The sequence below is a fragment of the Clinocottus analis genome, unplaced genomic scaffold (genome assembly GCF_023055335.1).
Source record: "Clinocottus analis isolate CAN_PGR_092001 unplaced genomic scaffold, fCliAna1.0.p SCAF_4, whole genome shotgun sequence".
Classification (NCBI taxonomy): Eukaryota; Metazoa; Chordata; class Actinopteri; order Perciformes; family Cottidae; genus Clinocottus; species Clinocottus analis.
In genome coordinates this window covers 6,434,440-6,504,222 of record NW_027176153.1, presented here as the reverse complement: position 1 = coordinate 6,504,222, position 69,783 = coordinate 6,434,440, and the positions used below count along the sequence as shown (strand labels likewise).

At 40.4% G+C, this 69,783-nt stretch overlaps 5 protein-coding genes and 1 long non-coding RNA gene across 9 annotated transcripts; 1 reads left to right on the top strand and 5 right to left on the bottom strand.

Moving 5' to 3' along the window:
- Positions 1-9,937: 9,937 nt before the first annotated feature.
- On the bottom strand, positions 9,938-15,731 carry igf3 (insulin-like growth factor 3). The gene is made up of 4 exons (XM_068598420.1): positions 15,658-15,731; positions 14,605-14,737; positions 12,622-12,809; positions 9,938-11,866 (listed from the first exon to the last, which is right to left on the bottom strand). Exons 1-4 carry the CDS (start codon positions 15,691-15,693, stop codon positions 11,645-11,647), a joined length of 579 nt encoding a protein of 192 aa, XP_068454521.1. The 5' UTR covers positions 15,694-15,731; the 3' UTR covers positions 9,938-11,644.
- An 858-nt stretch (positions 15,732-16,589) lies between these two features.
- On the bottom strand, positions 16,590-22,598 carry si:dkeyp-110g5.4 (uncharacterized protein LOC561637 homolog). The gene is made up of 4 exons (XM_068598419.1): positions 22,479-22,598; positions 20,835-21,401; positions 20,260-20,391; positions 16,590-19,491 (listed from the first exon to the last, which is right to left on the bottom strand). Exons 2-4 carry the CDS (start codon positions 21,396-21,398, stop codon positions 19,018-19,020), a joined length of 1,170 nt encoding a protein of 389 aa, XP_068454520.1. The 5' UTR covers positions 21,399-21,401; positions 22,479-22,598; the 3' UTR covers positions 16,590-19,017.
- A 520-nt stretch (positions 22,599-23,118) lies between these two features.
- Positions 23,119-29,322, bottom strand: lrif1 (ligand dependent nuclear receptor interacting factor 1). Of its 4 annotated transcripts, XR_011079686.1 has the most exons (4): positions 28,972-29,322; positions 25,819-28,048; positions 25,340-25,526; positions 24,666-24,746 (listed from the first exon to the last, which is right to left on the bottom strand). XR_011079686.1 is itself a non-coding variant. In XM_068598533.1 (3 exons), exons 1-3 carry the CDS (start codon positions 29,007-29,009, stop codon positions 23,781-23,783), a joined length of 3,234 nt encoding a protein of 1,077 aa, XP_068454634.1. In that variant the 5' UTR covers positions 29,010-29,321; the 3' UTR covers positions 23,119-23,780. The 4 variants fall into 4 exon arrangements, 3 of the variants coding, with proteins under 3 accessions (XP_068454634.1, XP_068454635.1, XP_068454636.1); XM_068598533.1 differs by lacking the exon at positions 25,340-25,526 and having other exon boundaries at positions 23,119-24,746; positions 28,972-29,321; XM_068598534.1 differs by lacking the exons at positions 25,340-25,526; positions 28,972-29,322 and having other exon boundaries at positions 23,119-24,746; positions 25,819-25,918; positions 27,781-27,916.
- A 1,192-nt stretch (positions 29,323-30,514) lies between these two features.
- renbp (renin binding protein) lies at positions 30,515-38,118 on the bottom strand. The gene is given in 12 exon segments (XM_068597935.1): positions 30,515-31,111; positions 32,005-32,092; positions 32,351-32,482; positions 32,643-32,818; positions 32,974-33,055; positions 33,374-33,601; positions 34,366-34,547; positions 35,668-35,743; positions 35,820-35,895; positions 36,022-36,128; positions 37,969-38,001; positions 38,003-38,118. Coding segments are annotated over 12 exon segments (1,305 nt in total). The 5' UTR covers positions 38,054-38,118; the 3' UTR covers positions 30,515-31,037.
- Positions 38,119-43,690: 5,572 nt separating this feature from the next.
- pex10 (peroxisomal biogenesis factor 10) lies at positions 43,691-48,678 on the bottom strand. The gene is made up of 6 exons (XM_068597769.1): positions 48,174-48,678; positions 47,584-47,664; positions 47,079-47,494; positions 46,369-46,535; positions 45,385-45,520; positions 43,691-43,957 (listed from the first exon to the last, which is right to left on the bottom strand). Exons 1-6 carry the CDS (start codon positions 48,283-48,285, stop codon positions 43,889-43,891), a joined length of 981 nt encoding a protein of 326 aa, XP_068453870.1. The 5' UTR covers positions 48,286-48,678; the 3' UTR covers positions 43,691-43,888.
- Positions 48,062-49,992, top strand: LOC137800534 (uncharacterized). Its single transcript, XR_011079610.1, has 4 exons — positions 48,062-48,452; positions 48,546-48,636; positions 49,581-49,666; positions 49,815-49,992. It is a non-coding gene; the product is annotated as an uncharacterized lncRNA (long non-coding RNA).
- Positions 49,993-69,783: the final 19,791 nt, after the last annotated feature.

The window sequence follows — 69,783 nt, the reverse complement described above, 5'->3', positions numbered from 1 at the left end:
CTCTGTACAGCAGCGCCCTCTGGTGGGGCCATGCCCCAGGGGCCCCTGATGCAAAAGCTGAGGCAGGTAAGAGGAAAAATACGCAGGTTTTTTTTTCGGGGTGAACTATCCCTCTTATTCAACCTTCCCTTGCCCTTAACTCCACCTGCTCATGAAGAAAGGGCTTGCAAAAAAACCAACATTGCGACAAACAATCTTCATAATCTTCAGTCTATGGATTAAACACAGGGGCCAGCATCTGAAGCTGGAAATAATAATTAAAGATTTAAAAAAATAGATATTGATCAAAGTCATAAAGACACAATTGTAAATTCACAGTTTAATCTAGTAAATATGTGTTTAGTGATTTTAAGACTAAGGCTTTAAGGCTTGATCTCCAATCTACATCAGCATTCAATGGCTTTGTTTTTCAGCTACTAAATTCAAGCAGTCATTGAAAACAGGTTGATCATATCCACTCATTTCACTATGTTAGCGACACACTGTGGGGGCACGCTGTGACAAGCAAGGCTTCACATAGAGCTCAGTCCAAAGGCTACAACATTTTCCAGTTACATTACAACCTGTTCACACATTGTCAATTCAAAGGTAAAACTGTCGGGTATACAGTACAGTAGTAGGATACCTAGAAATACCTTACGCTTGTAATATTTTTGTTCTGTCTTCTCAGTAAAACTTTGAATGCAGGACTTCTTACCTCACTGCTGTAGTAGAACTAGCTTATTAGTACTGAAGCAATGTCTCCTAACAGGATAGGACTCAACAAAGCCCTTCTTTCTGTAGTTTCCATGTCTCCGGGTTCCCTGGCTTCCACCCATGGACCGAACACATGCTGTTTTACTCCTAGTGGTAGTTTTGGGTGGCTAACCAATCTGAGCTAACTGAACACTGATACTGATGAGGAAGACGAACCAACAAAAGAACTGTCAAAATGTGCCTGAGTCAGGTGAGTGTCCGGCTAACGGGACAACGGTGAAACCAATCAAGAAGGCGGAAACTGAAACAACAGGAGAAGTTAGTGTTTCAAAATAAAACTGTAAGCGCTACAGACAGAGAAACAAGATGGTCATGACTCTGTGTACCTGTACTACTATCACAATAAGTGTTAGCGTGTCACTGATACACGGTCCACACTGGTTTGTATTACTGAAGTAGAACACAAAGTACACATATCCTATTGTGTGTTGTTTCCTGCCTTAATATTGTAAGTCCTGGCCCTGTGTTGTAGATTTTACACCTTTAGTATTTAAATTGAGGAACAATTATCCTTGTTCGTCATCTTAAATGAATGTTTCAAAGATCACTCTGAATGATACAGGCAAACCTGGTACTTTTATTTTGAGTTTAAACAGAAAAGAAAAAAAGAGATCCACATTGATGTACTTCTCAACAATAAATATAAACCTAACAGATTCACAGGCCACACTGTTCACATCTTTGAAACAAACACATCATATACTCTCAGATAGGCCTCACAAACCGAAGTAGGTCACACCAGCCATATAATCTTTAACGGTCAATGTGTTATATGATGGCCAGTCTGATTGATATCGCTGTTTGATACTATTTATTTGTCCTAACCGAGGATACGGATAACCTTCATTATCATAGTAGAGCTGCCAGTGGATTCCAGTCAAGTTATTCCAATTGATTAACAACTTTCTGGTGTTAAATGTTAAAGTGAATGGTCGTGTAAAAAGTGCAGGACAGGTCTTAGTAGTGGTGATATGCTTAAAACACAAAGCACTCACATTATTTACTGGGGAGGTGCAGCCATTCTCTACAAGTTACATATTTACATATACATACAAGTTACATATTGTATGTGACATAATATACTGCCTTGTCTGTGCAATCAAAGCATTATTAATAATATTATAGCCCCTCCTTCCGTACCAGAGCATTGTTTGTAGCACAACTGCACAGTAAAAGATTAAAACTACCATTCATGTTCTGTGCATCAATGTATTCTAATGTTCCTCGGAACTGAAGATGAGGCTTCAGCAGTCTCATCGGCCTCTTTGATTGAAAGGAGTCTCCTTAAAATGTCTTTTTGTTTAACACCAGACATGTGTGGCTCTACCTCCTACATGGAGTTAATACAAACCTCATATAATTCAGTTCAGATGTCGTTCACTTACAGGCCACAACAAAGTGAAGTGCCTCCACATCTGGTTTAAAATTACATAACAAGGTAATTTGGCACATTCCAAATTTTATGATCAATAAAAATAAATATTAGTTTCCTTTTCAGGGAGCCCAGCGGACATCGTTCATGTTACCCTTTCAATAATGAGCTGAAATGTACCCCTTTATATAAATTTAGATCTGTCAATCCACTGAAACAAAGCTAGCATCCTCACTAGAACTCCCCTCTGTATTTACCAATCTGTGATTGCCGTAGACACCGCCTGTAACATCTATGTCTGTATCACATCTCCTCAGACCGGTGTGTTCCTGCCTGTCACTCATGCTGTGTTGTCAACTGTGATAGTGGACAGACAGACTGGATAAGGACGTCACTCAGAGCCACACAGTCTGGACACGTTAGACAGACAAGGACTAATCACAAAATCCTTGTCCTACATGTGGACGGTGCATGTCGATCTGTTACATAATGCTCGTCCAAATTCAAACATCCGATGGCAAAGCTACACTTAAAGACAGCTTCCTGCTCTTTTTTTGCTCTGTGATCATTTTATATTACTGGAGATTATTTTTGTATGTTCTATATGCCGCATCATCTCGACAATCTTGATACCTGTTTGCGGTCCCCCTAATGAAACATTACTGCACTAACTTAAATAGAACTCACTTACTTATAGCGGTTTGTAGTTTTACACATTCAACATCATCGTAATAGTCTATGGGCCAAGTGGGAACAAGTGGCCAGCTGGACAAACACCAACGCACATGTGCAGGACACAGATTTAGACCCAGAAGTTAGAAAACGTTTTGGCCCCCATGTTTGAGTCCAGTTTCTAGTTTATAAAGTAGTCAGATTCAGAATCTGTTTATTTACCAGGAATCTTTACACAAACGAGGAAGGTGACTGACTTCCTCCTTTGCTCTCATCATTACCATGTCCACGAGAGGTTTTTGTGAACAATTATTATATCTTGGGGCTTTTGATTAAATGTTAGATGTGGCTGTCCTTCTTGTGAGGACTCTCTTAGTGAATACTTGGAAACAACAACAGTGGTTGGTACCCAATGGACTTTGACAGGCAGTGAGCGTTTACTAGAGTCTTGAGTTGTTAGTATCAGTGAATAACCTCCAACTATCTGATGAACACACTCATACTTCTTTGGTGCCTTCTGATTGTTTTTAAGGGGTCTCTAGAGGGTCCAAAAGGACCAGCCGTCCGTGTGTGTGGCGAGTAGGATGTGAGATCGTGTTGCACAAGTGATTTAAGAGAACTTGCGTTCAACAGTTTTCTTCTGAGGCAACAACAAAATTCACAACTGAAGAGAAACAAATGCACCAGATCGTTGCTGTTGAAGTGAGAGTGCCCTCTATAGGCAGTAATAGTTCTGACAGCAAATAAAAGAGGAAGTAAGCGGAGGTTTTTATCGACAAAATCCTCACTGGGAGGAAGTCAGGGTGAATGGATAGGTCCACAAAAATTGTTACATTTATGTAAGAGGCGACTGGATGCACGTGGCCATTATAATTTTAATCATTTTCTAACAATTTGTAAAGGCACAGACAGATGAAGTGGTACTACTGATAGTGCAGATCACAAAACACTTTGTTCTAAAGGGCAGTTGTACACAACGTAGATTAGATTACTTTCTGTGCATCACAGTCCATAAAAACATCCTCCTGACAGTGGAATGTATTCTCTCATGTCTTTCTGTGATTGTCATGTCAGGACTGCTTTGCTTTCATGGCATCTCACTTCATTTATCGTTCTCTCTTTATTATATACATGCTCTGTGATGAGGGCTCAAGCTTTCTAGGTGACATTTGTTGTGAATGAAACTCACAAAATTCATGAAAAATTGGCTTTTATTAGGTTTAATGAAGCGGTTTATAACAAGTTGAAAGAGACTGCTGAATCTGGTCCTGACAAGCCTCACGGGAAGAATGCTGTCATCTTCATTCTTTCTTTTGTTACAGGCAGAAGTTATGCAAGCAGCAGATACAGAAAGGTCAAAAGACTTGAGTGAAAAACTGCTGAATAACAACAAAGGTTTCTGTAGATGATACAATCTCTCCTGGTCACTCAGCAATCATCTGTGTATTTACATCCTTACTAATCTTAACAGTGTACCCAAACACACTTACAATCTACTTGTCTCTCATTGTCACATTTACTCTAACACTGCGTAGCACACAAAAGGAGATCGGGAGACAATGAACAGATTGATAAGCATAGTGAGGAACTCGTACATGCTGCAAGTCAAAGAAATGTCCCGACGCCTGTCTCCTGCAGCTACAGGCCAGAGGATTCCCTGAAGTCAAACATTTAGTTAACCACATTTATATCCGGTGGGTTACTGAATACAAAGTATGTGGCCATTCTTTGTAAGTAACCTGATTGGATAAAACAAACTACATATTCGCATTTCACTTCAAAGATCCCAAATATATTTCCAATACAAATAAGGTATATTTTAAATATTTGGAATGTTCAGGTAATCAAATTAACTGACCTTACAAAAACCATGCCAATGAAAAGTGTCGCAGGGATGGCATATTTTTATCGGCCAACCAGGAAGCCAGCATAGCACTGGTTCCCTTTGACAAAAAAAGCTACTTTGGATATTGAATTATTGCAGAAAATAAGGTTTTGTTCAGCAAGATGGCATTAACTGAGCACACCCACCCACACTGGATAATATACAAACTTGAGAAGATTGCAGTGTGTCAATAGCTCAATGAAATGCTTCTATGATATGAAAGCAACAACACTAAATAACACAAGCTTACCATTAACAACCAATATAAATACAACTAAACATAGAACAAATGTTTTATTGATACAGAATGTGGATATGAATGCAGACAGATACATAGGGGAGTACATAAATGAGTTCAGGCTATTGACCCGGCCCTCCACAGTATTTACTCTTCCTCATGTGGCCCCTTCGGAAAAATAATTGCCCACCCCTGCTTTAGAACATAGCTACCTCCAATTGTGATAGACAAGTTGCTATCACAACAACCTGTCAATCAGGATGGAGGTACAACCTCTTGACTCTCCCGTCCAAATAAAACAATGCCTGCAATGGAACAGTGCTGGCATTAAAACATCCTTGACAATGTCTGAACCTTGAGCAGTGACGCCTCCTGAACTAGGGAGCACTGTCCACACACACACTGGTCTGTGTTTACGCTGGTGCAGGTTTAATTAGAAGACAACACAGCTCAGCAGGTGGTTGCTGGTTGGAACATGGCAGATAAGGAATCCCAGTCTAACACTACCGACCCGACACATTGAGTACACTGTAATCACACTGTGAGGAACAAAATGTGAAACAAGATCAGACACCCTTTTTTTGTTTTGTTTGACTGTTCACTGCAGCATTGTCACAAACTGGCTCAGGGAATGGGACAAGTAGGGAGTCTCTGCAAGAGATTTACTAAAGGTGATTTATTAAAACGAAGATGAGCATAAAGAAATACTTCAAATGTATTCTCCACCAGGTGTGTCTGAAACGACCACTGCTGTATTGTGTAATTGAGTGAATTGAGCACATCGGCTGAGCGCTTGTCTAAACACCAAAGAGCTGCAAGGCATCATAACACACTCCTCATTCAAACTCAGAAACAATTTATGTAAGCAATAGTCTGTTGAGACACGCCGTACAATCTTTACCAAAAAATAGAACTCACCAAGCTGCAGCACCCTAAAGGGCACTCAACCCTATTTTCTCTTTCCTCTTTAGCTGAACATGTTATTTTCTTTGGCTACAATTAGTTTACTTGTACTGTAATTATGTTCTGTGATCGTAAACATCTTTCATGGATCATGATGTCATTGTGTTTATGATGGTATGGACATCCATGCAATCCCACCTACAGCACGCCTGTAATATATTCTCACCAGGAAATGCATAGCTCGTGAAACAATCAAATTAGATTAGAAACCTTATTATTACCATGCCACAGTGTTGGTGGGGATGTTTTGGTACAGCATGGTAGCTCTGTACAAAAGAAAGAGTGAAAGAGAAACATTGAAAACCATCACATGAATGTGAACATATGTACAGACTAAATATACGATATGTACAGTTCAGTTCCCCAGAATACCAACAGGAAAAAGGTACAATGATGGATGTACCAGTACAAACAAGTCCACTTTGTGATCAGTCCAGTGCCTGCAGAGCAATACGGGAGCTTGTAGCAACGGGGGTTAAGTGTTGTGACTGCTGTAGGAACAAAACATTGCATGATAAAGTTTATACTCTGCAGGACCAGTTTGATGCTGCTGTCAGCTGTTGATGCTTTCAGATGAATGATGTATCATTGATCCAAGTTAAGGGCTAGCTGTTAGCCGGGCCGCTCGTCTTTGAGCATGCAGCTGCTCTGCTACAGATACAAACCTGTTGATAGGGCGGCAAGAAAAAGATAGTATCCAGATCCTCCAGCAGCCTTGGCACGCCGCCTCGGTAAACTCCTCACAGGTCACAGGTGGACCTGTTGACAGTCTATTCACCCAACAGGCCTTGTACACAAAACAATCTTTTGTGTCTATTTTTTTTGCACACAGAGCAGAAACTTCTCTGAGAGTGTCAAGTCAAGCACTCATCAGTATTTCTGTAGCTAGTTCCCCTATCATATATTTGTTTTTTTTAGAGATCTCAGATTTCACTGAAGAAAATTACAAAAATGTCTTAACTGTAAGAAATATAAGACAACACCTTAACTCAGTGTTGGTAGATTAAAATAAATACATATCAGAAGCATGCATCATGTATATTCAGCCCCCCCCCCCCCCCCCCCCCGCCCCCCTTCTCTCCCTTGTATAACTTCCCCGTTTGTGAACCAGTACCTTAACCATACATAACCATAAAGGTAGAGCTTTTTTTATATTATAAGTCATTTGTAACAGTTTTGGACCTTAACACATCACATATATGGCGTGTGGTGTCATGTACAGGGCTTATTATCCCAAAGGTCACAGGTGTGCAGGACATTTTTTTATGACAAGCCTTGAATTGATGTGAATATACTAACATCCTTGCCCAGTGGTCACGATACATGACAGATGGGATGTTACAGCAGTGGTCCGAGTTAATTTAGCTGTCCTCGCGTCACCATGTCTGCATTAAAGGTATATTTATACATTTTTATGAGACCTGTCTGAAGAAAATTGAAACAGAAAACCCAAAAGGGCAACAGTATCCCTTCATCACAGAGCTGTTGGGATTGTTAAAATATATAATCTGGAGAAAAAAAATGTTACCAGTCAAACATTTACCCTTTTGGGCTGACAACAGCCTCCTCGTGGCCATGAGAATCAAATGTGAGTGGGGGCTTTATTAGAAAGCTCCTCATGGGAAGAGATGGGAGGAAATATCTCTATCTGGCTGTGACGCAGGAGGCCACAAGGAGAACGCTCTCCCGTCTGGCCTTATCAAGCCCACGGTGAACAGCTGTTACTATGTTGTGGAGACAAAAGGCCAGAAGCACCTTCTTGCCTGAGAAGTCTTTTCAAAGAGCCTGTCAAGTTCAAACCAGGTTACACCCAGAGGTGTCAGTGAGTCAACGAGGGACAATGCAATCCTGCAATCCCGTCTGCCGTCTAACACATTATTAACCATTTGCTCAAGCTTCCCAGAAAAGTCTGAAATGTTGCTTTCTTTTCTGAATTATCAACGCACTTCCTCTTCTGAATGTCACATTACTTGGTAACGTGTTACAATAATGTCATTAGGAGTAAGGGAAGACTCCCAGCAACAACTTTCTAAAAAAACACACACTATTGTGGACACAAATGATTACCCAGACTACCTGATTGGGTACAATAATACTTGTATTTTCTATAACTACGCAACCAATCTACTGCCTATTTACACCATCATCTGTGTGCCCAGTGTATGTGAATGTGATATTTGTTTTTAAGCGTGTTATTATGGACAGAAATCTAATTTTTAAAACAATGCTGAAACGCTCGTGTGCAATGCTGAAACGTTGAAATGTAAATGTGGTAGTGTGGTTAAAGGTCCTTCAAAAGTGTGCTTCCAAAATGACGTATAGTGACAGGCGGTGTGCTTTTTCTTCTTTATAAATATTACTTTTATATTTATTAAAAACATCACCTGCTCTGCATTCTGTTTTGTGAAAAGGTATTACTCCCCCATCTGTGGCCTTTTATGGTCAGCCTGAAGAACAAGCTGTGCCGTCACTACCCAACAGTCCAAAAATCCAACCAATATCCTGTCCTAAGTCACTGCTCTGGGGAGGCTTTAGCCAGCTGATTGGCAGTGCTGTCACACTTGCTTGGAATATGAGTGAGCTGCTCACAGCAGACAGCGGTGCCTCTGAACTCAGGTAAACTCTCAAAGCACTCGTTTCTTGACCCGAATGAAGAACAAAACGAGTGCAGGTCCAGAGTATCTCCTTGGATCTATTTGGATACAAAGATGCTCACTGTACGGGTCTCGAAGACGCAGCAGTAGATTGTTAGCGTCAGCATGTTGAGCGCCGTTGAGAGTTAATAGAGGTTTTGGATAAAGCGCCTTTAAAGTGGGACTTGGATTCATACTCAGAGAAATTAAGTTACAATAAGTATTTTCTAAATAAGTTTTACCTTTCATATGTTTTAGTTACTGGACAGTGTTGTATCAGTGAAGATGTGCAGATAATGCACCTGCTCACAGATAAAAGCCACTACTTCCTCTTGTGCTTATACTCCTTTACCCTCAATGATAACAATAATTATAGTATTTAAAATGTGTGAAATTTGTTTCTATCACATTTTAAATGGTTTAACCCCTCTTCCATTGCGTGCGTGACTTTGTGTACAGTTGCTCGGTCAGTTCAATCAGATCCATCAGAATATCCTCCATACGAGACGACACCGTTCCACTGCAGTTGGTCAATCATCCTTTTCTGGAAGCCACAAATCACTGCAACACTCTGACGTGTTGAAGAGCTGCAGCTCTGTCAGAACTTTAAAAATAGTTTAAACAATTAATTAAAAGCTGCTCGGCGTTGTACTCATTAAGCTAAATTATTCTGTTTTTTATTATACTTTTAATGTGCTGCTCTGTAGCTTTGTATGTGTATCTTGTATGTTCTCCTCACCACGTATGATATCGTATTCTGTCTTTCATCCTGTAGTGTTTGCTGTTGTGTTATGTTTGATAGGACCTGTCAAGGGACTGGAGATGCAAATTAGCTGTAGCTATAATCTTTGAATTTAATTTAAACTGAGAAATTGTTTGAAGTTACTGACTCATCGCATAATTATGCTTAATAAAGGGAGAGTTCAAACCAAAATCCAAAACACATTTTTCCACTTACAGTGCTTTTAACCAATCTCAACGGTTTTGGTGTGAGTTCCGAGTATTGGCTATATCGGCCGTAGTGATGTCTGTCAGTAGGATGGGACTAGATGATACTGAACTTGTGGCTTTTAAAGGTCTTGGTAAGAGATAATAACGTCAGTATGGCAAAGTTAAATGAGTCAGCTGTTAATGATCGTAAAGACGCTCAATGTCAAAACAAAAAGGTTGATTTGTTGCGTAGTCATGAAATCGTATGGAATCCCAAACGTGTGTGTGAGCAACATCCAAAGCTCCTCTGGTCGCTTTGGATGTTAATCACACACATGTGAAAATGTGACTTAAAATAAGTTTTATCATTCAGATAAAGTGATAACAGGAACATCACAAATAAGTCTACAGTTTTAATATTTATTATAATCACATAGTGAAATAAATAAAAGACAAACTAACAAGTTCTATTAGACGACTCAGTGGTCAGCAAGATCGTCTTTCAATCAGAGGATTGGTGGTTTGATCCCCGGCGCCGCTAGCCCATGTCGATGTGTCCTTGAGCAAGACACTGAACCTTAAAATTGCTCCCATACCTGTGCCCACAGTGTATGACTGTGTATGAATGGTTGACATTACTGATGTGGCCCCTTGCATGGTGGCTCCTCCCACCGGGGTGTGAATGGGTGAATGATGTCATGTAGTGTTAAAGCGATTTAAGTGGTCGGAAGACGAGAAAAGCGCTATAGAAGTACAGGTCCATTTACCATTCAATAAGAACTCACAGTTCTTTGGTATTTTCTGACGTTTGGCCCCAAAACACGCAGTACTGTAATGTAGTCAAAAGTGCTCTAATAAGTAATACAATGCATGTGAACAGATGCTACACACCAAAAAACACACGCCATATACTTTGCAGATGTCAAATATATGCCATACATTATAAATACATGATAGTGTACTAAAAATAACAGTATTGTTAGCTAACAGTGTCATGTTCAGCTGTTAGAAATACAACTGACATTAAGCACATCTAAGTAGACGCATTATCAACAGATCTTTTCCACAGCAGGAAGCAGATGGAGAAAGCAGTGAAGAGATGAGCTGATGAACATAGTGGACGAGTTATGAGTTACGTTTGTGAAGAAGACACAAAACACCACTCCAAATTAATTCTAATGTTGCTTTATAACTTAACTGAACTTCATAACTAAATGTGTTCGTCACTGTTTGCTGACACGTTTATCACAACAAGCCTCAGAAACCATTCATTAGAATAATAATGACTGGTCTGAATACAGTGGAAACACAAGGAAGAACCTCATACCAAAAAGTACAGTCCAATATGTCTGTAATATATGTATATGTGTGTGTGTGTGTGTGTGTGTGTGTGTGTGTGTGTGTGTGCAGCGTTGTCATTTGTTCAACATTTAGCAGCCTTTTACAAACACCATTTCCAACAAGTTCACTTCCATGATGAGTTAAACATCCGCAGGTTGATGACCAGCCGAGTAAGGAGCTTTCAAAATGGACTCGTTAAGGCTCGCAGTCCAGACGTGGCTGTTACAGTGGTACACACACTAAGAGCTAAAAATACCGGCTTTAGAAAACAGTATGTAGTACATTTAATTAGTAAACGTGTACTATACATGTATCAGTGGTAGAGCAGGGTCGTCCTTCAATCAGAGGATTGGCGGTTCGATCCCTGTCGCTGTGTCCTTGGACAAGACATTTTATCCCAAATTGTTCACGTAGCTGTGTCAACTGCGTTTGATCGTTAGTTAGTGGACCTGATGGGCAGGGAGCACCTTGCACGGTAGCTCCTCCCATCAGTGTGTGAATGGGTGAACGATGACATGTAGTGTTAAAGTGCTTTGAGTGGTTAGAAGAATAGAACAGCATTGTACAATTCATTAACTATGTAATGACACTTTGATCCAGAAAGACAGAAGTAAGAGCGGCTCAGTGGGACATTCCATTGAGTTCCGAAGGCTAGCGTAAGTGGCTAGCCCAGAGATGGAGTAGGACTTCAGTTAGCTTTTTTTCCCTGGATGATAAACTTTGTTTCTCTCCAACCTGGTTTGTGATCCCTACCTGGTAGAGAATGTATATCACAATAGTCAGAACCAGGCTTTCAAACAAGTTTGGTCCAATCCAGTAACTATAAATATTGACCTTTTTTACAAGGTCAAAGGTCACGATCCAACGGTCACCGTTCTTTGAAGGGGACTCCCAGAGGTTGAAGGAGGCCCGCTGGTTGTGGTCTTTGTTTTAATTCTCCTGCGAGATGATGGACCTTTGCTTTTCCGTCGAGGGGAAGGCTGTGTTTTCTTTCTGTAAGCTCCCCTCTTTGGACTGTCGGGAGCACCCAGGTGCTCAGAGAGTCTCTTCTGAAACACTGCTTGGAACTGCTGAGTCTGCAAGACAAAAGATAAGAATAAGGAGTTGATTCAAGGACATGGTGCTGGGCTGGAGCAGGTAAACTTGGCCCTGTGTGGGGGCCAAGTTAGGATTCACAGACACCAACTTTATTATGCTCCACTTTTGGGTTTTGCTTTAGCCATTGAAGTCACCAGTGTCATTATATATATATATATATATATATATATATATATATATATATATATATATATATACATACACACACACACACACACACACACACACACACACACACACACACACACACACACACACACACACACACATACACACACATAACTATATTAAACCAATGTATACATCATTTTCACTTTTCAGAACCAGAGGTTGCCGTCTGACATCAGACTATCCTCGACAGAAACAGGGATCCCACTCTACCCAAACCCAAGTACATGTCATCCGAATCAGAATCAGCTTTAATGGACATTTAAGTTTACACATACATGACATTTGACTCTGGTGTCACTTAGCTCTTCGTACTTATATCCATACAATAAACAAGATAAATATGAAAAAGACATTAAGGACAGTAGTCAAAGTAGTCAGTGCAGATAGTGAAGAGGTGGAGGTGTTTTATTATTGTTCATCAGAGTGACAGCTATCACGTAATGACACCTGAGCCAACTCCCTGGGAAAAGCTAACTAATGAACACTGAGTTAAGACTACGTTATCCAGCAACCCTTCCAAAGTTCAAGACTGGATCATCATACTCCATTGTAGAGCTCATACCGTGTCCAGCTGTGTAGTGGTTTGAGGTGCCGTGACTGTGGTTGGGTACGCGGTCGTCTGCTGCTGGCCCTTTGGTTTGGCACAGTACATCTCCAGGAGCTGAAGTTCACAGCCAGTTGGCCGACAGCACTGGTCCACTATCCCCTTTCCCCTGGGCCGAGAGCCGTAACCGGACCATGTACCTTTTCCTGCAGAAAGAGAGAAATGTCAAACTCTTTTTTTTTTAAAAAACCTTTTGGACTTTAAAAAAAGAAAAACAGGCTTAAATGTATTTGGAAGTCTTTTAAGCCAAAACATGCACGGTAGAAACAGATAAATAAACCTTTTTAACTTGTGCACGCTAGTCTATCGGCCTTAAACCCGTCAACGTGTACGTATTGAACGAATACAAAGCCTGTCTTGAAGGTGGCGCTAGAGGAGAGACATTTGGACCAAAAAGGCTGATCCGATGTCTCTCTCAAGGGAACATGCTCAGCCAGTTTAACGACTATCCACGCATTTCAAGATTCTAGTATTTAAAGTATAATGTATTCCTGCGGCTGCAGTAAAGGATGGTTCATGTCAATCTGGATGTATCAGCCACAATCAAACAGTGCTAAACATTTAAATATACAACAAAAATTCATAATGTAATTGGTCGAGTGTAGCTGATTATCGATCGTCGAATGCATTTCTTTGGCTTACTGAGTCTGTGAAAGCTTTATGGACCTCTTGTTAAATAGTACAAACAACAAAATAAGTCACTTTCATTTTTTTTAAAAATAGTATTATTTATAGCATGATATTTACACCAAGATGAGGCTAAATATCATGATTTATTAGAATAAACTGAACACTGATCAACATGAGCATGGTAGCATACGCACATGAGCATTCAAATCACTAAACTATCATATGTGAAATATTTAGTTATAGCGAGGGGACCGTCTCCTGCCGCTCGTCCCTGTCCGCACCTTTTCCTTCGTTATTACTGTGAAAGCTGCGCTGCTCTCAGATAACACAAAGATGTTTGAACAACAAAGCTATCGCACAACAAGGCACAGTGTTCTGGCGAGTACGCTGCCATTTTGGTGGATTGCCACCGGTCTGATAGCGTGAGGGGTAACGTGGCCTTGGTCAGAACAGAGCAAAGGTAACCAAGTAAAAGGTCATGTGAGTAAATCTGTGTGTCCAGGACCAGCGATTACACAACAACAATAATAACCTTCATATTAAATTAAATACGGCAACCTGCCTCCAACGTGAAGTGACCAATCCGGTCAGCTCATCTACATGCCACACATGTGGATCTAATGACACACCACTGTTGGATAAAACAGTGGAATCAAATGTGGCCCAGATAGAAAGAGCAAATCACGAGATATTAAATTGCGTAAAAAAGTCGCTCAAGTTGGCTGCAGCTTAGATGAGTATTGTTGTGGCTGGTCTTTATGTCAATACATGACGGCTGTTGTTATGGAACTGATAACTTGCTCAGAGTTACCGCATTTGGGCATGATGGCCATGGCCATATCCGTCATACACCTCTGCTCGTGTAAGTGCTACCACACAGGGTAGAATAACCTTGATAGCACATGCTGTTAGCACGTATTATCTTTTTCTATCGTCATTAATAATAGACAATAGAATTGATGTGCATTTCTGTCATAACAAGACAGAATCTACCATTACTTTTAGTCGCAGGTAATGTTTTTGACTAATTGTACCCCTCCATATGTTTTATCTGTAAAGCACACATACCATAACAGCTACATAGCTTATTGCACCATAATGCAGAAGAGCTTGTGGTGTGCGAGCAATGGGAGATAACATAAAGGTGGTATGGCGTGTGTATGACCAAATATGAGAAAATATATTGACAAAATCCAAAGTTTCAATACTGCACAGTGTCCAACACATTGTCTGTTCATATATGAAGGCTTGCAGAGTATTCTACATCCCAAAGACAGGTGGAACAAGTGGATGCCGCGGATGAGGACCTACCTAAATAGATTCCACGGTCCCCGCACACGAATATAAGGTCGCTGAGGAGGTCCGTGCCACAGCGGAGTCTGGCCGCCTCCGAGGAAAGCGGCCAGCCGGCCAGACACATGGTGGAGTAGAACACACACACCACCTGGGGAGGAAAGGGGGAAGCTTTGAATATGCAGAGCCCATCACACGCAGATGGGGGGGTTTCCTGTCCAAATTCATAATCAATACACAAAGGGGCCTTGCGACATTGACAACACATCTCTTAGTGTCAAACTTTTAAAACTGGATCAAAGACAGATTAGACACAAGAATATTCCTTGAATTGTGGGGTTCGAAACCGCATTTCAACACTTGGTGGTGCTCTTCATGACTCAAGTGATGATCAACAGTAACTTTGGGGATTTTGACGAGAAAGTCATTGTAACTGAATACATTGTTGTACTATGAATGTATTTTCTAATATCATTTCAGAGGTGATAAGTGATGAAAACTAACAATTCTCTTTAGTTTTATTTAGACCTGGATGGATGGGGTCATGCACAGAACTGTTCTGTAGTTTTAAGAACAGGTGTACATTTCTTTTAGGGGAAATATCACAAGTGTGCAAGCCGTCAAGCCTCCATCCACTGAGGAGGACAATGAAGTGCGGTTGAAAGAACTGGAACAAGCAAAAGCAAAGCTTGTTTTTGGTCAACAAAGACATTTAAAAAGCTGAACAAGATAAGTACATCTACAAAATATCAATCGTAGAAATGTCCCATGAGCATGGTGAGTCAGCCCTGGATTCATTCGGTCTGTGACCAAAGTCCTTGAGCAGGTTCCACAAGTTGAAATCTTCCCAGTATTGCTAAATTTTAAAATGCCTTGATTTCCAAATTATTTCCCGAATAGAACCATTTTTTTTATTTCTCAGACCGTTCCATTTGATTCCACGTACATTTCCATTCATTGTCTATTTATTGTTGGGAACTTGAATATCCAAAAACTTCCATTGAATATTCCTCTGACTTTCGTTTTTCCTCAAAAGCAGCAGCAGCACTTCAGGAGAATCATGTGTCTTACCTTCAGCATGGATGAAGGGCATCGGGAGTAGTGCATCCTGTCTGTGTGGACGGACTGTCGTCAGACCTGCAGTCTTATAGTGAGGCAGCGGGATGGGGGGTGGGGGGAGGGGACGGGGCGCCTCCTCCTTGCAACTTAAATCTCATCTGGAACTCCTATCAGATGATTTAACATGCTGTCTCTGTTCTGCTGTGTTCCTACTGAGTATGTAACAGGATATTCATCTTCGTCACAGACACGATATCCTTAAAAAAAAATAAGCATCTGGAACCAACTTGTAAACAATACTAAAGGTCCTACAATAAATCCTGTTGGAGCCGTTTCACATACACTTTGAGGTATTTTGATTATTTTGTCCACAATTTTGATATCTAGGGTAAAATTGTTTGGTCCTCCGTATGGCGCTCCTGAGAGAGCTGAAGCTTCAGGGAAACATGCAACAAATCTAAACTAATGGAATGAAGACAACAGCAAACATCTGCGTCAAATTGTTGAACGTTAAAACTGGAACTTATATTATTTGCATGAGCCAGAAGTATCACATGGCAGCCAAGATCATTTTATAAATGCTAAGGAAAGATACTTCAATGCATCCTCTCTTATCACCTTTAGCATCATAGGACACACTAAACCAGAGGTATTCGACTAAAAATCAGAGGTTAGAGGGAATTTTCTTATGCAAAGGTCTGGAACATCACAATGATGTCCAGATTGTACTTTATGAGTGCCAGTTAAATTGAAGCAGCAAACAGTTGATTACATATGTACGTTAATACAACAACTGACTGAAATTAAATAAAGTTTAATTGAATAACATCTAAACAATATTTATTATTACAGATTTCCAACTGAACTGGATTAATTACAAATGATACATACTTGAATAATAAATACTTTATCTTCTTTTATTTCAAGTAAAATAAAGGCTGGATTTAAAACAGAAAGCTTTTGAAAAATATGACTTAAAATAAAGTACTTTCTTTTAGAAATATGTATTTGACCGAATTGCCTTGCAGCTTTCAATTCAGTTTATTAGAGCATCAAGCAATGTTGGGTGAGGGACTTTATCTTGAACCACTCTGAACTCAGGGTTCTCCTCTGACCTCAGGGTTCTATGCTCTGAGGGTTCTATGCCCTGACCTCAGGGTTCTATGCTCTGAGGGTTCTATGCCCTGACCTCAGGGTTCCATGCTTAAAAAGTGAAATGTGTGCGCCGGGACTTTATCAGTGGTTCTTAAACCACTTGCTTCAGCTCATTTCTCCACTGTTGACATCATTTTTCTGATCAAATTAATTTATGTGTTATGGTTGTGATCATATTAATTCATGTGTTTGGGTTCTGATCGTATAGTCCTTTTAGGTTTATATTCATGTGCATTATTTCGTACATTTGCTTTAAAGACGTGTGCTTTGTCTCGTGGTGGCGCTTCACATCGCTGATTTTAATGTCGCTGAACATGAGACACACAGCTTTTGAAGTGGTTTTGGGAATAATAAACATTTAAACACATGTGATTGGCCGAGTAGGATCACCTGAGATGATTTACAAGGCGTGCAGTTGGTCGGTGCATTTCCTGGACCACTGAACGAGAGCCTTAAAGGCTCGAAAAGCTGCGCTGGTTAAATAGAAGAAATCCTTGAAAATGTAATAATTCTCAATTATCTATCCAGAGACAACGGCGTCTGGGTCCGGACCTGGTCCTCCCGTTAGTGACCCCTGCATGAGACCATCCTTTACATTATGACATCTAAAGATTCCTCGCTGCAGCGCGACATTGACGTGTGTCTGCAGCGGTGATGACATTTTTTATTGAGAACCAGGACGTTAGCATCACACTAGTTCCCTCCACTGAAAGCCAATGGGATTCCCCCAGAGTATTTTAAATTATTGCAAAAAATAATCTGTGAGGCAAACAAACATTTAGGATACTTCATGCTGCTTCAGGACTCATTCCTGTAGACTTCTGTCGTTGCGTAATTCTGTGGCCAGCGTAACTTTAGGATCAAATAGTCAAAGAATTATGTCTTTTCTGAACGAGGTTGGAAAGCGTCACGGGGTCGAGGACAGACGGGAAGGATCATTCATGGAAGACTCAGGAAAGGACAGACGTAGTGCTCAGAAAACCCGCCGAAATGCAACCTGGCCGTTTTCTCTTTTCAAAGCAAACTTATAAAACTCACAGAAAATAAGCACAGTGACAAACTCGATGGTGTACAATTTAAATTAAGATTCCTGTCTAAAACAAAATCAGACCTTCAAAAAAAAGAAGAAGCAGTTTTCAATGTCGTCACAATGTACAAATAAACAGCAAACTCAAAGCCAGGTTGGATTGCTGAGGGTCCACGCATCAGAAATCACAGTCAGAAGAGGTTTGGACAGACATGGAAGTCTCCTGGTTGAGTTTCCAATACAACTCACGAGCAACCGTTTCCAGGCTCTTTGTTACAAAGTCAGCAAAACACAAGCGCAATGTTCAGAACTACTAATGGGAGCAAATGGGAATGAGAGAAAGACGCATCACACTTCTGACACGCAGTCTGTTGACCTAATGAATCTCAATAGCAAAGGTCAGGGGTCAGTAAACAATTGCACAAGTCCTCTTCAGCAAATGTCAAGGAAGTATGACTAGGTTATAAAATAATCTTTTCATAAAGGATAACGAATCCTATCCTTCAATATTCAGTAACACATAAGGTCAGTACGTCCTTTATGCTTTTATCATCTCTGATCATTACATCATTACATTGTGAACAACCAAACAGTGTTTAAAGTGACAGGAGAAGGTTGTGCTAAGTTACAATATGATGCGTTCAGGCTCTGTTCAGTAAAACTGAGCATTGGCCGAAGGTAAATTTTACGTTATCATGTCACATGCAATCTTGTAAAATGTAGTTTGTGAGAAATTTGAATAAACATAGTTGAAAGAGGTTTTCACAACAACATAAATAGATATTAGAGATAAATAAGACATTTACACTAACTAAAAATACGTAATTAAAACAACTAATGACATGATTTGCATTAATCCATTAAAAGTACAATATTTAATTTCCTATTCATTTGAATTGTGTGTTTTTAATAAAGAAAAAAACCCTCATAAATTACAAAAAACAAGTAAAAGGATAACATTTAGAATTTTTGATGGTTTACTGACTGAATTCTTTTTTAGGGCGATGGCAAAAAACAAATAGTCAGGATCCTTGTAGATCTGCTATCAAACAACAAAAGGCATCTGTATTTGCCAGTAAGGATCATCAATGATCGGTAATTAATATCGGGAGCAGAAAACTGCGTAGTGCCGATTCGATCCTTGACTCAGATTCGTGAACTGATCCGAAACCCGAGTTTCCGTAGCGCCACTAGCGGTCTCCCATTATGAGGAGCTCCAGCTTGGCCTTCTTTCGAGCTATCATCTCCTCCCCTGCCAGCTGCCTAAAGTCAAACTCGCTGTGCATCGCTGTGGAGGCACGAGCAGCTCCCTGAGGCGTCCAGCTCTGGTTGCCACTTTCCTCCACAAGACCAACCATGTCGTCAGGTTCACCACATTCACCACCGTCGTTGTTGGCATCGTCCTCCTCCGTCTCCTGCTCCCCCGGAGGCTGAAACCACGCCGCTTCAGTGCCTGCAGCTTCCTCTGCGGCCTGCTCTCCGTCTGCTTCCTTATGGCGACGGCCGTCCGCTTTGTGAACGCTGCCGGCCGACTGAGGGACATGGTGTGCGGTCGTTGTTGAGGACACGTCACTTCCCTTGTGCAATGTGACCTTCTTGCTTTCCCCGTGTGCCGCTTTGGGTGTGGTGCGTTTCTCCTTGGGCCTGTTGTCATTGAGGAGCTCCTGCAGGACAAATGGAGTAATGTCACATGAGGACCCGATTCACAGTAATGGTACCAAAAACCACAGCAGAGTATTCTGACCAGTTACAGGGGAGCAGAGAACAGTGGGGACAATAGCGGGTTTACATGGACGCAAGCTTTTATTAAATAATTTTTATTGCAGCAAAATGGGATTGTCAAGCAGACAAACAAACCAACACGTCTTTGTATAGGGTCATTTGTGTGGTTTATGTCTGTGGCTTATCTCCATGCAAACAGTTATTATTTCCGCCATCCACCATGGAAATAACCACTCGTTCTGCTTTAAACTTGTGGAAATCCCAAAAAACGTTGGAATATCAAACGCTCTCGTGTCTGGGTTCATAATGTTATCCGTAGGCAGACACAGCTCCAGAAACTTCTCCAGGAACTGCATCCAGTTTGATTCATGCTTTAAGAAAAAAAAAGTATTTGACCAGCGATGTGTTGCGAATGTTGTCCTTTGTGTCGTGCAAAAGCTGTGCGAGCAGCAGCGCTACAAGTGACAGGATGTCCAGACGTTTGATTTTAACGCGGATGCCGTAGTTCTAATTTCTTTCTCCGATGTTTTAACCAACTTCCTAACAATCACGGGACCTCTGCTGACCTCACCAGAAAAAAACACCATCTTGTGGCCTGAAAAAGCAATTGATTTTTTTATTGTAGGACCAAATGCTGTATTTATTTCCCCCCCAGTTCCCAAACACTTGTTTTTCTTTCTTAATCTATCTATCATCATTATGACACACACCTGGTCTGTGGTGGAGTGGTTTTCTGGTTTTGTGAGACGATCCTTTAGCTGTTTTGAGGTCTGGGGTAGAATGACATGAGATTTCTTCCTTTGTGGCTCTGCAGGTTCATGAGAAGCCTGGGGGAACCGGCGCTGCAGGAGGACAGACAGGCCTCAGATTAATGTGCACAATATTATTTAAACAGTCACACAAATGCTTTGTATATGGTGCCATCTCCAATAAAAAAGGTAAAAGTGAGGCAAAAGTAAGGACGGGAGAAGTTTTTTAATTCGCCTAGTGTCAGAATCATGGAGTCATTTAAATCAAATTCATTGTCTGTGGTGCATGAATGTGCTCAGTAAATTGTTTGTTTCCTGTGTACACAAGGAAGACTTGGTCTGATGGCAAACAGATGCTAAATTAAAAGTCACGGAGTCAACTAAATTTGCACTTTGAAACAACTACAAGGACTAATCAACATTAACATTGGGATGTTTACACACATTGACAAAGCACCACTATAGATAGGTCCAGCCTCATGGGGCTGCTCAGAGAGTCTTGACTCAAGGCTAAAGCTACAGATGGAGCTCATCACCTTCTTTAGGCTTTTAGATGATATGGCAGATGTTGAAGGAATGGAAGACTGGGAAGCTAGCTGTTGTTCGCTTGTCTCTGGTTTACTCCGGCTCCGATTTGGATTCCTAATGGACAGGTAAATGTGCCCATTGTAGAGGATAATGGCATCTTTGTACGTCTGCGGTGCAGAGCCACGAGGTAGCGTGGAGGCGTGAGATGTGTGTGCGGGACCCTTTTTGCCAGGCATGGTGTCCTTCAGCGCCTTGTACACCGCGTGGTTGGCCGAGACGAAGTTCATTTGGACGGGACCTGGGTTAGCCCGAAACTCTCTTCCCATCAGCGAGGACAGGTTTTCGATCATGCCGTTTCCTGCGTGGGGGGCCAACTTCTGGCCTTTCCTCCGTATGACTGCTGGACAAATCCATATGCCTTCTGGAGAGTCTGCAAGCTTCCCGGAGCCTTTAAAGCCAGACAAGGGGAGGCCCATTTGTCTGAGCACCGACTTCGGTAAACTCCACAGAGGGATGCTTTTCACCTCAGCTTCCACTGGGATGTAGATTTCAAGTTTGTCAAGGAAGTCCATGCTCTGTGGACACATTAAGAGTTACATTTTGAGTTACAGATGCCAATAACACCTCCCATCTCAAAACTTTAACTAAATGTAATGTTCTACATTTGGTGGCTAAACTTAAGAGTAGTTGACTATTAGTTTAAAAGTTGAAATTACAGTTTCAATAATTGATTAGAGGTTTTAGTTGACAAATGTTCACTATTTTTCTACTGTTTCAAAGTGAAGATGTTTCTGGTGTGCATCATTGCAAATGGAAAACATTTTTTAAATTCTTCTGACATAATGAAGATTCTGATTGCTATTTCCAGAGGTTGGCAACCATCAGAAGGATGTTGCTATGCTGGTCAGGAAATTAGGACATTTGAGTGGCAGCTGTGGAAACAATCTGCTAAACAACTTTTACTGACTGGCTGAAAAAAAAATTATATATATATATATATATATATATATATATATATATATATATATATATATATATATATATATATATATATACATATGACGCGCTAAGCTTGCACAGCCGAGCTGTCACTAGCATGAAACTGGAGGACTCGGCCTGTTAGCAGACTCTGAATTAGAACCTTATTTGGGAGAAAATGACATACTGGTGTATTATTCCATTTTAGCCGTATTGTCGGTTAGGAAATTATGACTTTACTAGCAATGCTACTGTAGACTTCCGCACTGGCCTACGCAGTCGGTGTCCTAAAACTTGCTCAATAAGCGGTTCCGGCGGCCTAACGTTAACCGGCCGGCACCGAGCAAAATGACGTCTTGCCGAAACCAAAGTTCGCCTCCGGGTTTAAATGGCTTTGAAACACTGTTTGCGTTCGTGTAGCTACATGAAATAATACGGTGACAAGGTGAAGGCAAACACAGCTTTTCTCGTGCTTGACGCCATTATGCTCCGATTTTCTACCAAAATCACGATGAACCCGCGAGCCTGTATTCGAAACGTACTCTGGTTAACGTAACATAGTTAACGTTAGATGTATTAGCTAACGTTGCCAACTAGCGATATTGGACAGTGAGGTTACTGTTTCGACATTAATTGATATTATCGTCTACATGTGAACTAATTGTTGCCCCTACCTTGATGGACCTTAGTTAAAGGTATCCAGCGATTAAATTCCCCGACTCGTGTTGTGTTGCATTTTCACTTTGTTGTAAAACAGAACTTCCGGTGCCGATTCGCCAGAATAAAAGTGTCAGCATAAACGGAAGAGCGAACGCATGTAGAATAAGTACATTCGGATAGGAGAAGATCTTAACCACACACGGGCACAATTATTTTATTTTGAAGGCCAGAAGCCTGACAGACAATTTGCATTTCTCCCGGCTGTTACTACGTCCCAATCCAGCGGCAGCATCCTTCAGAGGTCACATTAAAAGACATCTCGTCTTAATCGTTGGTTATTATGTCCCTTTATTTTTAGTTGAAGAACTATCCACAAAATTTTGAAATGAACTAAAAAAGTTGAAGTAGAATGGTAGTGAGTACTGTATAACTTGTAATTTTGCCTTTAGGCTCTTGTATGGTTTGTTACATTACACTTCAATCATTCTATTTTCTTAATATACTTCTACTTCATCACCAGCGGCATGTTGCTCATATCAACTGTATCCAAAAACACTCTGAAGTCAGTTTGGCTGTCTGCAGTCCACAAGAGATTCACACAAGTCATTGAACAAGTTAATTTATTACTAATAAAATATAAATATTGCATTAGTATTTATAAATATGACATTCAATAAGTCCTTTCTGTAAAGACAACATGTCAAATTTTCTCTAAAGATAAAATAGAAAAAGCTCTTTAATGACTATAACTGCACACTGATGCAGACAGGTGAGGGCTTGTCCTGCTGTTGTCCTTCCTGCCCCTCTAGAGCCTGCAATGGAGGTCAGAGTGGATTGAAGGAACGCTTCCGTAGCACTTTGGCTCCCCCGACAGGTTCAACCTACTGAGGTATGTAACAACGGTTTATAGTCTCACTTTGTTAAAACTGATAGCGTAAAGACCACCTTGGTACGTTATGGATGCATAGAGAACAGTCTGCCTTATCACACACTCACAGACCGACAGTATCCATATATTATTACAATAAAAGGGGCCGGGTCTGACAGATGACACGAGAGAAAAAGAAATATAGGCAACAGAAAATATGTTTTGTGACGTATATGAAAATTAAAAAAAATATATTTAGACGAGCGTTAATTATATGAAATAGAATATGTAGAAATATCAGACCTGATATTTCTATATATTCTGTATCATTAGAGCAGTAAACCAGACTAGAATGGCTGAAACCGGATCACATGTTTTTCTCACATGCGCAGCTACAAGGTTACTTCTGTAAAAAAAATAAATAACATAAAATACTAAATATGTCCAATTAGTCTGTTAGAACGTTCAGAGTTTGAAATGTTTGCTGGCTCACTTCAGCTCTGCCGGTTCTCATCAGCTCTAAAGCCGCCTCTTTCTCTTGCAGAAGCTCTTTAAGTCTTGAAATCTGCTCGTGTAGTTTGACTTCATCAGAGTCCACGGATTCTGTTGATAAACCGTCACTGGCCTGATCTTCTGACGTCTTACAGCTGTGCTTGTTCTTGGCCGTCAGACAGCCGACGCTTCCAGGTGTTTTCACGTCTTTACCCGATGCCTTTGCTCTTCCCCCTTTCTTGCTTGTTCGCTCCGTTGTCCACTTCTCTGGCTCTTCGGACTTGTCACTGGACCTCACTGCAGGATCTTGAGCACCCGGGATGCAACATGGACATGTCGGGCGCCTCCGTTTTCTTCCCCGTCTCCCTGTGTTTGCGTTGAGATTCGCACAAGTCTGAGAGCGGCCAGCTGTCTCTCGTGAGTCAAGGAAGTCTTCTTCCTCTGCGCTGAGAATATCCTCATCTATGGGCTCCACATAGCCAATCATGGGCTCCGTTTTAACATCGCCGCATGCCCCCCTGGGCGAAGTGTTTGTGTTTACTTCGAAGTGTGAACACTCGAGAGGTCCAACATCGGAGTGAGGACTTGAAGTGGCGGAGTTTTTGGACAGTTCCTGCTGAGGCACTTTCACCTTCTTGACATTGACGAGCCCATTACAGCTTTCAGTTACTTGTTGGCTATAAGGTTGTGGCAAAAAACGTTCTCCATCCTTAAACCCGCTCAATGTTTCCCGATGATCCTCCACTGACTCCATGCACTCACTCGCTGGAGGTTCTGCAGCAAAAAACCCAGCTGGGGCTTCGTCTATCCTCAGCAGGTCAACTTTCACATCGGCAGTTATCCCAAATATTCGTCTCAGCAGATCATCAGACCGTTGACAGGATTCTGGCGCCAGCAAAGACGTCTGACTGGCCTCAGATCTCTGTGAGGACAACAAATAAAACCTCTTTAAAACACAAACAATATTACAAATCTACAGTCATGCTAGTGACACAGCGGTGCTTTGAGCTAAATGTTAACATGCTAAAAGTACCAAGGTCAAAATGTTAATGTTTAGCAAGTTATTGTCAACAAGATCACTGTCTGACTGATGGGATTGGCTTATGTTTGAGGGATTTGGTTAAACTCCAAAAGAACTAAATGAAAGTAGTCAGGGGATCGACAAACTCTTCTGGAAATATCTATTGGCAATACATCTGATATTTGTCAAGATATATCAGTCCGTGACTGGCCAATGATAAAGTCAATGATGCGTTCACATGGAATCAGGCAGACGGTTAGACAGCAAACAGGATATCATTTTATCATATCATACAAGTAGGTGAGGCCGGGAGAGAATACCAGTAAGTGGTTTGCCATCCAAAGATAAAATATTTAAACTTTTTGCCCTCCGAAACACAATATATAACTGGATGTTAGGTAGCTCCGTTAGGACAAAGTTGTTATAGTTTGCATTAGATTATTAAGAGACTACTGCATTACATAGAATAGTAGACAAAACAACATAACAACAACCATGATGCATTTCTTCTGATGGATCACGAAATGTAACAGCACTGGAGTCGGGATGTGGTTAGCCTAGCTTCGCATAAAAATTGGAAGAAAGGGAAAATTGCTAGCCCGGCTCAGTCCAAAAAAGACGCACTGCATCAATCGCCACATCTCGTGGCAGATTACAACCACGTAGCACCAACAAACTGAGCTGTAGCAGAGTAAAAAACAACAACAACAACCTGTTAATGGAAATGCGCTTACTTTGTTGGAATCATTGTTGGAAGCAATTTTTTTTTTGAATCATTTTAAAACTTTGCTTAAAATTAAATGGAAACATGGCTGCTGACAGCATCAAAATGTGTGCATCAGCGTTTCTAAAAGGAAGTGACGACTAAATACACATTTGTCAACATCACGTTGTTACACGACTCCCTGCTTCAATATATTTTGATCCAAAACCTTTTTCCCATAAAGTAATGAAGCAATAGAGGTTCTCTCACCTCCACGTTGTGGGTGTCCTCCATTATTCCAAAGCATATGGCATTGCTGATTGGATTAACTTCCATGCTTTCCAACTGTTGGGCGGAGGTGCTCTGCTGGCTGTCAACGATGGAGCAATCATCATCAACCATGTTCATCACTGCTAAAACATCAACATGTGTAGAAGTTTTGACCGTGTCGACGGACATGCTATGGTCAAGTGTTCTTCCTTCAAGAACACCAGGTGGACCATCTAGACTGGTTTGTTCAGTCACATTGCTCGAGCTGCTTGTGGCCGCCTGTTCAGTTTCCTTCACAGGTGTCATTTGTGCTTTTAGTCTCAAATGTTGAGACTCAGATGTAGGTGGAGTATATGACACAAATATGACATTATCTTCATCCGCGGGCGTGACTGCAGACATATGAACTGATGCCGGTTGTTGAGACAAGTCATTTGGAGTGTCGTCATCACAAAGGTCAATCACTTTGTGCGACTGGTTTGGAGATAGAATACTGCGCCCCTTCTTTTTCTGAAGACCGACTGATGCAATTGGTTGTTGGGTTGAAGCTACAATAGGTTTGTCAAATTCATAACTTTTTCTTGCTGCGATGGGTGCGTCAATTTTTCCAGTTTCATACGGTAGGCTGCTATTTTTGGCCAAAACAAAAAGCTTCCCGTTCCACATGACAGAAGGGTTTTCCTCTCCTTGCCTACTTTTGCCCTGACTCAATCCAGAAACTGAGTTTGAAAGGCTGTCGCAGTGCTTCTCAGCATTTTCTTTCACTGCAGAAACTCGAAGAATCTCTAAAGTAACAGGAGAATCAATAGCATCAAGAGTTGGAGCCGCTGAGTTGTCTTCTTGAACTGACCACTTTATAGGGCTGTCGGGCCTTTGTGGAACATTTGGAATTAATTTTAAATGTGGTTCTGAACCATTTAATGGAGTTCTGTATGTTGTTCCATTTGCTGTCTTGCAAAGCAACTTAAGCACATCAAGTGCAGAATTACATTGCGGAGTAACACCTTGATTGACACTTGTGACAGGTGACATGTGGACCGCACTGGGTAAGCCGGAACTTGGCGAGGAGTTGACTGATGGAGGAAAAGTCTGTTTCTTGATACTCGGAGGTGGATGAGATGTTGGGACTGTTCGGACTTTTGCTTGAGGGAGAATCTGAAAACACTGTCTTTTTGGGAGTGGTTGAGATTTCACTGGAACTTGGAGTTCACTTGGAGGTCTTCCGGACATGCCACTGTTTCCTAGAGGTGTTGACATCAGAGGTACTAGGGCCATTACATGTACATTCGGTTGCTGTTGTGGTTGCTTCCCGTTCCACATGAACATGGGGTTTCCCTGTGTTTCTCCACTTTTGCCATTACTGGACCCAGTAACAGATTTAATAATGACCTCACAAAGCTTCCCAGCATTTTCTCTCTCTGTAGCATTTTGATGAATGGCTGAAGTAACGGAGGGAATTATAGGCTCAAGAGTTGGACTTGGTTTTCTAATGGCCTCACAGTGCTTCCCGCTATTTTCTCCCTGTGTAAGAACTCGAAGAATCTGCGTTGAGTTGTCTTCTTCTTCAACTGACCACTTTATGGGGCTGTTGGGTCTTTGTGGAACTTTTGGAACTAAATTGAAATGTCGTTCTGATCCTTTTGATGGAAGTCCACATGATGTTGCATTTGATGTCCTGCAAAGAAACTTAGCTGATGGAGTAAAAGCCTGTTTATTGACACCTGCCAATAAATCAGATGCTGGGACTCTTTGGATTTGTGCCTCGGGGGGGATCTGAAAGCACTGTATTCTAGGGGGAACTGGAGATTGCACTGTGACTGGGAGCTGACATGGAGGTCTTACTGACTTCCCACTGTTTGCTACAGGTAATGCTGTCGGAGGTACAATTGCCAATACATTCACACTCTGTTGTAGTTGCTGGAGTGGATGCTTGTTTAGTGAATAACCAAAATTCGAACCTACTTGATTACAGGAGGCATTCATGAGGGGAACTTGCTTCCTTACAATTTGCTCAGTTGCAGAAGGATTCAAAGTTGCCCTTTGCCCCATGCCAACTGGTCTGGAGGCAGCATTGACAGTTATAGCTTTTGGTGGTGTAATGATGGTGTTGAACTGGCTTATTTGAGATTTGAACAGGTCTCCGTTGACAATTTGTACAGGAATCAGTTTCATGATGTTTCTTCCATCAGCGCCAACAGCAGGTATTGCCTGGTAGAAGACACCGGTCCCACTTAAAGACAAAACAACAACATGTCAGTTAAGAACAGTAAGGATCTCTTGGTTTTGTCCAAAGAGATTTGATGCATCCGTTTTCAAAAAAGGCAGCTTTTCCAAACATATAGGTCCAGATTGTCAAAATGCTGCAATGGAGATGTGAAGGTTGATATGAATAATAATAATAATAATAAAAATGTGGATTTGTGGTAAGCAGGGTCGTCCATCAATCAGAGGATCAGCGGTTCGATCCGCAGATTGATAGCCCATGTCGTTGTGTCCTTGGGCAAATCATTTAACCCCCAACAGTTTATGAATGGGTGAATGATACATATTGTTAAAGTAGTAGACCAAACAAAAAGATCAATACAAGTACAAGTCCATGGATCAAAAGGTAATTTTGCACAGCAGACACATTGACTTGTCACAATGGGAAACGCACAGGTGTAATAGATAATGAAAATAAGTTATTTAAAAGCCATGTAACTGTTTGTTGTCCCCTGCTGGTCAGTAGAGAGAATACAGGTTTTAGGAAACATTTGCATTGGCTCCACTCGTTAGAACCGGAGGTTGCCGCCTGGTTAATACTAGTTTAATAGTTTGTTGTAATTTGGGCTTGATGCGAGATAAATGGGTTAGAGAGATACATTGAGCCTAAAGCTAGAGTTGTCAATGCCACAAAGGTGGCTCCCTTTTAACCTGCTAGGTCGCTATTGTTAACGAATTGTTAACCCCCTTGGATTAAGTGTGCCACCTGACATGAAAACCTCACTTTAAACTCAACACATCTACCATTAACCACGAAAGGGGGACTATGGGTGTAGCGAAAGTTCTACCAATCCACGGTTCTTTCAATATGTTGTAATGAACATCACGTGACCGACATTGTAAATAGGATGACATCAAACCTAGCCAACCTTTGTAGAAATCCAACCGTACCTCTGATCCCGATCCTTTTCCGTCATTGTGGGATACATGACTCGTAAAACTCCACTTGTAGGTCCAGTCAGAGGAACTAAAACAGCAGTTTCGGCTAATATATGAATCTCGAGGCAGAATATGCTACCGTAACGTCGGTCAGATGTGTTTACACAAAAGCCCTGAAGAATTACTGCAACTTGTACGTTAACTAACGTCAAAAAGCCCGCTAGCTACGTAGTCACATTGTTATATCCCTCCATAAAACAAACGGGAAGACCGTCTGTTATTTTAACAATGTTCGGTCGACTAGTTAAATAAACAAGCGTTTTATTAGCATGTATCATTCAACAACATCTAACTTATCGCTTTCCGTTATTTCCGCATCCGCTACATCAGGCTTCCGGTTTGTTACATGGGTTGTATTCAATGCAGCTATTTTCTTACAGTTTTGCTGTGATGTTAATTCGTCCAAAAGGGTTTTCCTTCACTACAAAAAATCAGTTTAAGTTGAATGTAGTTATTTTAGGTTTTTGCCAATGTCCAATTTCAATTTAATGACGTTATACATCAACGCGTACTTGCAGTGTTACAAACCAAACCCTGGTAGCCTTTGAACGCTTCCTACTGCCAACACCCTCACATTCAAGTTCCGCTTTAGTGAAGGCAATTCCGGCTCTTTTCACTGCCGGATCACCGAAAAAGAGCTCTTTTTAGCTTTTATGATTCAACCACATTTAGCAATGTTTTGATCCATCTATCATATTGACATTTGTGCATGTATATCAGTCAACATTACAATCCAAATTCAATTAAAATGTGTCTTTTTAGATTTCTGCAATTCTAAATAAATGTGTAGCCATATATATAGATACACACATATACACATACACACACACACACACACACACACACACATATATATATATATATACACATACACACACACACACACACACACACACACATATATATATATATACACACACACACGCACACATATATATATATATATATATATATATATATATATATATATATATATATATACACACAACATATATATATATATATATATATATATATATATATATATATATATATATATATATATATATATATATATATATATATGGCTAGACATGCCACTTAGGAAAGGAAGTACACAGCAACCACCTGAATGTGTTAAGTGTTTTGAGTCAAATTCATCCCTCTAATCAGTCTATTTTCCAACAGCAGCTGTTTCCAGTGGAAAAAGCTCGGTTGAAGCCACTGTACACTTCCAGCTGGAAACCAAACAGAAGACACCCCCCACCCCCCATTTAACAATTGTTGCTTCATGCTGGGTGTGTAAAGAAGCCACAGATTGCTAGCAAGTAGCTAATGTACTTTACAAGGTGATGAAAAATACTTGTTAATTGGCCGTGTACTCTATACTAGGAAATTCTTCTTCATAGTCTAATTCTACTTTCACAAAATGTCTATTAATCAGAAACCCCAACATCATAAACTGTCTAATGACAAATTAATTAATTGAATAAAAATGATTTGCATTGACCACATTTATTATGTCACATTATGATGTCTCAATACAATGTATGTATTAGCCTGTGAGCAGATTAGAAGCATGTGATTAGCACTAAGCTACGTCATCTTAAATCTTTCTCTAAAATACATTATGGTTCACTGGTATGTTAGAATAGACATGGGCAGGCTTGTAGCACAGTTGCTACATTAGCTGTATGGAACGGGAATGAATAGGGTGTAAAGACACAGGTCTTGAAAGCTGGCTCAGAACATCAGTCTGCATGTAGAAGGCACATTTTCCGATAGAACATTTGTTGTTTTAGTGTTTATGTTTTAGTATGTATGATGCAACCCGTAAATTAAACACAGAAAAACTCACAAAATTCATTACAGGAAAAAAAAAAGGTTAAAACAATAAACTCAATGGCGAGTACCAAGTCTGACCAAGAAACATATATGAAATTATTTAAAAATTAGCAAAATCTATTTTCTTGTTTATCATGGTTTCATCGAGCAAACAGACATTCAATCCCGTCATTACAACATCAAAGTCACAACGCTCAGTCCGTGTTCGCCAGAAGATCATCCAGCATACGCTCACACATGTACAGGCAGCGAGGCACATGGAAGAAGCCTGAGGAAAAGGAGAGAAACACGATTATCTAGCTGAACAGAGCAGAAAGCTGCCCCGGGCACCCGGGCCCTCATGTTCACTGTGTGGTAACTAGCTTCTCTGTTTGGTAATACCGTGTGTATCATGAAAGCACTGTCTAAACAGCAACGACAAAGGCCTTAAAGGGGAATTTAAGTGCCCCCTTCCCATCAGTCAGTGCGTTTACATGATGGTATTAATTTGAATCTTGCTTTAGTCGGACTATGCTCTCTTTCGGGGCTTGTCATATCCGATACAATAGGTGGCGCTGTTTTCATTACATTTAGTGGTGATACAGCCATCTCCGCTTGACCTCTTCTCTCTTCATAATAGAGAGAACCCCGCTGCCTTCGGTGGTTATCAGGGAGCTATCGGAGAGCAAACAGGGAGCTAGTATCAACGCTAGCTGGCTACAGCAGGGAGCTCGCGGGGACACCCACCGAAGGTAGTATCGGCTTGTAACCCCACTTTTACGTTTGTTTGTTTCTGCCGGCCGGCTCCCGGCAGTTACAACTTATTGTCTCTTTTGACTTCTGGGTCACGACCTGGGAGGGAGGGAGGGAGAGGCGGCGGGATCTTGAGCATGCGCAAAGGCGCATAGTCCAGTTCCTAATCCGATTCACCGTTTACATGCCGGGATGTCCGAATTATCAACCGAGTCGGATTGAGTTATCCAGGGGTGTTAATCAGATTGTAATCGGACCGCAATTATTCGAACAAAGGTGTTTACATGAACGGGATAATTCGATTTCAGTCCGATTAAGCCAGTAATTCGAATACATGTAACCACACTGAGTGTGTTTCCAGGTATATAGTCTTTTAGTGTCTCGAGAGGGAGCTGTGTGAAATCTCTTGAATGTTCATTTTGTTCTTACCTTTAAAGGGGCCTCCCTTAAAATCCAGGGTCACTTTCCCTTCTTGAGTCAAATAGCCAAACCACTCTCCGCTCTTAGCATCAGGAAACTGCACAGAATCAGGCACACAGTATGTATATGTAGGCATATGGCACACTGAAATATACATCTTAACAAAACCTTTAGCAAGCTTAAAAAAGGTTTTATGTCTATCGAGTTATCAGAAAAAAGCACATGTGATTTTCAATGTTACGTCATTTGCATAATATCTTTTCCGATGATGTTTTCATCATAAGCGGCTTACAATAAGAGCATTAAACAATGTGGATACAACCCAAACAAAAGCCTTGAACTTTAGTCAACTCACGTGGTTGAAGGTGTACTCGTAAACTTGGGAGAATCTCTCCAGCAGCTCTGGCTTCTTGGTTTGACTGAAGGCCATCAGGAAGGCGATGAGAGCCTCACAGTGGGGCCACCACAGCTTCATGTTCCACTCCAACTGGTCAAATATAAAAGCAGCAGCAGACATCCTCAATTCAAGCTTTTTCTTTATAAAACGCAGTATTCAGACAAATGCAAACACTGTCTTCAATCACAACATTTAACAGCGCTAGCTATCGAAAGCAAAACACCATCATGTGTGCGGATGATCGGTTCACCTGTGTGGGGCAGTGACCATCCACATCCAGGAAGTAGAAGAGGCCTCCGTGCTCTTTGTCCCAGCCATACTGATAAGGCAGCTCCACAAACTTGTTGATGGCGGTCATCTGGAGCTCCTTGTCCTGCTGCTCGGCGCTGACCTGAAGCAGGAACCAGCCCGCTTCCAGGGCATGGCCTGAGCCAGCATGGGTTGACATCCGGGGGGGAAGACCAGAGACGCATTGGAAAATGTCGAGTTCGGCAACAATGGACAGGACAAGCGCTCAACCCGTGCACTCACTGTGCTCGCTCTCGCCTGGCTGACTGGTCAGCAGATGGCGCAGTGTTTACCTGGGTTCTGAAGTCGGCCCTGGCAACCCGGCAGCTCCACTCCCTCCAGTGACACATTCTCGAGAATAGCTGTGCCGTCTCTCTGTGCCAAGTTACAAAAGGAGGTTAAAAAAAAAAGAAGAAATGTCATATTTAGTATATTAAAAAGGCAAGGTTGGTCATCTTGAAAAAACAGCGAGAGTACCCTTAATTTTAAAAGGGATTGAACAATAAACCCCAGTGTTGGCAACTTTTTCCCAGTAAAATAATGTATGAAAATTTGAGGGGGCAACCACACTTTCAGTTTTGGCGACCAAAAGCTGATCCCTACTTGCAAAAGTTAGTGTTGAGCCCTGAAATGCCCTTTATACCCCTTTATGGAGTCATTTTAATCACGAAGCATCATATTCTGTGTCCATACCTGAATGTGTTGTAGAATCTGCTGTACACACCAGCTGGCCAGCTCCCTGTACTTCTGAGCAGCCTCCTGACCCCGGCCTTCGGTCAGCTGTTGCACCAAACACAGCAGCATCATGGGAACCGCCATGCTGTTGGTGGGAACGTCTCCGGGAAGCTGTGGCCGGCCCAGGCCCGACGAGTCCACCTGAACCCAGTAGATCAACTGCGCCATCATCTGCTCAGCTTCACGCTAGCGACACAACAGAGCAGAGGCCATCTTATCAGAGCGGTGGTGGAAGGATGTGGCAATGTGTGGGCGGTTGTGGAAGGAGTAGCCGTGTTCAGGCACATTCACCTTCACTAAACCTCATGGAAGTTGAGTCACTGGGGTGAATCCACATAACACACAGCAGGTCAGCTCGCAAAGCAACAAATAAGCACCGGCCCTGTCAGGACAGGGCCTCTTTCAAACTAACTGGTGCTAATGCATATTTATATTATTGGAGCAAAGATTATTATATTGAAGGCTCAACAACAAAAAATATGTTTGAAAATTCAAACTATAGAATAACCACCAAGTATATGACATTTGCATTCATCAACGGTATATTTTACCTCCAGAAACAACAAGTATTGGAATTGAAGTTTTCTAGCTCTGATCATGTCTTCACTGTCACAACAGTGTCGAAATACATTTGGGACTATATTTTAAGAACGAGAGATGCAAAAAAAGAAAAGAAAAAGGGGAACTAGTTACACTGTAGCTTGATGAGCTTCCACGACTGTTTCTGTTAATGCACAATCAGCATAAAAGTGGGCTTGAAGCTAATCTAATGCATGTGGCGACTATAGTCACAACACAGAGCTAGAGCTTGAACAGCTGTGATTTGTGGAAGACTGGCTGTTCCTCCTGAGATATGGCCGGAGACATTTATTATTAAGAAATATTATCATGGACCAGGAGTTTCTGACCTATGTATGATGTGCAATGTAGTTTGGATTATTGCTTTGTACCTGCATGTCCTCGTCACCAGTGACCCTGCTCAGTTCATCCATAGCCATGATGTAGAAACACTCGCTGAATATAGTCCTCTGAATTTTAAGCGCTTTGCCATCTCGTGTTAAGCAGAAGGCACACTTCCACTGGCTGCTGCTGCCGCTGGGGACACGAGCAAACTTTCTGAGGAATTCTGCTCCTACGAAGCAAACAGAAGAATTTGACGTTAGCTTATGATTCAGAAAGGGGGTGGAAGGATGTGGGAATGTGTGGGTGGTTGTGGAAGAACCAGTCAAGTTCAGGCACATTCACCTTTACTAAACCTCATGGGAGTCACTGGTGAACTTTCTGCACCCACATAACGCACAGTAGGTTAGCTCGCAACGCAACAAATCCTTGTTTTCACATGTAAATACATCAAACTCGCTGGCTTCATCTGTCTGTTCAATTAAGCTGTCAATGTTCATGACGGCCTATTCAGACATGACATTTAAATTACATATCTTTATTTAGGTTCATACTGTGTTTTGGGTTTTAATTAGAACATATTTGCATGCTTTTATGTGGTTTATAGGCACTCCAGACACCGTATTTGCACAAACACTAAAATAGTGAGCTGTTCACGCAATGTCCCCTTTAACAGCTCTGTTTGTGCTTTGAGCAGTCAGTTAGAATTGTGATGATATGAAGAAAGATCAATGTTTGCTGTTCTTTCACAAGCTGCCTTCGTGATTGATTTCAAACAACAAAATATCAATGATCACCAACTGGGTTTAGACAGGGTTGTCCATTCCTTTTGTTCCCCTTAAAGATTACATTTTTGCAGCTCCAAGGTTTCCCTCCAACAGTGTCGACATGTTGAGCACTTTACCATGTCGTAATGATGATTAGGAGATGGTGCGGAGCAAACACAATCATGACTGTCATCAGTCATAAAAGAACACAGCGCTGGACCATCTGTGTGAAACTCTGAGGTCACGTTAAACTAAAGTTAATGTGTGGACACGCTGGAGAGATTAGAGATCTTGTTTAACTTGGGTAGCCCCAAGGAAGAGCTGGTAAATTGTGAAGAATGCCCTTCCAAGCCACTGCGTCCTGGTCCTTCAATAAGCGGGAAAAGATAACGAATGGATGGTTCATCCTGTGGCGAACATGAGTGTGAATAATACATGCAAACACCCGGCATTGCTATATATGGGAAATTAATGATTTATTATTTAGATCATAAATTAATAAATTAATACCAGTGATGCAACCAAAGACAGAACCCTCCAGTAGTGCTGACGCTAAGAGGTTTAGCTAGCTGTAATAAGCTTTACCGGCTTTTGCAGCTTCCAGGATTTCAGGCTTGTGGAAGCGCTCCATGGTTCGGTACAGGCGGCAATACATCCACACCTGTGAAAAGAATATATTCACCTTGCATCTGATGACCACATTTCAGACAGTTGTTCTACAGGACATCATGACTTACCTGTCTACCCTGCAGCCAGACATACTTCAGGTCATCATAAACCTTCCCATCCCTCCCGATACAAGTGAAGAAGCCTCTGAAACATACAGCAGAGGTCCGAGTTTATCAAAAGGACAAACACACACACACACACACATACACACACACACACACACGCACACACACACACACCCACACACACAATAATATTTAGGAACAGTACCCATGTGTCGTATCATGAGAATATTTGAGCCAGAAGTCCACTACGTCGTCCAGTTCTTTACGAATCTGCTCTCGCCAGCCTTCCATCTTCACCACAGACATGGTTTCCTTCAAACATGAACATCATTCAGTATAAAAAAAATGCATAATGTATGACCTTCCCTAGTTTACATTAATTATTAAGTATAGTTATATTATTTATAACAATACTTATCATTTTACCAAACATGGATTGAGATCCGCTTTGACGCTTAAGTCCTCTGCTTAATTTGGGACCACAAATAACTTGACTAAGTAGCTAAAATAAAGTATGTGGTTAACACAACCTTCAGAGATTTTTATGTTTTTGTTATACAACATAAAATACGTCAGTAAACACCCTTTTGGTGAATTCTGATGCGTTGAAGTTTCTTTAATAAGGGGGTCGCTAACAAGTGGTTGAGTAAACTAATAAACGTACAAAGTCATGTGACCTTGTTGTATTTCCTTTATAGCCTAGTGTTAGCGTTTTACTACTGCTAATTGTATTTAAGATTCACAAAACAACAACATTAATTGCAGAAATTAGAATATTCTCTAACTATTACCCCATACACACTCGCCGTAATATGTTTTATTTTATATTTTACCTACAATGGCCCTAACATAGCATAAGCATTTAACGATGCTAACTTCAGAGTTGGCCTCATAGACTGTAAGTGGACGTAGTCATCGTGACGTCACCTATTGGTTTGTCGACCGCCGTTATGAAGCCTCAAGTCCGGCATTTTTTTTTTTTTGCAACCAATAAACGAAGTTAACATATTTGGAATGAAAAGAGTGAGACGCGTTATGTGGTTCTGGTGGCGGCAGCGACATGTCAATCACAGTAAGTTCGCCCTAAATCAAACTTTGCTTTATGGTCTGTTTCAATCAAACATTTATTCGAGACTCAATGTCCAGATAATACGAAATACATTAAATACAATGACATACATACAGAAGCACAGTTAAAATATATACGCGTATCAATGCTTTATAAAGCATGTTTGACTCTAATGACTATCATTTACTAAATTAACATCATGCTGTATTGAAGGAGACATGAAACTAGAGATTGAGACACCAACTCACGTTTACAATGTTTTCTGATGGAATAAATCAATAGAGAAGTAGAGTCATTTTCTATTGACTTAAAGTTATATACAACCAGAGGAGTCGGCCCCCGGTGGACAGTAGAGCAAATGCAGATTGTAAGACACTTCCAGGATCGGCTTCAGAATCAGAGGTTGTTGTGTAGCACACTATATGAATCTCAATTGGCTCATCTTTGTGCGCGCGCCATCGGCTTATGCGTAGTACTGATTTAACCCTGTGGGCTGAGTGAGTGAGAGACTACGAGAAATAAACACTACCCGCCTCCAGTGTCACCATAAAGTAACAGAAGCCTACAGTCCTGATGCGTTCAAGTGTCCCGTCTGACAAAACGCTGAAAGAGACACCCACTGTACTGAAGCGAAGGAAACGCATCGTAAACATTAAAGCGTGTTAACACTTTCTAGTGAAGCCACGAAATTTAAAAAGCACAAACCTGAAAATGAGCAAAATAATGTCCCCTCTAACGTCAAACGTAAAGTGATGTAAACGCTCTGTTTGACGTTAACGGGGACACTAGTTTGCTAATTTTCAAATATATTTGAAGAAACCGAACATTTGTAATTGTATTACGTCTAGCTTGGAATCTAGAGCCAACATCAAGCTAACTGTATTTGTCGACACTATTATCCGACCAAAAACTTATTCTCGCAAAAAAAAAAAGAGAGAAAGAGAGAGAGAGCGAGAGAGAGAAAGATAGATAAACTAGTTCCTCTGCTCTCAGCACACACGTTGCAGCACCCTCCGTGTTTCTCCTGCAACGTGTGCAGTGCTCTGCGGCAGCAGCTGAAGCTCCGCGGGCTCACGTTCTTACCTTCGGGTCCAGGTGCAGACAGACAGTGACGAGCCAGACCGTCCCGCAGCGGCGCAGCTCTCGCTCCAGACGAGCCGTCGGTCATATGACCGGGAAGCAGCGCTGCTGAGGCGGCGGCTCTGGAGGAGGAAGTGGAAGTAGAAGTGGATCGCGGCGCAGTTTCAGCAGCTCCCACTCAAAGAAATGTCACTGTGCTATCGTAAAGGGGGGCTGGAATGTGCACGCGTGGCATAAAAAGTAGATTACGGTATTGTTCTCACGCGCGCGCAGGGACAGAGGTTATTGTGCAATAACGTTGGAAATGAATGAAAACATATACACTGTTCTTCTTCTTATCCCTCTTTAAATGACAGACAAGAGGAGGACATTATATAATAATAATAAGACGTCCCACATCACCAAATGACTTCAAGAAAGTACTTTGCCATTCTGTGCTGTTCATACATGCTGTGGGTGATGGACGGAGACACTTCTGTTGTCACTTCCTATAGGATTTGTTCACAAACCAGCAGATGGCAGTATGGGGCCGTCCACTGCACCAGCATCAGAGTTACCTTTTGCCTGTCATTTGTTCATTTTAAAGGGAGATTGCACACAACAGGGAGATATATAAAACATTTCCACAAATGTTTTTTTTTTCCCATTCCCTTTGTGTCAGTGAAACGACACCTTTTGTCCCAGGCGGAAAACCTCCGGTCTGAAAAATAAAGCCAACGCAAAAATTGTCTTAAACTTGCATTCTTTCTAATTATCAGCAAGGGCGACTCCTCTGAATGAAAAGAGTGTAAATGTTCATAAAACAGGATATGCTTTAGGGCCGGGCTACCTTGTGATTGGTCTCTTCCACTGCATTGTCCGATTTGGGCGTTGTCGTTGTTTTTTGTCTTACAACTTTAATTGTAAGTTCATGAAAGCTAATTGTAAAATTTTGATTCTTGGTTCAGCGCTCGGTTATAAACTGATTGTAAACTGGTTGTTCCAAGACCCAACACTTATCTGTAAAACATTCAAATGTTCTGGTTTTCATCGTTCACAACCAAATTGTCCTTGTTTTAAAATGATAAGAATAGTATTATGCTTGTTGTCACAGCTAACATATACATTGATCATGTTCCGTGACACTAAATACCTTGTGTTTAGGTTTATATCCGACCGTCACTAATTATATTACACCAAATGCAAGCTTCGTGCTTTGTGTTCACCATTGTTATACAGTTTTTAAGGTTTGGGTTTTGGTAAATTTTGGCAGACCAAAAATCTTTTTTCGTCTGAGGCGCTGTCCATGGTGCTGGAAGGTGGTCTCGGTATATGAGCTAAATGCTGAAAAACTTGTCCCCTATCCTGATGGCAGCCGTATGAAGGCACATCTGCATGTCGGTGCAGTACATTTAAGGGTCACAATATATTCAGCTCCACCCTCTCGTGTTATTCATGGTTGCGTAAAAAACAAGATGGCGGTGGCCAAACTCAAGAGTTCATTCTGAACTCAAGGCCTCAAACCGAAGTCTACAAGGTGTTATCACGGTGACGACATCCTCTTCCTAGTCTATGATGCTTGTGCCCAGACAGCAGACAGACACAGAGACTAATTTCATCAGATTTCATTAATATCCTGGGAAGCTCAGAAAGTTTGAACAAACAGCAACCTAAATGTGGTTGCCAAATGATTGATGAGTCATCAATTAAAAAGGCAAAACTAGCCTGTGTGACTACGATTCAGGTCCCAAATCCTTTAATGTGGCAGTCAGACCCTGTGAGAGTCAGAAGCAGGTTGAGTTGCCTTTAATCTGATAATCATTTATTGGAAGACATATATACATACCATACTTAATTTTAAAGAAGGTTGGAACATTGTGTGTTTACAGAATCACCCTGTAAACAACAGGACAATATATTTCAGTTAGCATGTGCACTGCATTGCAGCAACTTGAGATATTGTATTGCAATCGAATCCATCAATTTTATTACAACTAATCAAACAAAGTATTCTAACATATGTTCTAAGACCAGAAAAAGTAAACATACAAGTAAGGAATCAGTCCTCTTAGTCGTCTATACGGAAAAGAAATACAATTGTTTTTGTGAATATAAACTATCATTACGCAGCAACATCACATTGTAGTTCATTCTGAAGTCCAACAGAGGGCGCTCAATCCCCATAAATGGCCACCAACTAATTAATAAATGGAGCGAATATCCACAATTTCTTTTTTTGGTTTTCTTTCTTTGACATTAGATATGTGGAGAACTACAACTAAATTACATGTCTGTAATTACACGAAGAACAAGCCAAAGAAGATATATTTTCATATAAATATACACATGTTCTTACAGTAATACTCCACCATTTAAATGACGATTATTGAGCTGTCGTGCAATGTCCATTCACCATTATTATATCATCAATTACTTACTGCATGCTACCCAGAATTCTTGAAGAAAATGTTGTTTTTGAATGGTGAACAGACAAATACAAAGTGGATCCTTGCTAAGTTAAAAATAATATGTCACGACAGCAGCACTGTTTTAAAGATCTGTCCACTCAACTTGTGCAGAATAATCAAAGTCTTGTTGGTCCAGTCGCATGCTCCTTACTACCCAAAATCATACAATTTAAAACACTTGATGCAGAAACACATGTGTTCATCAAGGAGTAATTGATACACAAATGGTCAATTCTGCGGCTGAACTATTCCTTTAATGCACTAAAAAATGTAATAGTGTTCTAGACTTACATTACATGAGTTGACTTTACTCGGCAAGTAGTTACGGGATGACAACTCCTCCCCCTGAGCTAGTCAGGTCACCTGAAAACTAATTTAATTGTCACATAATGAAAGTTGACAAACAGATTTTTGGTCGCAGGGCGAGCACCGGGAAAGTCAGAGTTACAAGCGAACACTGCATGACCGAGCTTTCTGCAAAAGCGACATCAAACAAGGTTGTGTTGAAACGTGCAGTGCATGTTTAGAGACATATTTACAATTTGTAAAGCCAACAACTGTTTCCCTGGAGAACTGTGTTGAAGGTTTGCAAGAGGCTGCAGCAACAGTAAGGTAACGTGTACCCATGCAGTTTGGCATGTCATTTTATAAATGTACAATAATTAGTGGTACAAATTGTTTATCTGTCACAAACTGTTTTGCACTGTTATTAAGTAAGTAAGGTTAACTAATCAGATTTAACGGCATGGAGGCTGTGGTCTTAAGGAGGGTCCGCAGACACTTACTGACCAGAAGTTAGATCTGCCACTTTTAAAAAAGGAAGCAAGAATGCATTCCAAATGGATGCTCAAATACAGAAACAAAAGCACATCAAAAGTACAGTTGCAACTCTGCAAATATTGACTTTTCCTACATAGGAAGACCTACAAGACCTCTTAAAGTCAAGCGTTTCTGAGTACAAAGCAGCCATCAGAGCAGAAAATCTGGACCACATAATGGTCAGGCATTATATTACACAGAGGCCAAAACATGCACAGCATCTTCTCCGTGTTTTCATTAGACGTTACACCCCATGTGGATATGGTCTGTTATTCACCTGTGTTGAAGTACGACATTGCTTTGATCACTTTTAAGATAAATAATTGACTATTGAATTCACTTCATTGAAAGAAGTGGTTTGACGTCATGTCACATTTTTTATTTTCACTGATAAACATAATCCACTAGATGCTGGAGCAGCTGCACTGCTTGGCCCCCGTGAACTTAGAACGACCGCCATCATCCTCGCTGATCATCCTGGTACAATTTCCTAGCAGATAAAAGCAGGAAAGAACTCACAAGTGTCATCGATACATGCATTCAAACTCACCGGCACCCCTCACACCCAACTGTCAGTCCTTTCATAACCGAGGACCCTTCACCAATAATATGTCCAGCCTCTCCCATCACGTTGCTGTTTCAGAGCACGTCTGACCAAAAAGAGAACCAACAAAAAATTATTTAATTCCCACTGAAATATCCATTTTCAACAAAGCCAAGCACTGTCACTGCTGTTAATGCAGCTTTGTTAATGGCACTGCTATTTATTTATGGGGTTGTTTGTGTGCTAATGTCATTTTTATGAGTCTTTCACGGGCGTATGATTTTGATGTTGTTTGTGAGCCCCAAAACTAAGGCAATTTTATATCATTATGTGGCAGACAATAGTTTTTTTTAAATCTTGAATCCTACCACAAAACTCATAGCTTGTAGTGAATCAGCCTGCCTTCTCTTCATGTCCACTTAGTGGAGATCGTTCTGCAGCCAACAACATTCACAGTTGTTAATCATGGAGAGGAGAGTTTTAATATTTTCAAATGAGAAAGAGGGAGAGAGAGAGAGAGAGAGAAAGAGAGAGAGAGAGAGAGAGAGAGAGAGAGAGAGAGAGAGACGCAGACATCTATCATCGCAGTGTTTTCTAATAGACATGATTGAGCTCGGGGATCAGCGCTAGCCTGGCAGCATCTGCTTCCACTGCCAGTCATGCTCTCTGTGGAGGAGGAAACCAGATTATCCAAAATGACAGCAGTGCAAGTGAACTGGCTGCTTGTCAACAGGACAGACAAATTGCCACCTGAGTGTGTTGGGATTGACTGTTTGAATGTAAACACTTTTGAGTGCTGGCAGGTGGTCTGGGCCCCGAGACGGCTCCAGAAAATCATTAATGTTTTGAGTTTAGCTGCTAACGCTCCTTTAAGGAGCATCTGCTTGGTTTCAGCAGGGTGTGCTGACTGCATGCTTCTTAGCCTTCTATTCTTTACACACAGTCTTGTGTTCTGCATTAAAGCAGTTTATCTGCAGTTGTTGGCGATACATCATGTTTTGCTTAATGGCACCGCAGCGTTGCCTCTGACATTTTTAGTTTTAGTTTGTGTTTATTGCTGCAGCCCTAATGGCATTCGACAGAATACATTCATCTACATTGGAAAAGTCGGACGTCCGGCAGCAAGAAATAAGATGCATGAAGTAAGACTTCAGGCGACCCCAGCAGCGGGAGGTTGGTGACTGTTGAGCTCACGATCTCACAGAGACTTGCATCCATCTTTCATCCAGGATCAAGCTGCATCATTTTTAATTGGACGAATAGACTACATAGTTGTGTTGTGATATTCTGAAATACCAGTATTAAAATAGTACTCGTAAAAAAAAAAATGTAACTCTAAAACTTTTGATGTTTTTCCTCCTCTCATTTAAGGCCTATGGATGGATAGGCTTAGGGCGGTTAATGCAGAGGTCCAAGTTTATGTATGTACCTTTATATACGGGACAATTGGAACATGTATCTCGCTGCTAGGATTAAAGACTTAATAACCAGGATGTAATAACCAGGTTGCAACACGTCTGCTCACCTACAATTCATTCCATACAAAAACCTAGTTTCAGAGCCTTGCCAAGTTTAAGATTTATTCATAGTTGGCTTGCGAGACAGAGCAACACGGCATAAAAGACAGCAGCCTATTGTGTGGTTGTTTAGTTTTAAAGCCAATGAGAATAAACCCTGCCATTTTCTTGACATCACCATGTATATCACCAGAGAGCAAGCATCAACAAACATCTGGTAAAAAATTTAAGTATAGCACCAACTCTTACTTCACTCTTTGTTTAAACAGCAGTTATGTACATTTTATATACTTTAGAATGACAAATTATTTAGGGCGACTACACCTAATAATCCTTTTCATATTAAAGTATTCAAACAACCATAATCACAAATAAAACAAACAGTTATTTGTACTTTTTCCAAGTTTTATTAGCCTCCGTTTATGTTTTAATTTAATTAAAAGGGATATTTACAAGATTCGACTGATACAATCAAACATTTTAATGAACATGGCCTGAAGACCATTTGGGAGAATGAAGGTTAAAGGCACTGCGACATCTCTTCTCAGAACTCTGGTTGACCCCTGGTCTCCGCAGGCCCCTGAGGCTCAGAGGCTCTAGCTGTAGTTCCTCAGGTACACCAGTCTGTGCGGCTGAAACTTCTCCCGACACAAGGGGCACTCTGCCTGAGGGACGTCCAACACAAACCACACACATTCATCGTCAATGGAACATTCAATCGAATCATAATTGTGATTATATCATATACCAAGATATTGTGACACAATGACAACAAGCCCATACCGACTCAAACTTCTCTGAAAATCTGTCATGAATATTTTGGGGAAATAAGATTTAAGATTGTAATGTATCATCTTGGTCCAATTACTCTGTATTTGCGCGCATGCATGTGAGCAACTCGAAATATGTATTTATTCTCTATAATTTTTCATAAAACAATGTATATTATTCCAACCTAGGCAAATGGCACAGCTGCAGGGAGACATATTCTGTCAAAGTAAGAGCAGAAAGTATCAGCATACTGGATTACAGTTCCCAAAAGAGACGAGTGAGGCCTCAATCAATCGATACCGGAGATATGAAATGTGGACGACGTGTATCTGATTGTTTGTCAAAATACCGGAGGCCGTCGTGGAGCACTACTCGTTTGATAAGCTAAAATCACTGATACGCATCATATGCACATAAGCACATGTTTTACAGGCAGATTCTCCTGAAATCTTGATCCGCCATGTCACTGCTTCTTTTCATGGCTGAACACACACAGCAGAGAGCTCATTAACAGGAAAACAGACAAGTTTTAATTTACAAGTTATGGAATTAATGTTAATCTGCGACATCTGAGATAATCTACTGCTGCTGATGAAATGTGATCCTTCTCAAAGTAATGTGTTTTATTGGTGTCAATCTGACACTTTCAGTATTCCAGCTGTAATGAAATATGTCGGCGTGCTTTTCAAAGGCTGTTGCATCTAGAGATATGACAATATTGGGTTATGCATCGCTCATGATTAAAGAAAAAGGTTGATTGTGGTGAATTTCTAATATCATTATCAAGAATGATGATGAATATCTTCACCGGAGTGACATGAAAAAACTGTTTAGCTTGTTATTATGGAGAAAAATAAGAGCCAAATTAAAAATATGCAGGCATTATCATGAATAAAAATACTATTTTTTAAATTTATTCAGCCTCCCTTTCTGTGAGGGAACATTAGGAGTTACAAAAAAAGATTTGTGTCCTTTCTGTGATGGAATTATAATATTTGTAAGCTGAAGTGATTCAGGTATGTTTTAATGCCATTTTTACATACATTATATTTATTTTCTTTTATCAGGAGCATTTATTTTGGCTAAGATAATGGACATGAAATATTCACCTCGTCCCAAACCTAGTTTGATCCTTGTCTTATTATGCAATGTACTGAGTGTACAGAGCGTCATCATCTACTGAATGTCAATCACCCATCACCAACAATAAGAAACAGAAAACTCTTGGAAGTTCTGCCTCAAAACAGCATCCCTTTCAAATAGGACACAAAAACATTCCCGCAAGTAGCAACATGACAAAAGGTCATGCTGTGAGCCTGACCTTGGTGTTGCACCACTCTGTGATGCACTCCCAGCAGAAGAGGTGTCCACAGGGAGTGGAGGTGGAGTGTCTCCTCTCCTCCAGACAGAGGATGCAGCTGGCAGCTCGAGGGCCGGCTCTCTGTGTGCGCTGAGGGCTGGAGACAGACGGGTCACAAAGTTCAGCACTGAAGCTCACGTCATGCGTTTTCTTTTTACTGATACACAAAACTTTCATGACCAAAGTCCAGCAGTGGCTAGGTCTTTAGAGATGGTTGATGTGGTACAATTGTCATCTGCCCTTTGTTTACAGCTCACTCAGTAAGGGGGTTGAGGCCCGAAAGAAAATTATCCGACCATAAATAAGGTATGAGGAATCCGGTTCCACTCTGCTTCTGATGTTGTTTGGCAAACATTCCACCCGGTTTCTCAGAGACAATAAAATGGCTGCATTGGTGTTGAAAACATGTGCAGCAACTTTTTTTTTTCTTCCACACATAAAATGTCTCAGGAATCAATAAGGGAATCGATAAAGAATCGGTTTGATTAGCAGAATTGATACTGGCATTGGTGTCAGTGAAATATTATGGATTCACATCATGAACAGTAATAATTTTTATTCAGCCTGTGATGCAGTAAACAAAAATGAATAAAGACTTCTGTGGATATTTCAGGTTCCATGACAAGAATGTATTTTTCCCTTCCATTAATATTTTTTTGTGAATAAACGTCTACATGTAAGGTTTATGTACAGGTATGCTTTAAGTATGTATCCATGTAAATATCCAAATATACATTTATTTTGTGTGTGTGTGTATGTACATGGATGTGTAGATGTATATATGTTTAAATAAGTACTTGCTACTAGCTTAACTATTACTAATAGAGTTACTGCTTTTTTTTAGGTTGTATGAGAACCAAAAAAAACAACAGAATATTAAGCTTGAAATATCGAACTGTTAACTCTAAAACTCTGACGTGGCATTAAGACCAGATGCTCTGGTACCTGAGGTTCCTGTAGAGCTTCCACTCCTGCCGGGCTCTCTGCTTCTGTCTGAAGCTGTTGAGCTGCAGACATACAGTGATGAGCAGCTGGAGGAGGGACAACGCCCCCAGCAGCCTGTAGCTGGTCCTGACGGTCCCGTCATCGCTGCCGAGCCCCATCACACGCAGCTAAACACGCAGAGGATAAAGGAGATTTACACACATTTTGGAAGAACATTCGACTGTTAGTTTTTGCTCGGTGAAACTAAAATAACTGGCAATTCAGTGTATTTTGATATTGCACAAAAACCTAGAGTGTGCAGCAAACTGTCTTCAGGACAGAGTTGTTCATTACTGTGTATCTAATACAGACAGCTTGTGTGCTCAACTAGTGATAAACTCACAAACTATCTTCTAACATGGGGAGGAAATATGTGACAAAATGTTGAAAAGCTTGAAAATAACCAACAGGATGTATTTAGTTGAGACAGACAAAACGTTTACACATGTAACACATTAATAATCTGCAAGTTTACTGTGTGAAATTGATAGGAATGAGTTTGTCATTTATATTTCGACATGATTATATATATGCACCATGTGCAAGTTCTGGATGAATGCAAACAAGTCCCTGTGATCAAGTGAAGGTTGAACATTGTGATAGTCATTAAGGATTAAATGGGCACTCATACGTAGGCGTAGTATGTCCAAAAAACAAAAACTATCTCGTACATAGCTGATACCAGCCGCCCTCTTGGACAGGTGATAGAATGAGCCATTGATGTAGAACAGAGCAGCGTGGAGTCGGTGTATAAGGGTCAGACTCTGGTGGAGGACGAACACGGCCGGCACGCACGCTCTCCTCTGGGGCTCCGACAGCAGCCCCACTGCCTTCTGCATCCACCTCCTCAGCCACGACTCCAGGCTCCACCATAGCCCGGATGCTGCCTGTCGCCGTCCGACACTGCTGTGCCTCTCCTGTCCGCATTCCAACTCGTTCTCCAGGCACACCAGGACCTTGTCCACCAGGTAAGGGGCGTAGGCGCGGCAGAGGACAAAGAGGCCCCGTCTGGCCGGGGAGGGGACCCGGCGCTTAGTGGGGTCCACCTGGACGATGTTGACGTACTCCTCGCCCAGTGTCTGGTAACCTACACGTAATAAGGATTTCTTCATGAGACAGCTCATGAAACGCACATGAAGCAAAGTTATGTGTCATGTTGGTTTGGTCGGCAGCTACCTGAGAATGTCGTCAAACCATAGTATGCGAGGTCTGACAGCAGCTCTATCTCTCTCCTCCAGTCCAGCCATCTTTTGGATCCTACAGAAAGACACTTTAACATTGATCATCTTTTGCTCAAAACAAGTCCCATTGGTTAGTAAACTGAACAAACCCATATGAGAAAAAAGTAGTGCAGACTGAGCAGACAACATTGGGGTTTGGGGCTCACAAAGATCAACGCATGCGCAGAAGTACTCAACGACGTTCACTATGCCAAATGCGTTTAGATTTATGAGGTCAGTTACCAGTGAATCAATTCATGGCCGTATTAGGAGATTGTACTCCACAACTTTGCATTTACACGAAGATACCAGTGTTCCCAACATGTTGGGACATTATTTCTTTAGTTTAAAGTCCACTGACACACTACGTGGACAGCGGGAGCCACGTTAACGTCACTGACCGGTGTATTAAATGTCCGTCAAATAGATAAATAGAGCGCACCTCGTTAGCTATGAAGCTAACGTGACATGTTAAAGTGAAGGAAGCTCGCTGACCAGAAGACGAATGCGAAAGTTTCCCACCGTGTACGATTTAAACCAACTCACCTGCAAGTGTTTGAAAGGCTTCGTTGGCGTTGTTTCTCAGGAAAGTTTGATAATATTCGTCCTTCTGACTGGACCGTATCAACTGGGACTGGTTTGCGGGAGCGAGCGGCATCGTAATTTAAGATTACGTTTGTTTGTAATTCGGCAGATGCTGAACGCTGCTGTCAAACGTGCAAGATGCCACTCGGCTGCGAAAAGCCCACCGCAAGAGAAGCGGCACGCCGACCGTAACACGCCAACTGTCTCGTGGTGCGACTCTCAGTCCTGATACCGTGCATGGTCAGAATATGTACTAATATTGCTTAGTTATGATGATTAGAGTTCCATGCAGATACTTCCAAAATATTTCATGTTGATTCCGGAAACAAATAGGAAGTTGGTGCCTCTGAACGAGTGATAATGAAGTGACAGCGTCACCTACTGGCCGGAGGAGGCATTACGCGTTCACTCTGAACTAGACGTGGTGAGATGAATGAGTATATGAATGAGTATATGAATGAGTATGAATGAGTGTGTGTGTATATATATATATATATATATATATATATATATATATATATATATATATATATATATATATATATATATATATATATATATATATTATAACATCTGCTTGTTTATGTGGTCCTCAGAGCCATGTTGCTTGTTTTTATTGTGATTCTAATCGGGCTGCCTCCTCTTTAGTCGCTTAGTTGACCAATCAATCATTTTTGTCAACAATGATTTATGTTAAAAAAAAAGTGTTATTCGACTAAAAACACAACCCTATTATATAGATTTAATTTTCATTTACCAATGTGGGTTTCTTTTGAGATCACAAAACAGGCCTTTGTGTGAAACATATACTATATATGAATGTTTTCTGTTAAGAATAATGCAATTTAGCCACAAGTAACAAGAAAACTCGTCAGGCTCATAGGCAGGATTTTAAAGATGCTCAAGGTTCTTTGATCTCACGGTTCTGTGCTCTGACCTCAGGTTTCTCTGATCACGGGGTTCAATGCTCTGACCTCAAGGTTCTATGCTTTGATGTCAGAGTTCTATGCTCTAACCGTAGGGTTCTCTGACCTCAGGGTTCTGTGTTTAGAAATATGTATATGAAACAGTTTTTAAGCAAAATAAAAGTATCAAAACTATTTTCCATATTTCATTCTTTAGGTTACCCATTCAATCATACAATGTGCACATTTTATGTCACAGCACAAAGGTTTCTGATTAAATGGTGAATACCCTAACTCATCATCACCAAAATCCATACAGGCTGTGTCAATATCATCTAATCATCTTAATGATGCTGCTGCTATAAACACAGTCTTTATATGAGCCACTGTGCATGTTGCTACAAGGCGCTCTTGAACCTGTGTAAGTAGGTCGGGTGCACTCATTCATTCATTCACTTCACAGCTCAGGCAGCTCTGCTGTGATCTGCCCGGAAAGTTGCGAAACCAGTTTTCTTTGTCTCTGCAGTGCATGCTCCCAGAGCCAGCCAGGTACTATAACCGCTAGGGAGAACATCCCATTATAAGCCCACTCCTACCCTTTTACAGTGACAACCCTATCAACAGTCTGTCTCACCAGGAAGTTGAACTTTGCTCCCAGTGAGGAGGAGGAGCTGAGCTTTTCCTTTTTCCTCTTCAGTTGGGAGCTACTTGTAACCTGTTGGAGATGGGAGGTGGACCGAGTGGGGAGCACTCTGCCGCTTGGACTAAACCACTACAAAGCACACAGGGAGTCTGGGATTTCGACAGGTAAGACACAAATGTGACCGGCTGCTTGCACCGTGTAACTCGACGCCAAACTGTATTTGTCATGTGATCTGGTTTCAAGGCATCGGCCCAGACAGGACTGGATTTGGAAGGCTGTGAACAACGTTGCTGCTTGTACTTGTGGTTAACATTTTACAAGCTGGTCCCGGCGTGGTGCTAAAAGGTCTTTAGAACATCCCCTGAATGAAGTTGATTGTGTTTGGGCCATGCACCGGTCAGGTCAGGTGAAGGTTCTCTCTATGTGTGTTCCACGTTGGATGAATCAGGTGCATTATGTTCACCGTATCGGAGCAGAACAGATTAGATTCTCAGAGGGCCAACAGAAGTCAGTTGGAGTGATGATAACAGATCAACTTCAGTTTGCTTGTGCAGAGTTACAACTACTGAGGTGCCGTATCGTTCCAGTCTTATTAGGAGAGCTTTCGCCAAATGCATCCATCAAACGCTGGTATTTTATACCCAACTTGACAGTTTTTGTGCAAGTAATTAATCTAAATCGTTTTCATTGAGTGTTTCTCTAAAATGTGTGTTGACATTTGTGTTTCACATTGAGAAATGTTTCAATCTTTCCCCTGGCCTTTAGGCTATAGTAAACATGTATTCATACTGTGATCAGTTGTTTATTTGGATGATGTGAAACATAATTGTGCATCGCCCAAGCACATAGGGAACTCCAGTCAGGGAACAGGAGTTGGGGAGCATGAAAGAAACAACATAAAATAATAATAATGGTCACAAGGACTATGAATAAATCAATACGAAATGCATGAAGGAAAAATCCAAATAAAACAAGCCAAAAAAAAGGTCCAGACATAAAAACAATAAAAAGTCCATTTAAATGCACAAAAAGACCAAACAATCCAAACACAGAACACATTTAAATATGAGTAAAAACACACAATCATAAACAAAGAAATATAGACTATAATCTAGACACCAACATGTATTATAATACACTAGTTTGGGCCCTAAAAGAGAAATGCAATCATTCAAACTTTATTATTGAGACCATATTGGTGCATTTGGGCTCCAAATATGAAGGATAGCCTTTCTTCTTTTGGGCCCTCTCCAGTCATCACTGGTTAGGCTGAAGAGACTTAAACCGTGATTGGTCGGTCCATAGTTTGTTCAGCTGATATAATAAATGCAAAGCTGTTCATTCCAGCATCTACGCTGCATTATTGTGAAACCACGTACTAAACTAAATAGCATATGCTCATCTGTGTATTACCCACAGGCCAAATATCAGTATAATTGGTTGCTGCTTGTATTATGGTAATCAGAATTGAACCTGTGTTAGTGAAGCTAAATGGAGTGCACACGTACAAAATAACAACAGAGGTACAGAAACTGTTGTTGAGCTTGCGTGGGTGTCAGGAAGTTTGTAAAGACACATCCTTAGAGGACCCCGGAGACACACACACACACACACACACACACACACACACACACACACACACACACACACACACACACACTTACACATACACATACACACGGCAGATGAACTGAAGCAACACCTGCTGAGGAGACACAAAGCAAGTTATTTCCATAATTACCTAAGGCAACATCTGTTTCAGCTGTGGTATCAAACACATGTCAAGTCTGGGATTCACAATGAACAATACACACACACACACACACACACACACACACACACACACGCACACACACAATTCCTTTTGCAAACACAAAGCGCTGCTTGTCTTCGATGCCTTACGGGCTTGTGGACCTTGAGGGACTCCACAGGAGGTTCCATGAAGGCCTGCGGTTCCTCAGGGGTCTTTGACAGTATCCTTGACCTTATCTCGGTTGTCTAATGGACCTTTTTTCAAAGCTGATATTTTGACTTGTGGTAGTGGGTAAAAATCATACCAACATCAATGACTCAGTTCCATTAAAGCTAGGGTAGGTTCTACATATTTAAAAGCCTTTGTTGTTGTATTTGTTGAGATAATTATTACATCCAGACCGCAACAAATAAATTATAAGTAAAGATACGCCAAATTATTTAATTTGGTCCATGCACTTATTGTCCGTCACTTATAGACTTATAGAGACGTTTTTCTACGTCTGTTATGATAACTTTTGGGTAGTGGAATTGATATACAGTTTATTGTTGGTCCAACTTCTGCTGAAATGTGCCGACATTCAGCAAGGTGTGTCGACTCAAAGAATATGGTCAACCGCATTTGTTTTTCTGTTTCTGTTTACCTTTTAACTTTCACAACAAAAGATAGAAAGTTTTAGTTGTGATGAATTGAGAAATCCTGTCGCAAGGTTTTGTAATCCCCTGAACGAAAAACTATATAAATAAATGTAAAACATGTATGCTTGGTAAATACAATTGTTGACAATTATTTAAATTTAAAAAGTTCAAAACATTAAATTGTATAATCTCCTTACCTACGTGCTTGATCGATTGCAGAACAGCATTTGAAAGCTTCAGATCGAAGGCAAAGAACCAACTATACAACTTTGCCAGGGTTTCGGTTTCTCTTTCATTGAGTCTTCACACGTCTACATCCGTCACTTTCCGTGTGCATAACTCAGAGAGACGCTATCAAAGTGTCCACAGCTATCAACATTTGTGATTCATCCTCCCTTCTTCATGACAACAGGAGTAATTGCGTGGAGTGTGAATAAAGGCACATGAGGGGAAGTCTACAGAATGGGAAAGACACACATGTCCTCAGAATAAAAAACAAACACCCAAATGATGTTTTATGAGGCTAAAGGTGAAACAAACAGGTTTATGGTGGCGCACACTCACAGTGACTGTATGAATACACTGTCAAAAACCGGCCCACATCAGAAAATACACCAGAGGCTAAAAGGAGAAAGTCTTTTAAACCCTTCTTGATAATCAATATACCCATTCATGCATTATAAATGCAATCTGTTGTTTTTTTTATAACCTACAGTTTACGGATTCTTTTCTAAAATTAATTGACTTTTTCTTACTTTTTCTTTTTTTTCTGTCTCGTTGCAAGTTCCGCAACTTTATGTTAGTGTTTATTATCTCACTGGAGGGACTCATCATCTCTAGCTACTTATTGGAGAGATTTGAAGGTTTAAAGACATCCTTGCATTTTTCTTCCTTTCTAAATGTTGGTGTTTCAATACGTTCCGTCCTCCGTCATCCCAGAGCCACTTGGCAAACCTTTATAAATTGCTAAAATATAACATCTAAATATTAAGTTAATATTTTTAACAAATATTACACAAACCCATTTTTTGGGACTATTTTATCAATGGATTTATCCCCATTCGTTGCTCTAGTTGTTGCGTCAGCAGGACGGTGTGTGTGGAACTGAGTCACAACAAACTACAGTGTCTGTTGATGATGATGGAGCATGTCAACAAGTGCAACAGAGTGGCTCACTGGTGTGCTTTTAATGGAGCTCTGTTGTGGGAAGAACATCTGTCAGGCTTTGGTAAATGTATTGATTTTGTTTTTTTTGGTCTTTCACAATGTTTGTAGACAAAAAGAAAAATGTATCCGCTGAGTGGAAGAGGAAGCTCACTGTCACACATACATTTCAGAGAATTTACTACAAACGGAGTTTCAGTAATTCTGCCTTTTCGGACTATGTATGTGTGTTATCCCTCTCAGTTGTTAACCTGTTCAAAGTGCATACTTCATCATATGTGACGTGGCATTTGCATCTTTCTCAGCGGATTAAATCTCAGTCTCTAGTGCTCTGGTTTATTCCAATGAATAGCAAATAGTTGGGCGGTTTACATTTCAAGTCCAGGCCTTTATATTCATTTAGCTTTATTTTTTCAACGTCTGCTGAAACTGCACTGTCCTCAGTGTATGCGTGAGAGACTGGAGAAACTGAGTTCAGAATGTATTTTGAGAAAGGCTTTTTATTATGTAAACAGAAATACTCTGAATTATGAACCACAGATGACTTTTTAAATTCTACCAGCTCATTAGGAAATTAACGAGAGACAGCATGCGGGTAGTGTGAGATGACACCACGGTCATTAGGTTACAAAATGAATCTCAAGCACTAAGCAGTGGGAATCACCATGAGTATGTCTGAAGTGTGTAATTACTACTGCAGCACATAGATGAAAGTAAGAGCAGGATGAAACACGACAAAATATACATATAGAGACCACACATTCTTTCTTTGGATAAGAGGCAAAATAATTGACCTATGACCCCAAAAAGAAAAACAAACTCAGTGTCTTTGTTAGTGCGGAACACACTTCCTGACCTTTTCAGAGTTACATTTACCTTTTTTTCCTCGACCAAATAATTTCCCACTTTTCATTTTGAGCATCTGGTTGCGAGTCACTCTGACCTTTTCCGATGCGGTGCCCACATTGTCTGTTTGACCATAAACAAAGGAAAACCACATCTGACTTGGAAATGAGCCGTGAGATAACTTGCCACATTCTGTCAAATGTCTGTTGGTGGAGTAGAGCCTCAGGGCTCTGAAAAGGGAATGTCATTTTTTTTTTTGCCCTTTAGAGTTGGGTTTTCGCAACAGCTCTCACCATTGGTGTCAATAGTTACAGATTTGAAATACAAATATTGCTCTATGCTTTTGTTGCTTTTTGTCTTTTTGGACTGTAAATGCATTGAGACCATAGACGTATATAAGAAGTCCACAATACCGAGTCATCTCCCATTGGTTTGTGGTTTTGAAGCCTTGAGTTTGGTGATTTTGCCATCGCCATCTTGGACCATCGCCACGTTGTTTTCTTTGCAACATTTGCGAATGAGATTGAGAGTACCAACTCAAGTTCTCAAGATTTATCGAGCGAATGAATCAAGTCATTTTCTCATAAAATCGTACTTCTTTTTGTACGCTCCCTGATGACTATGAGAGATAATGTAACTTCTGCATTGGCTTCACTCGGCAGGTTGCTGCCTGATGAGCTTATACTTTTTTCCCGTTCCAAAAACATTAACATTAGCTAACATTACACAGACACAGATCAACTGAAATCTCCAGCGGATGCAACAAAATCCACATCTGAAGAAGAGATTTGTACTCTTTGCCTAACCTTCACATTTTTTATTGTAGTCTTTATTGACAAACTGCATGTTCTCTACAACCAATGATAGTGATGATGACGTTTTTTAATAACTGTATAACTTTGTCATCTCACCAATATCAGACTAAAACAATTACTATTACATTTTTCTTAAACATTGTCTGAGGTGATTCTCACTTAATGCTGGATGTTAATGAGGCCCCATAGAGCTTAATGATGGAGGTTTTGACAATGTAAAGTGTACTCTCATGTTTACCTTTTCAGTCACGCTTTCAGAGGAAATATCTGTAACTTTCGCTTTTTGGGTTTGTAACATACACATATTACAGAAGAATATTAGCCCTGATTGATGAACACGTAGGAATCACAATCAAAGTTTGAAACACATATTCAGTAATCTGAAGATTGTTGAGTCTTGAAATTTTAGAAGCTCAGTGTTCTATATCAGTTGCAGCTGTTTGATTGCTTTTTTGGAGAGACCTGTCGACAGACTGTCCTAACCCGGCCTTCATGAATAAACCTGTTTAGATAAGTTGATTTTAACGCTGCTGTTACAATTAAGCAATTAAAGTCCATAGTTGACTGCTCAACAAATTACAATTTTAGTCTTGGCGATGTTATGAGCTTGATCATAAATCAGCAGCCTGTTATAGTTTCCAGGGAATGAGATACTGACACTTTGTCATCCCCTCGGTGTCTGGGATGCTCAAGGTGCCTTTCAGCGCCTGTATGAAACACACTGGGCTTTTCGAGTAACTACAATGTAAACACATCCAATGTTCGATGTTCAGAGAACAACGCATGTTATATATAAGAGGAGACATTGGTTTTCGTGGACGGTGCAGCTAGAACACTAATGTTTTGTCCAGAGGGAAAAGGGTTCATCCCCTGGGGAGCATACATGATTTTCATGGTAATCTGCCCATTATATTTTGATGTCTTGCAGAGAACGGTCAACTGGGGCCTTCTGGTCCTGCTATAAGACATATAAGATATGAGGACGTATAAGTTATGACCAGGTGTGCGACTTTTGATCTCCGGTCGTAAAATGACAAATTTAAATAGTAACATAAGGATGGCACATGAAAAAAATCACGGGGTCACCAAAGTCAGGATTCATCCTCTTGGCAACATCAATGTTATAGCATATTTTTGTGGTCAAAGCCGTTATTTGAAACCAAAAAAAAAATGTGAATGTGTTTTTCAGTCAGCGTACAACAGCATGAGAGGAGAGCAGGATCTCTCTATACATATCAGGTTCTGTTGTTCGTTTGTAGCGACAGAATTCCAATTTGATCTCAGTGTGGACACCGGAGGCACACATTAATGCAGAGTGTAAATATTATCATCTCAAGACATGTGTGGCGACAATATGGATACAAGGCATATTTTAATGCAAGGTGTGAAAGGGTCTAAAGTATTATGATGGATTATGGAACATGATATGCCTACTTCCTGGAGTATTCTTCACTTGGCCGGATGTTGTGAAGCATGCTTTCTTTACCAAAGGATCCTGACACTATACTGTTGTCTTTTGTGCACATCCATTCCTCATTGCGTTGCTGAGCTTGATGTTCACATTTATCTCTGTTTTAGTTTTACTTTTGCAGCCTCACATATTCGAAGACTGCAGGAGAGTGATGAAGGAAGTTACTCCTTTGTTTTTTGTGCGTTTTCTTACAAAAGCTAGCTCGTCATGTCAATTTCTGGTCGTTACATGCATACGGTGTTATCACAATGAACTTCTGTCTTGGTCAGGTTTTGGAAAAAAATTGTTGTTTGAGTCCTTTTCATATTGTGACTGAACAGCGGTTTTCTGGCAGATGTCTGTTGGAAGTCAAAGAGTCTGACAAAGTATCGGTATGTGACGAGGTGGATAGTGTTAAAACTAAAGGATTGGACAAATTCAAACTTTGATCCGAGGATGGTGCTAGATGAAAAGTTAGAGGATCAACAAAGACTATGCCAGTGGTCCAATAACAACATAAAAAAGAGATGTGGTAAGCAGCAGTTGTTTGGTCAAAGGCACATTCTTCAGGACTCCAGGACAGACGCCGTCAGACATTGCTGTACTCAAGACTTTCGTCTTTGGTGCAAAGCAGCGTCAGGTCTGCTAGGCCATGCAGTGATTTTAGTGTGTATGAACAGATGGAAGCCGCCAATGCTTTTCTTTTCTGTCACACGTTGTTTAAGTATAAAACCAAATAACCCCTAGTCTGGCCTTGTGTCAGTAAACAGCAGAGTTGGCACCCATTCTGAGGATTTTCATATTTTTCTTCATCTGGTTTCATCCGAGCAAGGAATTCAATAACTGTGTGTGTGTGTGTGTGTGTGTGTGTGTGTGTGTGTGTGTGTGTGTGTGTGTGTGTGTGTGTGTGTGTGTGTGTGTGTGTGTGTGTGTGTGTGTGTGTGTGTGTGTGTGTGAAATACGATGTGTGACATTCTGCTGGCCAACTGTATCACCCATCTTTGGCAGGTATAGGTAGTTTAATGAGAAGAGCTGGTTCTCTGTCCCTTTGTGGAGGCTTGATTTTCAGCAGGGTGTTGGTTTTCAGCCTCTTTTGGTTCAGTCACAGGGATGTAACAGAATTAAAATCTAGTACCTTACTAGGGATAAAGATCAGAGAGATTCAACAATCCAATATGGCGGTAAAGTGTTTTGCTTCTAATGGTATTGTTCTTTCTATTTATTCAACATAATGTTGACGAAAGTAAAAGGTTCCTCTGGGTGTAAGATACACATTTGTGTATTAGCAACAAATAGAAAACAAATTGAAATGATTCATCTAAAGATGAAACAAACAAGATGCTGATCATGTTGTTATTTTACAATAATAATAATAAAAGCAATTTGTCATTCAAATCCAAAAAGGTTCATTGAAAAAAATGTGCCTAATAAATTATCCTAATTAGAATATCAATATTTTGAGTGCAACATTTTTTATTTTGCCCATAGCTGTGTAGGGATGTTCATACTGTGAACAAAATGGAAAGGGTTCTGCCTCTGGAGAGCATGAATAAACAACATTTCACAACAATGTGTCCATTAAATTGTGATAGTTCTTGTGCACAAAGGGAAACTAGGACTGACAATGACTAGAGGTCACAGAAAGCTTTAGGAGGTCACGTCTGTGGACCATAAATATCCTCAGAACATTTCGTTTTAATATGTTATATATACGAGGAGACATTGGTTTTCGTGGACGGTGCAGCTAGAACACTAATGTTTTGTCCAGATAGAAAAGGGTTCATCCCCTGGGGAGCATACATGATTTTCATGGTGATCTGCCCACTACATTTTGATGTCTTGCAGAGAACGGTCAACTGGGGCCTTCTGGTCCTGCTATAAGACATATAAGGTATAAGGACGTATAAGCTATGACCAGGTGTGCGACTTTTGATCACCGGTCATAAAATGACAAATTTAAATAGTAACTTAAGGATGGCACAAGAAAAAAATCAGGGGTCACCAAAGTCAGGATTCGTCCTCTTGGCAACATCAATGTTTTAGCATATTTTTGTGGTCAAAGCCGTTATTTGAAACCAAAAAAAATAAATGTGAATGTGTTTTTCAGTCTGCGTACAACAACATGAGAGGAGAGCAGGATCTCTCTATACATATCAGGTTCTGTTGTTCGTTTGTAGCGACAGAATTCCAATTTGATCTCAGTGTGGACACCGGAGGCACACATTAATGCAGAGTGTAAATATTATCATCTCAAGTCATGTGTGGCAACAATATGGATACAAGACATATTTTAATGCAAGGTGTGAAAGGGTCTAAAGTATTATGATGGATTATGGAACATGATATGCCTACTTCCTGGAGTATTCTTCACTTGGCCGGATGTTGTGAAGCATGCTTTCTTTACCAAAGGATCCTGACACTATACTGTTGTCTTTTGTGCACATCCATTCCTCATTGCGTTGCTGAGCTTGATGCTCACGTTTATCTCTGTTTTATTTTTTACTTTTGCAGCCTTACACATTGGAAGACATCGTCACTATAACTTTTGTTTTTTTTGTCACGCAAAACACACATATTAACTGAAGCATGGTGGAGGTTTCGCACCACGGATAAAGACATCAACCAGTCTAACCGTGCAGATAGGTTCAAGGTTTATACTAAAATCTATTTGACAGCTCCTTATTCCAAATTTTACTTTTCTTTTCAACCGAGACGAAGACAGCGCAGTCCAGATCTACATCCTCATTTTTTACCTTTCACAACAAAAGCCCTTGAAATTATAGTTTTCGCAGGCGAGTATTTTGTGTTTTTGTGTCTTGAAGGGAGATTCTTTTACTTGAATTGTGATCTCCTTTCCACATGTTCTGTGTTTACAACAACATATTCCAAATATAATTACACACTTGGAATCCACTTTGCACCTTTTATCTGTTCAGAAAGAACAAAGGTATAACTCACATCTGTCCATGGACCAGCTTTTGAGTTAAATTACTTTTGATCCCTTGAAAAAGACGATGCTCCATAAACAGAGCTGTAAACCAAAAGTCCACTTACCACTGCAGCTAAAGCCTGTATTCATTATAGAAATGTAACTTAAAGTTGTTTTAGGTAATAAAATAAATAAATAAAAAATACAGTGTCCCGATATGTATGGACCTAACTCTGTATATATCAAAACTCAGTGCTTTGTCACATGACCAGCACAATGCACAGTAAATGATAATGATATTCACAGTTAGTTATTTTTTAATGTTTGAGGAAGGAGGAAGAACTATATCTGTTTTTTGTTTTTTTTAACAATGATGAATCATGTGTTGGCATTAGATTCGATGATCATAAAACTAAACATAACTTTTGCTTTTCAGCAGTGCTTCGTTGTCATGCACATTATCTTAAGTGCCACTGATTGCACACTTTTGTGAAACCACTGCAAATTATGTGTGCACTGAATGAATCCCATTGTGTGTGCATGTGTTGGCAACAGTCAGGTGGGGAATGTGGAAGAAAGGGCCATTGTATTTGTTGGCTTGTAACTACTGACTGATACTGTATGTGCTCATGTCTAATCCTGTAGAATCATAGAGGGCTGCAGAGATGACGTATTTTTGTAGGCTAAGCAGGAAGTTGAAGAAAATGAACTGTGGCAAACAAAGTTTCATGATACTTCCATGCTGTGTTCAGCGAGATAATCTTCACAAGTGAACATCACTTAGAGATTTTTGAAGTGTGAATGAGTAGTGAAAGTAAAAAGCTAACGTGAGGCGATAAAGGAACCACACCACAGTCACATGACGTCACCGCCGCTAAGCTAAAGGAGGACACGTGTTATAATGAGGACCTTTAGTCGTTTCATTTAAAGTCTTGTTCGCAACCAACTTTTGTAAGACACAGAAAAGCTTCTAAATTCAGGAGGGGAGTAGTTACTGACATAGTTTTTATTGTAGAACAAGACATTACCATCTCTTCAGCTTGTGTCAACCACAGACCTTTAATTCAGACATCTGTTTGAGACAAAAAAAAGGGGCTGAAATGCTGATTCAATTCTGGGTTTTAGGACTCATTCCTGCAGTGCTCTCTCGATCAATGCATTATTAATTGTGGCCTCTTTTGCTTGTGTACACACACACATACACACACACACACACACACACACACACACACACACACACACACACACACACACACACACACACACACACACACACACACACACACAAATACACACGGCCATGTTTTGTGTTTTCATTACTGTTTGGGGACATTATATTGACATACAATGTATTGTAAACTAACACTAACCATGAAAGCGATCTGTCCTAAACCTGATCTAGCCCTTAATCTCAATATATTTAGTTGCAACTTTCCCCACTACAGGACTAAAAAGGGTTATCTTATTTTATTCATCCTAAAATGTGATTGTTTATGTCATGGGAACGTGCAATTGTCGCTAATTCGTTCCTTAAAAACAGGAAAGTTCCCACAATGTGACTGTAATCAGACTTATGTCCCCCAAAAAAACACACATATACAGCTCTGAAAATCCGTTGTGAGTAATGTTCTCTCGCCTGCAGCATAGCGGCCACTTTTCCAGAGGACAAAATGTTTTTCAAGACATAACAATGGTCCAAACCGGCAGCTGAAACACACTCCGCAGAGAGCTGAAGCAGGATGACTCACCCTCTGACAGCACTTTTAAAGCGTGATTCTAGCTCATTGTGACTGTGTAGATTTTAGTCATGAGAGGTGTCTTGTTACTCTGACACTTTTAAGTACAGCCACTGTGGATTGGACGTCCATTGCACGCCAACTGTACGGCACACACATTTAGTCAGTTGGGCTTGGTGTTGTGAAACAGTGAAGTGCACGGCCGTGCTTGAGCTTGTCTCTAACTCGCTGTACTTAGCAACCAAAAGGGTGTTGACCCACAGCTTAATGTTACTGCCCTCAGGAACTCTTCTGTTCCATTATACAGTCATTACTCTTCATAAGGCGGGTGTAGCTACTAGCTATCTGTAACACCCCACATATATTGTTGAACAGATTTGTTAAACTACGGAAGTTAGAACTGGAGCCGAGGCCAGGCAGATCATTTTGAGTGTGACATTTGCCACTAAATGATGACATAAAAGTAACCCCAATGCTTTCATGGTGAGACACCCCATTTTTATAAGATAAACCAATAAACAAATAGAAATCACCATGAAACTTCCCACGTTAAGTCAAATACGTGTTGTATTAAAATTTCTAAAAATGAATGTTTAAATATGCAAATGAGCCATTATCTTATTGAATATGTGCAAATTCACATTCATACATGTGAACATTGGATAAAGCCAGGTACTTGTTTCATTTTATTGATGTATTAGACTGAAAGGTTTTACAGAGAGAATGTTGGATATCTCTTTTTCTCACTTCATAAAACAAAAAATAGATCAAAATATTTGTCATGTTTTTAGTACTATCTAGTATGTATAAATCAGGCTATAGATGATTTATAAACAAACCATACTGTAAAATCATTAAGAATATAGACAGAAATTGCACTATGCTGGATATAAATGCTATTGAAGTGGAGATTTTAGGCTCAAAGCTCCAAAAAAAAAGCAGCAAGATGTGTCTTGTAAATTGGAATTCATTCTGCAACGCAGTACAAATGGAAAGAATAAAAAGAATAAAAACAAAAATTAGCTTGAAACCTTTCCAGTTGATAATGTAACCGCTTTTTACCAGCATATTAAAAAAATACATGGACATTACCGATATATGATGTAGGGTGATGATTACATAACATTACAATACATTACATTTCATTTAGCTGACGCTTTCATCCAAAGAGACTTAGAATAAGTGCATTTACAAACTCAGAACAACAAGAATCAGGAAAGTAGAATTTCTTCACTAAAGTTAAACTACAAAGTGCTATCAGTAAGTGTCATTTAAGTGCAACTAAAGTGCTACTACTGCGCTACTTTTCTTATTCAAGGTGTAGGTGAAATGACCTCTGAGGTGTGGGGTCTGTCTGCGGACTGCAAAGATGGCTGTAACGTGAAGGTATTATATAAATTTATTATTATTATTATTATTATTATTATTAGTAGTAGTAGTAGTAGTAGTAGTAGTAGTAGTAGTAGTAGTAGTAGCAGTAGTAGTAGAATAGTAAAGCAAATAAGTATTAAAAAAGTAAGTCAAGTGAATTTATAGCCCGGTAAAAAATGCTAAATTTGCAACCTTTACAACCTTTATAGCAATACAACCCCCTCTGACCCATTCTACTCAGATAAGTAAAAACTCATGTTCACATGGAAGGGAAGCTCAAGAGGAACAACACACAAGCAGCCTATTAATAATGAATTCACAAAATGAATAATAGTCCATTTCTCTCAGAACACGAAAGCGTCCTAATGAACGGCTGCGGGTCTCTGTAAGTCAATATGTTCCAACATATACCCAAGAAGATCTAAGATGTTGCTATCAGCTCTGATCACGTGGTGCTTTTTCATCACAGGAGAAAACAAATTGTTTTTTGATGCGTGAAATGCAAACGAGAGTGAAACTGTGAGGTGGATTTTTTTGTCTTGCCATGTTGCCCTAGTGCCTGATCATGAGGGAATGTGAAATCTGTGTAAATTATAGATTACAGTCTAGACCTGATATGAAAAGTGCCTTGAGTTAGCTTGTGTTATTATTTGATGCAGACATTAATTGAATTGAAATGAATTCAACGGTGAGATTCAGGGACATTTGCTGCTCATTGTGACTGCAGCCCTCTCTCTTTGGGTCTGTTTGTATTGCCCCTTGTTTGAATCAGGTCCAACTATCCTCTTGGCCTCTCTGTCTTTACATGCCTTTCAGATTGGATCTTTTTTTTTGCACTTTTATTCATGTACATTGTGTTCAAGTAAATTTCAAACAGCTGTGAAAAACTTTGGAACTTGTGAAGACCACTATTTACAAGCTAGCTAAGTAGCCAGCCGCCCACTACTTACCTGTCTGTTACACCATGCTTTGGCGCTACAGTAGTTATAAGTGGACTTATTTGATCTCTAATATTTTTTCCTATAGTTTAACATTCATCTCCATCCCTCTAATAATTTAGTCTCTGTGGTGCAGCAGCTGTGACAGTTGAGGAGGTCAGCAGAAGGCGAAGCTAAACTATTCGCCACATTTTTTTTCCATTTCTGAAAAATGCTCGCTAGAGCCAAGAAACAGAGTTTATCATCTTCAACGTATGCAAAATCCATTCTATTCAGTCTGATGTGTGCCACAATCTTTGCTTTTTTTAAAATTTCTCAAAGCTCACTCAAACTGTGATATCAGCTGTGATTTCAAAAGGGTCCGTAGAGAATATTTAACAAAACTTTTACAGATAGAATAGAGCCAGTAATGTAATTACTGTTGGCAGATTTGAGTGTAGCAGACATCCTTTTTTATTGTCATGAAGAGAATACCGAATGTTTGTAATAGAAGTGGATATTCAACAATGTTCATCTTTATGTTTGCTATCAAAGCAGTGTGTAATTAAGAAATAAGGAGAAGTTGTGGATCTCCCCACAAACTGACACACTTGTAATAGATTGTATTGAAATAGACAAGTTTAAGAGGCTCATACAAAATGCAATGATTCATAGTATTTTGACCCGCAATCCTTGATTTTTCATATTATTTGATTGACAAGGTAGGATAGAGATTTTTGTTTTTGCAGAGATAAGGGGGCTGAGAGTCTCTGCAAAAATATTGATTTAATGTAGACTGTGACTGTAACTGATTATGAATGCTTGAAAGAACATTGAGAGATACTGTAATCAGATACTGTTGACATTTTAATAGCAACAGTGCTGATAACAGCAAATAACTCAAAAATAGAATCAATAGAGAAATCTTCTGGTGGATGCTGATCTCTTTTAGTGTGACCTCATAGGCTGCTGTACATCTTAGATGTGTTGGTCATGAACAAGAACCATTGTTGTAGATTAAAACGCCGTCGAATGTCCATTCAAAGTTGCTTATTTCATAATTTATGATGATAATATAATTTTGTGACAGCCTCCTAACAAACCGGAACAAAGAAACAGTGGGACTTGTGCAGAAAAAGTCACCACATGGTGGACTTCATGTCAGGACAAGTCCAAGATAAGTGGACCAGATGTTTATCTCACATTTCCACCCCAAGATGTTTTTGGAAGGATGCATCTTTGTTTGTGTTTTGCTTGCTGTTGTGCCAACAATCCACAAAGGCTTCATCGTTTGAACCTTTACTACAAATACAAGACAGACCAGATCCACTCCTTTTATTCTTGCCTTTCACAATGAAGGCCCTAGACAAATACACTGTGTCACAGTTTACTAGAGGGAACTCAAATTCACTTGGAGAATTTGAAGTATTTTGCATTTTTGTCTCCTTTTCAAGTCATGCACCCGGCGTGGACCAGCCTTAAGTCTAACTCAAAACTTGATTAATTTTCTCTACAAATACCAACTGGTAGCCAATTGCAAAAATGTAAAGAACAATGCAAAAATGGTCTACTTAGGCTGATTTCAATGATGAATACTGAGCATGATTTGAATGTATGTTTCAAACTCAAATCATAATTCATGCAAACCTTAATCCTCTTGATGGGAGCGCTTTGGTGAGAGACGTGTTGTGTTGTGTTTGCAGTGGATTTTCCATCAGCCGCTTGTCAACAGTGGCACAAGGTTGGATAAAGCTCTTAAATACTAGCAAAGTTTTTTTCTCCCAACAGGATCATGTGTAGACCGAACATGGGGTTAAAGCACTAGACGGATGCAGTTCTGCCTCATATCTGAGTCATTCTTGCAACATTAAGTACGAAGGAATTGTTCAATGTTTCATGTTACAAGATGCCCTCCTGGGTCCGTTGATGGCTAGTTGAAACACGGTAGTTTGAATGAAAGCGCCCTGCCGTTTTACCAACCACACACACACACACACCTTCCCCTGTGTCCAGGTGGAGTCTGTTCTGTGTGTGTGTGTGTGTGTGTGTGTGTGTGTGTGTGTGTGTTTGATGCTAACAGGGACGTGCCCAGACCTGCAGCTTAGTCAATCTGACCGCCAACGTTTTAGAGACAGTTCTCAACACGTCCCCCAGCCGGCCCACCTCTAGCTGGCTAACCCTGACTCACTCCCCAACACAGCACATTGTTTAGTCCTTCTCAGGGCGTTGGATCACATACACTGCGTTTAAGCTTTCAACTTTAAAAGCTGATTTAAAGGAGCCTTTGATGCGGAGAGGTACATATTTTCAGGTGTATCCAATCTTTATGTGGGTGGGTTTCTGTGAGAGATGGCGGAAGGCGGCAAGGTAGGCAAACAAAGGTGGCTTAGGTAGGTGAGGTGAAGTGAGTCGGAGGTGTGGTGTAACATGCCGGCAGCATGTGCTGAATCCTACATAGACTGAAGCGATCTTCTTATAAAGTACAGCACAAATGAATGTCTTGAATGCCTTTTGAAAGAGCTTTACATATCTTTTTTCATTACATTTTAAATCCCTAACCTTTCATTGCTTACATTTCTGTTTTTCGTGATTCTCTGCTCATACTATCTTCTTTTTCTCTGTCAGTTCTCTGCTGCCTCCGGCTTTAATTTTCTCACAGCGATCTGAATCATTGAATGCGTGTGACTTGCTGTAACATCCGCAGCTGCGGCATTGCTGTTGGAACCTGAGGTCAAGTGAAGTTTGAGGGAGCCCTGAGGGGGCTTGGAGGGACCCTCAGTGACCCCCTGGTCGTCTTATGGATTGAGGCACATTGAGAGGAACACTACAATCACTGTTATTACCTATTATGTCTGTTATTGCTTATGGCTATTTCCCTATAAAATGAGCTCCATTGATTACAGTATATTGTACAGTATATTGTACGGCTGATTGTCATCTATTGAAGAACTTAATAGGAATTCAACATATTGTCCACATCAATGTGTTGGGCAGTAACACATATTGCATGTGACAAAGGTAGTGCAAAGCCTTCAGTGTGTGTGTGTGTGTGTGTGTGTGTGTGTGTGTGTGTGTGTGTGTGTGTGTGTGTGTAAAGACACCTTTAGTGCATCTGTTACCGTTATTTTTTACCTTCAGCCTATGCTTTGTTTGAGTTGATGATAATTCAATAGGACAATTTATTATACAGAAATGGAATCATATCTTGATGAAATCATATTTTAAAGATATCAGGATCTATATTTATGGCACAACAAGCACCTTCCACTTCAAATTTCTCTAAACTGTTGTTCAAAGGTTCTTAATTAAATGTGAACATAAAAGTATTTAATAGCATATGAGCTATGAAGTTATTTCGTGTCGACTTTTACTCGAAAACATGCTATATTGTCATATATGTATATCCATATTGAGATCTGAAATGACAAATATCTTTAATATACTGTTTGATTAGTTGATAATGATTTCCTCACTAGGATATAACAACCACCACCGCTGTCAATGATGAGTTGTTTTTCAAGCTGCAGTGTCTTACATGTTGCTCTATTTCTTTTTAAATAATATTTTTATTGCAAATTATTGTTGGATATGGTCCACATTGGTTCATACAGTAAAAGCAATCTGATTTCCAAATGTTTCTTCATATAACAATACAGATACATAATAATTATATGTTTGTGCTGTTTAATGTTAATCACGATGCTTCCTTCATCACATACTAAAATAAAACTGGGGTCTGTGTGTCTTCTGCTGTAGGTGACTGCAGCAGCTTGGCCTGACTGGGATTATGATCTGGACAAGGAGGACCAGAAGCATTTTTTTTTGAGGGACTCTATTCATCATAATCTTCTAATAAAACGTGTCATCTGAGGATCTTGCCGAACATCTCCTCTGGAACGGGACTGGGAATTCTCATCAAAGACATCCTTCTGTGACCTCCATAACTTTGGAATATTGGATTGGTTTTTGCTTTGGGAATATTGGACTGAAGATTGTTCTGACAGCTTGACAGCTCGAGATAGCAGGCAGTCTGCCCCAGGCCACTTCCTTTTCAGCTTTCGTACTACAGCTGAACTTCAATTTGAGGAACCTCTCAAGCTTAATTTGTTCCTTTGTCTAGTGATTTTATCCCAAAAATTTTACCAAAGAGATACAATCTTTCTTGAGCTCCCTTTGCCTGCGTCACACTATCTGAAGGCGCTGACAGACAGACAGACAGACAGACAGACAGACAGACTCTTCGGGGAGTGAGGTCAGCAGCTACACCTTAAACATTATCATCCATCAGCGGTCATGGAGTCTGTGGCAGCTAGACTGGCCATGGTGACCGACTCCCCCAACCTGTCGCTGAGATCGAGGACCACCATGACGACGGACGGTGACTCCTTCGTGAGCACCGCCAGTCTTCCTTGCAGCCACTTCCTGTCCGCCAATGTCATCAACGTCGGTAAGTGTCTTTGTTATGTGGTGAGGAATCTGAATTGAGTGTGAATGTGTTTGGTGTCATGTCGGGGTGAGTTGCCTCTGGTCTTGTGGCGTATTAGTGCTGTTTAACTTCATGTTGTTGGTTTGCTGAAACATTTTGCCTGTTTCTATTTCACTTAGCTAAGAATGTTATACATGTCTTGGTTATCTAATAAATGTACATGAAAAAGACATACATATGAAGGAAGGGAGTCTGATATAGATGTAATAGAGAGATGGTATAGATGTCATGGGCTAGAGGACTGGATTGTGTAAGAAAGGTAAAGTGGTTATTGATTGGCTCACAGCCACACCACACGTCTGGGTTGGGGGACTATTTTATAATCGGCTTCATTTTCTGCATTAAATTGTTTTAAAACAATTTTAACACTGCGATTTTTCTTCATACATAGACCTGATTATCTGCCAACCAAATATTCAAATATTTTTTATCCTGTACCGAAGTAAATCGAGTGGAAATAGAAAGGTTGTGTATTGTGAGGAGGCCTAGATGAATGTGTCTGCCATGTCTATGAGGAAAGATGAGAAGAGATAGTGACTAAAAACAGACTGTGATTGGTCAGATTGTGTATTACATGAGCTTGTGAATGTGATGGGAGGAGGTCCAGATTAAAATATTGCTTGAAATCTGTAGAAAAATCTAAAAGGGCGTCAAGGCAGTCAGACTAAAGCCATCAGGTTCTGTTCCTCCTATTGTGAAGACATCTGACTGTATATATATATATATATATATATATATATATATATATATATATATATATATATATATAATATATATATATGTTAATGCCACAGACTTGAAACCAGCCTAAATAATGAAACAATTGCAAAGGTCAAGCAGCAGCGTCCCTGTTTCTGAACAGCCTCTCTTGCTCTGCAGACCTTGAGACAGCTGCTGGAGTGGCTTTGTTTGTCTGCGTGGCTGAAAAGGACACAAGTGTCATTCATCAGCATAGAGTTTGGTGCAACGTCCTGCTGCATGAGCACGCCGCCTTTACAAGCTGAACCTTTATAAACACATCTCTTGTAATGTTGCCATAAAAACACACGGGACGACATCAGTAACACATGCTCTGACAAAACACAACTTAATAGCGTTAAGATATACAGTACATAAGTCATTGTATGTTTTCTCAATCCCAATTTGTAAATGATTGTAAATCTATGATTTTAGAACACAAGGACAAATGTTGAAGAGTGGACAGATTATTGTGAGGTATTCACACCAACAGTAAATGGACCTATCCTCTTTTCTATTCTTCCGATCACTCAAAGCGCTTTAACACACACTGATGGGAGGGGCTAAGGTTCTATCTGCCCATCAGGACTAACTAACATTCACACGCTTTCACACCACGTAGGCTCAGCTATACAGGAGCCATTTTGGGGTGAAGGGTCTTGCCCAAGGACACATTGACAATTGAAGGGCGATTTCATACCATTTGATCCTGATCAATCCTGATCCTGATCATTATTGTCATTTTATGTTTATACATTATTATTATACATGTTATATTTTACAGTTTACTTGTATAGTGTTGTTTTAACAGACGTTTCAGTGTGTGAACACGTGAAGTTACAGAAATCTTCCTGGAGTCCATCACCTCCTGTTGATGAAAGTCTCGAGGATTTGATGGTGACAGGTTCAGGATTGTTCCCGGAGAACGGTGGATGAGAATGACACGACGGAAACACCAAAATAAATGCAGATGTTATTTATTAATTTCCCATTATTTCATTGATTTTTTGAAAATGTTCAATGTATCTTGCTTCTGTTCATTTGGCATGGCTGCCTTCCAATCCTTTGCTGTTGTGGGGTGTAATGAGCTGAGGGTCAATAGCAGAGGAAGACATTTCACTGTCAGTCTCATTTCTCACAGCTCAGGAAGACAAACTAATGACTCGTCAGTAGCTGGGGG

Coding starts and splice junctions, on each gene's coding strand:
- si:dkeyp-110g5.4 (XM_068598419.1), bottom strand. CDS start 21,398: ATGGACTTCCTTGACAAACTTGAAATCTACATCCCAGTGGAAGCTGAG. Junction 20,392..20,834: donor CATCTAAAAGCCTAAAGAAG/GTGATGAGCTCC, acceptor GTCCTCCTGCAG/CGCCGGTTCCCCCAGGCTTC. Junction 19,492..20,259: donor ACCACTCCACCACAGACCAG/GTGTGTGTCATA, acceptor TTTGTCCTGCAG/GAGCTCCTCAATGACAACAG.
- igf3 (XM_068598420.1), bottom strand. CDS start 15,693: ATGCACTACTCCCGATGCCCTTCATCCATGCTGAAG. Junction 14,738..15,657: donor GCCCTTCATCCATGCTGAAG/GTAAGACACATG, acceptor TTTCCTCCCCAG/GTGGTGTGTGTGTTCTACTC. Junction 12,810..14,604: donor GGACCGTGGAATCTATTTAG/GTAGGTCCTCAT, acceptor CTCTTTCTGCAG/GAAAAGGTACATGGTCCGGT.
- lrif1 (XM_068598533.1), bottom strand. CDS start 29,009: ATGTATCCCACAATGACGGAAAAGGATCGGGATCAGAG. Junction 28,049..28,971: donor GAAAAGGATCGGGATCAGAG/GTACGGTTGGAT, acceptor TTTGTCTTTAAG/TGGGACCGGTGTCTTCTACC. Junction 24,747..25,818: donor AGGACACCCACAACGTGGAG/GTGAGAGAACCT, acceptor TTGTCCTCACAG/AGATCTGAGGCCAGTCAGAC.
- pex10 (XM_068597769.1), bottom strand. CDS start 48,285: ATGCCGCTCGCTCCCGCAAACCAGTCCCAGTTGATACGGTCCAGTCAG. Junction 47,665..48,173: donor AGCCTTTCAAACACTTGCAG/GTGAGTTGGTTT, acceptor GTCTTTCTGTAG/GATCCAAAAGATGGCTGGAC. Junction 45,521..46,368: donor AAGCTCTACAGGAACCTCAG/GTACCAGAGCAT, acceptor GTCTGTCTCCAG/CCCTCAGCGCACACAGAGAG.